Raw genomic sequence first — 72,089 nt, forward strand, 5'->3', positions numbered from 1 at the left:
CAGAGTTCCATAGGCAGTTCTGGCCAACAGACCTGAAAGTGTAGCACATGCGAAGTAGGAAAGGAATGCAAACATTCATATGCCCTTTCCTTCTTCAGCTAACATTCTGCTCCTCAGAAGAAAAGCAGGGAGCTGGAGATAGATGATGCCACTTCAGATCTCAATTCCTATCCCTCAGGTTAGTGACTCTTACCTCTATATTCCTATAGAGTAAAATATTCCCCATGCCACAGGCAACTGGCATCTCTTGATTGAGCCACCAGTTATCAGTGCGTGTGTTAGATGCAGTGCACCATAAGGGCAAAAGGTAGCTTCGTCTCCTAGGCAAAACAGTTGGGCGGGTGATAAAACTTAACAGTACTTTGGAAGAGTAAAAGGAAAGCATGCCTTAGTTCACTTATAAATCATTCCCTGGATGTAAGACACTAGTTGGGAGTGGAGGAAGTCTTCAAGGGTAGGCATCTGGCCCATTGGGTTTATGCTGCCCATTCTTGCATGAAGACAATGAAGAGATCCATGTCAATGGAAGCTGACTAAGAATACCAGAGGTCCAAAAATAATAGGACTAGAGGAAGGTGCCTTGTATTAAGTCAGACTACTGGCCCACTCAGTTTAGGATTATTTACATTGACTGGAAGTGAGTCTCCAGGATTTCTGGAAAGGTGCTTCCCAGACTAACCTGGAGCTAGTAGAAAACGAAGCTGGGCTTTCTGCATGCATAAAAATTTGGGATAGATACACCTTTTGCAGGCAACAAGGAAAGAGGCTTCTCTTCCACCAGGATACAAAAAGTGGCAGTGCAGCTTCCTTGCCCAGATACCTGACATATGTGGGGACTTTTGTGGGATCTGTAAGGCCCACTTACTGCCACGCATCCATTTCTATGGATTATTTTTGCTGCTTCCAGGTAGCCTCCTTGTGCCACCAGGCTTCTTTGGGATTTTTTTCTCTCTCTGAGTTTTTAGAGATTCCCCCTATTTGGATCTTTCCTGAAGCATGTTGTGTTTCCACTGCCAAGAGAACACATATTTTCCTAATTTATAACCTAGTGAGCAGAGCTTGGAATTAACTCACTTTTACAAAGGCTGAAATCCTGTTGCTTAGTATAGTAAATCACAATTAGAGCAGGACCATTGAATCAATGTAACTAATGAGAAGTTGACTCAACCAATCCCTATTGATCTAATGGGCCCAATATAGTTGCAATTCAGTGAGATTACTATGTCAATGTTATGATACCAATCGTTTTTACTGTTTGAGATGGAGAGAGTGCTTGACAGAGAACTGGGCAGCACTTTCCAGTTGCACAGTGGCAACACAGAAGGGGAACACAGTAATAATGAGCATTACAATGAATTGCTTCCTCAGGCTGTGATAATGCTAACAGCCTTATGCCCAAGTACAGCAAGTTCCTTTTTTCAAAATTAACTTTCTGAGCTATATTAGTCATTCCTCCTAATGTTTTCAGTGATGTGTTTTATCTCCATTTTACTATACAGTGATGCCTCGCAAGACGAAACTAGTTCGATCCGTGAGTCTTTTCATATTGCGAACATTTCGTCTTGCAAAGCACAGTTTCCCATAGGAATGCATTGAAATTTAATTAATGTGGTCCTATTTGTCTTGCGAAGCACGGCCATAGAAAAATTTGTCTTGCGAGTCACCAAAATCTCAAAACGCTTTCGTCTTGCAAGTTTTTCGTTGACCAAGGCATTCGTCTTGCAAGGCATCACTGTATTGTCCTATTTCTGTCTCATATCTTAGTGAAATTTTTGTTTTAAACTTTGTAATGTTGTCAGGCATGATAATTTTTTTTATAAATAAAAAGGATCCTTAAATGAATGAATGAATGGAATGAATGAATGCATCCCTGGGCTAACCACTTATATGATACTCTTCTGGGAAGACTATAGCTCTGCTGAGTCATTCCTTATCCCACCATCAGCAATATGGTTCCAGAAGAACTGATGCCACCACTCACAATGAGCAAGGATGAGTGTGAAGAAGACAGGTCCCTCCTTGCATGTAGATTCTACAAATGAGCAAGAACCCAGATTTTTCAGTGCTCTTGCTTGTATGTAGAGCCTACATGTGGGCAGGAACCTCTTCTTTTGAGACATGTCCTTGCCACTGTGAAGAATCAACAAAGAAGCAGAGAGGGTAAGCCTTCTCTACTAGCTTCTCCTGACTCTGTGCATGAAGGACTGGACAGCAACTAGAAAGAATTGAGATCTGTTCTACAATAAGGTGTGTGTGTGGGGGGGGAGAGTGTAAGTCTAATGTGACATTAAGATAGATTTAAAAAAAATGAATGCAGTATTCTATGCTGGTTTTGGCTCTTTCATTTCCTCCACACGTGCTATGGATCTCTTCTGTTTTAACCTCAATTTACAATCTTTCAGATCATGTGATGGGCTCTAAAACAAATCTATAACATTAAGGAAATTGTTTCCAGGGACTTCTGTGTTTTCACAAACTAGATTTGTTTGCACATGGGAAACTAAACCAACATAATGTGAAATCAGATCTCCTAATTTTTATTTCATTGCTGTGAGAAATTGATTGGTTTGCTTATTGCCACTTAGAGTTGGCCCTCTTCTGTAGAAAATCAGAAGGATCTTCAAAAGCTAAAAGAAACCCTGCTTTCTTCTCTGTTCCTTTTTGGTGCACATGAGCACTCAGTGTAACAGGCCATTACAAAGAGCAGTTGGCCTTTATATGCTACTCACATATAAAAAATGGCACCCTCTGATGGTTGCTGTAGGATTTTCGGGCTGTTTGGCCATGTTCTGGAGCTTTTTCTTCTTGACGTTTCGCCAGTCTCTGTGGCCGGCATCTTCAGAGGACAGGAGTTAGAACTCTATCTGTGTTCTACTGTAGTGTGTGGGATTGTTGAGTATTTGTAGCTGTGGGGTCAGTTTTTTGTTCTTATCAGGAGATTGGGTGAGTATTGTGATCAGGGTGTTTTTTTTTTTTGTTATGGTTGTATTGTTGCGATACGAGGAGAGATGATCTGTCACTGTGATTGATGATGTGTCATTAGCTAGTGACAGCAGTCCTTTTCACCAAGGAAGAGGGGCTGCTCCTTTGCCAACAAAATGAACCACTTGGGAATTTTCAGGAAGCACATCCTCTGTATATGCTTTTATTTAAAATATTCATCCAAGAACAGGAAACTGGACAAAGAACAGGACTGGCATAAAGGTGGAGACCATAGATTGCATTTCTCTCAGGGGAATTTGTGTGACTCAGAACCACTGCAGATCCTCCAAAGTTTCAAAGAGAAAAAAATGTCCAAAAAGACCTCTAGAAGTAACAGATTTTGCTTATGGGCTTTGGGAGATCCCACGTAAGTTTCTGTAATAAGAAACTAGAAATGGCAATATGATTTATATATTAAAAAGCACTGCTATTTTCCATGAGTCCATGATTAAAGATGGACACAAAGTGGGAAAATTGTGGTTCATGATAGTTCTTGGTTTGTCACTATTTAAAAAATTCAAACCATGAACCTTCAGGAATTTTCCAACGGAACCAAACATTTGTGATTCATGTGATTCAGGACTTCCAGGAATAGTATAATGGCCTGAATATGAGTCTGAGATGCCAAATTTGCTGCAAGTCTTCAGCTGACACTCTTCCCCACCCCCTCCAATATTGGGAAAGATTGGATTTGAGACATAGAGATTATAGTCCCCCAAAGCAGCACCCAAGAAAGAGTTCATTTTTTTGTTGTTCAGTTGTTAAGTCGTGTCCGACTCTTCATGAACCCATGGACCAGAGCACGCCAGGCTCTCTTGTCTTCCAATGCCTCCCAGAGTTGGGTCAAATTCATGTTGGTCGCTTCAATGATACTCTCCAACCATCTCATCCTCTGTCGTCCCACTTCTCCTCTTGCCTTCACACTTTCCCAACATCAGGGTCTTTTCCAAGGGGTCTTCTCTTCTCATGAGATGGCCAAAGTATTGGACCCTCTGCTTCAGGATCTGTCCTTCCAGTGAGCACTCAGGGTTGATTACTTTCAAAATGGACAGGTTTGTTCTCTTTGCAGTCCAGGAGACTCTCAAGAGTCTCCTTCAGCACCACAATTCAAAAGCATCAATTCTTCGGCGGTCAGCTTTCTTTATGGTCCAGCTCTCACTTCCGTACATTGCTACTGGAAAAACGGTTGATTTGACTATGTGGACCTTTGTCAGGAAGTTAATGTCTTTGATTTTTAAGATGCTGTCAAGGAATGTCATTGCTTTCCTCCCAAGAAGCAGGTGTCTTCTAATTTTGTGGCTGCTGTCACCATCTGCAGTGATCATGGAGCCCAAGAAAGTAAAATCTGTCACTGCCTCCATATCTTCCCCTTCTATTTGCCAGGAAGTGATGGGACTAGTGGCCATGATCTTAGTTTTTTTGATGTTGAGCTTCAGACATTTTTTTGTGTTCTCCTCTTTCACCCTCATTAAGAGGTTCTTTAATTCCTCCTCACTTTAAGTCATCAAAATGGCATAATATGCATATCGGAGGTTGTTGATATTTCTTCCGGCAATCTTAATTCCGGCTTGGGATTCATCCAGTCCGGCCTTTCGCATGATGTATTCTGCATATAAGTTAAATAAGCACGGAGACAATATACAACCTTGTCGTACTCCTTTCCCAACTTTGAACCAATCAGATTTTTTCATATCCACTGTTGCTTCCTGTCCCACATATAGACTTTTCAGGAGATAGATAAGGTGGTCAGACTCCCATTCTTTAAGGATTTCCCATAGTTTGCTGTGGTCCACACAGTCAAAGGCTTTTGCATAGTCAATGAAGCAGACGTAGATGTTTTTCTGGAACTCCCTAGCTTTCTCCATAATCCACTGCATGTTAGCAATTTGGTCTCTAGTGTTACATACAGCACTGATGTTACCTGTCTGTCATGGGTTTGGAGGGAAAGTTCCATCCTATGGGGAGTGGAAGGCGGGACATCAGGAGGAGGGGCTGTACTGTATAAATATGTGGAGTGTGTGTGAAGAGTTTAGGAGAGTTTATGAGATGCTGAGAGACACTGTGAGACACTGGGTTGTGACGAAGCAGCAGCTGGGAAGAAGAAGCTGTTGTGGGAGTCTGTGTGTCAGACAGGGTACTACTGTGGGTCAGAGTACCAACCTGATAGGTTCAGGTGTCTGTTGGTTAGCCAGAACTGATAGGTTCAGGGTCTGTGCTTCAAGTTAAGGGTTCTGGGTGAACCAAACTGTGTGTATGTATGAGTGAAACTAAGCCACGTTACTTTATCCTATTCACCTGATTGTTTATTTTACCCTGTTTGTTATTTAAATAAACTTTATTCTTTTTATTGTTTAAAAATCCATCCCTGGTCTGTGTGACTTCTTAAAGGGAATGGTTGGTGGCAGCTTAGTGTAACTGTGTGGCAGATCCCAGTAGGTCTGGGTTTGTCACATTGATTGGTGTCCAGCGTGTGGGATACGACTGGTCCAGTTGTCCAGTGGTCCAGCAAAGCCTTGGCAAGTGTGCCCAGAGCAAGGGGGGTCTAGTCAGGGACAATCTGAGGCGCGTAGGTAATCTTCTAGGTGTACCTCACGGGGAGGTGCGCTAGTAGAAGAACGTGCCAACTGGGGAGACTTAGATTAAGGTGCTCTGAGGCAGCCTAGTTTTGGCGGGAAAAAGCTGAGGCAAAACTGCGTAGTAACAGTGAGCTAGCTTGCCAGCTGAGAGGCCCAGCAGAGGGGGGTAGGCTCTGACTCGATACTGTTGCAAGTTAGTGCTGAAGAACAGCAGCAATCTCTAGGGAGAGCTGGTTCTGAGGCAAGAAGGAAAAAAGTGGTCGTTTTATTTTGAGGCTTGACTTTTAAAGCAGCCTGTTCTGAGGGGGGATTATGCCCTTGACGCGAAGCCAGATGGCCGAGATGAGTGAAGTGAAAGACCCCCAGATTGACCAAGGTTCTGAGGATGAATTTGGCTCAGTGCAGGGTGACAGCACAGGAGAGCAGAACCCAGAACTTAGAAAATTGCTCATAGCCCAACAGCATGAACTGAGGATGAGGCAATTTGAAGTGGAGGAAAGGTTAGAGAGAGAAAAAATGGAGGAAAGGGAAAGAGAGAAACAAAGGCAATTTGAACTAGAGAGGGAGAGAGAGAAAATTGCTCTGGAAAAAGAAAGAATGGCGTTTGAATTAAGAAAACTGGAACTGATGAACCAGAACAATAATAACAATAGGGATTCTGAGGGAGGCCAATTGTCTAAGGCTGACCTGAAGAAATTCCCTGTGTACCACAAGGGAGATTGTCCTGAGGTGTTCTTTTCCTTAGTGGAAAGAGCGTTTGTGGACTTCTCAGTGAGGGAAACTGAGAAGATGACCATCATGCGATCTTTAATCAGTGGTAGCCTGGCTGAGGTTTATGCCGAGATGCCTGAGGAACTGATGAAAGATTTTGCAGAGTTTAAGAAACTGGTGTTTGCCAGACATGGGATAAATGCGGAGCAGCTGAGACAAAGATTCAGGTCCCTCACCAAGAAACCAGAACAGACTTTTACCCAAGTGGGGGCCCAATTGGTGAGGCTGCTTGAGAAATGGCTATCGCAGGAAGGGACAGAGACCTATGAGCAGCTTAAAGACTTGATAGCACTGGAACAGTTCTATTCAGTCCTGCATGGGGAATTGAAATTCCAGGTGAGGGAAAGGAAACCGAAATCTGTGGCAGCAGCCGCAGAGATCGCAGATTTTATTTCCCAAATAAGAAAGCCCTTGGGTGAGGGGAAATCTGTAGGTAAACCCAAAGAAACCTACAGCAAGTACTCTCAGGGACCAGGGAAAAGCCAGCAAGGGGGAGGGGCCCATGGTGAAGGGAAGCCCTCAGACATGAAACTAAGACCTCAGATTTCGGAGGGAAAACCAAAACAAGATGAGAGAGAATCAAAATACACCAGAAAATGTTATTTCTGTCAGGGAAAGGGTCATCTAATCTCAGAGTGTGAGAAATTAAAGCAGCTAAAAGGAATGGTGCCTCAGAATGCTAGTGGGACCAAGCCAAAAGCTGTGTTCTGTGTCCAGAAAGAGCAAGGCTCAGTGTCACTGAGGGAGCCTGTTGCCATGGCTACTCAGTCTGGGACAGCTACCTCTGCTGATCAGGCTGAGGAAAATGGTCCTCTTGTGGAGGTAAAACGCTGCTTGCTGGTGAAAACAGATTCTCAGTTGTTTGAGACAGCTGGGGTGGACGTAGGAATACTTGACCGTCAGTATAGGGGGCTGCGGGACACTTGTTCCCAGGTAACCCTGTGCCATCCAGATATCATCCCTAGGGAGTTTATAATCCCAAATGAGAGCATGAAGGTGGCAGGGATTGAGGGGCAGGTAATCTCTCTGCCAGTAGCAGAGGTACCTGTCAACTTTCAAGGCTGGAGGGGAGCTTGGAGGCTAGCGATTTCATCGACTCTGCCAGCAGCCGTGCTCGTGGGAAATGACCTGGCTGAACATGTGAAACGGGTGCTAGTGATTACACGCTCACAAGCCACCACGGGGACAGTTCAGGGGGGTAATGATGAGCCAGAGACGGAAGCAGAGGGAAGTTCAGAAGCTGTGGTGGAAACCTTAACCACAGACAGCAGATTTGGACAGGAGCAAAAGGCAGACGCCACTCTCCAAAAGTGTTTTGAACAGGTGACTGACGCTCAGCTAACACCTGAAACCCCAGTGAGATTTCTGGAGAAAAAGGGGATTTTATATAGAGAGACCCTGAGGAATATCTCAAAAGGGGGAGATGGGATCAGAAGTCAGCTGGTGGTACCTGAAAAGTATCGCCCCATGATCTTACAAAGGGGTCACTCTGACATGTTTGCTGCACACTTAGGGGTGAAAGAGCCCCTTGATTTGATCAAACAAAATGGGGAGCAGATCACCCAGGATGACCCACAAGACGTTGTGACTTACATAGACACCTTGATGAATGACCTAAGGAGAAATCTAGAGCTGGCAGCAGAAAACCTGCAAGCTCAGAAGGTCAGACAGAAAACATGGTATGACCACAAAGCTAGAGAGAGGCGCTTTGACCCAGGGGAGGAAGTGCTTTGGCTTAGGCCCTGCAGAGAGAACAAACTGCAGCTCAAATGGGCAGGACCATATAGGGTCATTTCCAAGATGTCAGACCTGAACTACCTAATAGAGCAGGAGGAGAACCAAGCAAGGAGGGTGGTTCATGTGAATGCCCTAAAACCCTACTACAGAGGGGAACAGAGGGTTTTATTCGCGATAAAAGCAGCTGAGAGTGAGGAAGCTGAATTACCCTTCTGGGAGGGTAGAGGGGAAGTAAAATACAACCCAGAGGAGGTAAAGATCAGTCCTGCACTCACCCAAGACCAGCAGCAAGAACTAAAAATGCTGCTTAGTAAATATCAACAGGTGTTTTCCAACAAGCCGGGGATAGTGAAGGGAGTGATGCATCGGATCCACACAGGGGATGCACCCCCGCAGGCAGTATCCCCATACCGAGTAACGGGACCCTACAGGGACAAGGTGCGGAAGGAGCTGGACGAGATGCTGAGGGAGAACATAATCGTCCCCTCTTCTAGTCCTTGGTCCTCTCCGATAGTCCTTGTGGACAAGCCTGATGGGAGCATTAGGTTTTGTGTTGATTACAGGAAATTAAACCGTGTAACCACTCCTGATGCCTACCCAATGCCCAGGCTAGACAACCTGATTGAAACCATAGGGGGTTGTCGGTTCATCTCATCATTGGACCTGGTAAAGGGATATTGGCAATTAAGAATTGATCCCAGGGATCAAGAAAAGACTGCCTTTTGCAGCCCTTTTGGTCTCTATGAGTTTCGAGTCCTGAGCTTTGGTCTCAGAAATGCACCAGCCACATTCCAAAGGCTGATGGACCAGACCTTGGCAGGGCTCAGTGACTTTACAGTGGCCTACATTGACGACATAGGGATCTTCAGTAATACCTGGGAAGATCACCTGTTACACCTGGAGTTAGTGCTGCAGAGGTTAAGTGCAGCAGGGCTAACAGTAAAGGCCAGCAAGTGTCAGCTGGGTAGCCCAGAAATAAAATACTTGGGTCACATGGTAGGGGGAGGAGTGATAAAACCCCTGGAGGCCAAAATAGAAGCGGTTCGTGATTGGCCTAGACCCAACACCAAGAAAAAAGTCAAATCATTTCTTGGGTTGGTGGGCTACTACAGAAAGTTCATCCCGAGGTTTAGCGAGATTGCGGCTCCGCTGACCGATCTGACGAGGAAGAAGGCTGATGACCGCATCCCGTGGACCAGCGACTGTGAGGCGGCGTTCCAGAGGTTGAAGGAGGCGTTAATCAACTATCCAGTCCTGCGTGCTCCAGACTTCGACCGGGAGTTCATCATCTATACCGATGCGTCTAACAGCGGGGTAGGAGCAGTTCTGTGCCAGGAGGATGAGAATGGTGACCAACATCCAGTGTCCTACCTGAGTAGGAAACTTCAAAAAGGTGAGAGACATTTGGCAACCGTGGAGAAGGAGTGTTTGGCCATAGTCTACGCGATCCAGAAGGCCAAGCCTTACATCTGGGGAAGACATTTTGTTCTGTGCACTGACCATTCACCATTGCAATGGTTAAAGACAATGAAAACCCACAATAGCAAACTTATGAGGTGGGCTTTAAACCTACAGGACTATGACTTTGAAGTGAAGGTGGTCAGAGGGTCAGTGAACTGTATTGCTGACGCCTTATCAAGAAGACCTGAAGAATGAAGACGGCGAAAGAACATGGACTATGTGTATATAATGATGACAAAAAGTAAATGTACCTGGTTTTGAATTTGGTTTGTATGAATAAAGGTAAATTGATGTAATGTATATGGTAAATGTTTTAAATGCCTAATTGCTAAGGTTAACTTAGAATGTAAGTAGAAGTAAGTATAATATGGTATGTATAACTGTTGTTGTATGTTTTATTCAGGTTGTTTTTTGGTGAAAAGCACGTTAGCTTTCCCCCTACAAAACAACTTAGAAAGAGGGGAGGTGTTACATACAGCACTGATGTTACCTGTCTGTCATGGGTTTGGAGGGAAAGTTCCATCCTATGGGGAGTGGAAGGCGGGACATCAGGAGGAGGGGCTGTACTGTATAAATATGTGGAGTGTGTGTGAAGAGTTTAGGAGAGTTTATGAGATGCTGAGAGACACTGTGAGACACTGGGTTGTGACGAAGCAGCAGCTGGGAAGAAGAAGCTGTTGTGGGAGTCTGTGTGTCAGACAGGGTACTACTGTGGGTCAGAGTACCAACCTGATAGGTTCAGGTGTCTGTTGGTTAGCCAGAACTGATAGGTTCAGGGTCTGTGCTTCAAGTTAAGGGTTCTGGGTGAACCAAACTGTGTGTATGTATGAGTGAAACTAAGCCACGTTACTTTATCCTATTCACCTGATTGTTTATTTTACCCTGTTTGTTATTTAAATAAACTTTATTCTTTTTATTGTTTAAAAATCCATCCCTGGTCTGTGTGACTTCTTAAAGGGAATGGTTGGTGGCAGCTTAGTGTAACTGTGTGGCAGATCCCAGTAGGTCTGGGTTTGTCACATCTAGTTCCTCTGCCCCTTTGAAATCCAGGTTGTACTTCTGGGAGTTCTTGGTCTACATACTGCTGAAGCCTATCTTGGAAGATTTTGAGCATGAAATGAGTGCAATTGTATGGTAGTTGGAGCATTCTTTGGCACTCTCCTTCTTTGGGATTGGGATGTAGACTGATCTTTTCCAATCCTCTGGCCACTGCTGAGTTTTCCAAACTTTCTGGCATATGGAGTGTAGTACCTAAGAAGCGTCATCTTTTAAGATTTTAAATAGTTCGACTGGAATGTCATCACCTCCACTGGCCTTGTTGTTAGCCATGCTTTCTAAGGCCCACTTGTCTTCACTCTCCAGGATGTCTGGCTCAAGGTCAGCAACCACACTCTCTGGGTTGTCCAGGACATCCAGATATTTCCAGTATAATTCTTCTGTGTATTCTTGACACCTCTTCTTGATGTCTTCTGCTTCTGTTAGGTCCCTACCATTTTTATTCTTTATCACATCCATCTTTGCACAAAAGGTTTCTTTAATAGCTACAATTTTCTTGAATAGATCTCTGGTTTTTCCCTTTCTATTATTTTCTTCTATATCTTTGCACTGTTCATTTAAGAAGGCCCTTTTGTCTCTCCTTGCTATTCTTTGGAAATCTGCATTCAATTTTCGGTAACTTTCCCTAACCCCCTTCCATTTTGTTTCCTTTCTCCTCTCTGCTATTTCTAAGGCCTCGTTGGACAGCCACTTTGCTTTCGTGTATTTCCTTTTCTTTGGGATGGTTTTTGCTGCTGCCCCCTGTACAATGTTACAGGCCTCTATCCAAAGTTCTTCAGGCACTCTGTCCATCAAATATAGTTCCTTAAATCTGTTCTTCACTTCCACTGTGTATTCATAAGGGATTTGGTTTAGATCAGTGGTTCTTAACCTGGACAATATAGCCCCCCCAGGGGATGATTTTCTTTTTCAGTGAGGCGATGGAATGAAAAGGGACAATGTGGGAGCGAAGGAACGGAAGGGTGGCGATGGGAGCGATGGAGCTACCACTCTGCTGCCATTAAGGAAGCTATCATCTCCCCCTCCCTGCGCCACGGGGAGGGGGGGCCATGATAACTTCTTCAATGACTCAAGATGGCATTTCTTTTAAAAAGGTTAAGAACCACTGGTTTAGATTATACCTGACTAGTCCAGTGGTTTTTCCTACTTTCTTCAGTTTAAGCTTGAGTTTTGCTATATGAAGCTGATGATCAGCTCCAGGTCTTGTTTTTGTTGACTGTATAGAGCTTCTCCATCTTTGGCTGCAAAGAATATAATCAGTCTGATTTTGGTATTGCCCATCTGGTGATGTCCATGTGTAGAGTCACCTCTTGTGTTGTTGGTAAAGAGTGTTTGTGATGACCAGCTTGTTCTCTTGGCAGAAATCTATTAGCCTTTGCCCTGCTTCGTTTTGAACTCCAAGGCCAACTTACCTGTTGTTCCTTTTATCTCTTGACTCCCTACTTTAGCATTCCAATCCCCTGTAATGAGAAGAACATCTTTCTTTGGTTTCAGTTCTAGAAGGTGTTGTAAGTCTTCATAGAATTTGTCAATTGAAATCATTCTATCATTCTTGAGATTATATCCCAGTACAGCTTTTCCCACTCTTTTGTTGACTATGAGGGCTACTCCATTTCTTCTATGGGATTCTTGCCCACTATAGTAGATATGATAATTATCTGAATTGAATTCACACATTCCCGTCCATTTTAGTTCACTGACACCCAGGATGTCAATGTTTATTCTTGCCATCTCCTGTTTGACCACATCCAGCTTACCAAGGTTCATAGATCTTACATTCCAGGTTCCTATGCAGTATTTTTCTTTGCAGCATTGGACTTTCCTTTCACTTCCAGGCGCGTCCGCAGCTGAGCATCCTTTCAGCTTTGGCCCATCCACTTCATTAGCTCTGGAGCTACTTGTACTTGTCCTCCGCTTCTTCCTCAGTAGCATGTTGGACACCTTCCAACCTGAGGTGCCCATCTTCCAGCATCATATCTTTTAGCCTTTTGTTTCTGTTCATGGGGTTTTCTTGGCATAGATACTGGAGTGGCTTGCCAGTTCCTGCTCCAGATGGATCACATTTAGTCAGAACTCTCCACTATGACCTGTCCATCTTGGGTGTCCCTGCACGGCATAGCCCATAGCTTCTCTGAATTACTCAAGCCCCTTCACCATGACAAGGCAACAATCCATGAGTGATGTTTTTTTAACCATACAAAGTATCACAGGAGTGTCAGAGGAGGAGATTCCTTACCTCAAGGAGTGTGCAAATTGGCTTTCTTTGATTATTCATTTTTCAGGATTTAAGCGTATAGGTGTGTGTAGTACTGTCAAATTTCATCCAATTTATAGGCACCCAAATAGGATTTTTAAAACAAGCGAGATATATAAGAAATAGTTTTGCCAGTGCCAGTGCAAAACGGACTTGAAAGCAGATCTCCTGAGTCCTAGTTCATCACACTATCCACTATGAACTTAAGCATGCCTTTATTTTAAAGTCACTCACCTCTCTCCAACATTAAGATACTTTTAGTTCTAATGACAGGAGATTTAGAATGGTCTTTTTCTGTGTTTAGATTCCTGAGTTTGGTTTTAGTGAGGGATGGGAAGAAAATATATTCTGCTTCAGCAAACATCTCTTCGTGAACACCTGTGGCTGTTCTCCAGGTGATATATTCTGCTCAAGCACATGCCATTCCTCTTGAATGCCAAAAGCTATTCTCTGTCAAATTTCTACGTAAATCCAACAGATTTTTCCCTGCCTTCCTTTGCCCATTGATTCAACATGTAATCTCTCATTTTCAGTTTGTCTTTGCAATGCACATCACTAGAATCTTTTCTTTGAAAACTGCTGAAAACCATGTTCTTGAGCATGAGCAGTGTCCTACCATCATATCTAGACAAAGCTTGAGCCACAGAACGTGGTAGGTTACAGCAGCTGTTTTTTATCATCTAGTATTCCATCCAGATTTATTTATATATTTTAGGGGAAGTGTCACTTCCCCTAAAGAGAAAGCTGCTCATACACTTGTCCACGAGGCACGAATACACAGCCGTGTTTCACTCCGCTGTGAATGTCAAAGGGATCTGATGCTGAGCCATCAAAAACTACAGTGCCCTTCATTCCCTCATGAAAGGACCTAATGATGTTAAGGAGTCAAGGCGGATATCCAATCTTGGGAAGGATTTTAAAAAGGCCATCCCTGCTAACCAAATCAAAGGACTTCGTGAGTTCTATGAAGGCCACAAAGAGTGGGTGTTGTTGTTCCCTACATTTCTCCTGCAACTGTCTGAGGGAGAATACCATGTCAGTGGTGGATCTATTAGCTCAAAATCCACACTGTGATTCTGGGTAACTCTGTCTGCAAGCACCTGGAGTCTCTTCAGTACAACACAGGCAAGCAGATTCTCTACAATGCTGAGAAGAGAAATGCCATGCTATTGCAGTCGCCCCTGTCTCCTTTGTTCTTTATACAATGTGACGATGTTTGCATCCATGTCCTGTGGCACTCAGCCTTCCCTCCAGCAAAGACAAAAGACTTCATATAGTTCAGTGGTGATGATCCCTTTACAGGACTTCCTTCAACAGGGATGTTATCCTTTCCAGGTGCCTTGCTGGAGGCGAGGGAATCCAAGGCCGCTTTTATTTCTGCTAAAGTTGGTTCGCTATCCAACTCTTCCAAGACAGGCAGGCACTCAATGTTATTTAATACTTCTTCAGTTACTACATTCTCTCTGGAATATAGCTCGGAGTAGTGCTGCACCCAGTGGTCCATCTGCTGTGCTCGGTCCTGGATGATCACACCTGTAGCAGACTTTAAGGGAGCAGATTTCTTCTGTATTGGACCTAAAGCCTGCTTGATACCATCATACATTCTCTTGATGTTACCTGCATCTGCTGCTGTCTGTATCTGAGAGCAGAGCTGAAGCCAGTAATCATTGGAGCATCTCCTGGCAGCCTGTTGGACTTTGCTATGAACAGCTCAAAGAGCCTGCAAGTTGTATTCACTAGGACAGGCATTGCATGCTGCTAGAGCTCTCCTCTTTTCCTCGATGGCTGGCATCAACTCCTCCGAATGGGCTTCGAACCAGTCTGCTTTCTTTTTGGTCTTCTTGCCAAATGTGGACATGGCGGTGTTATACACAGCGTTCTTGAAATGTTCCCATCATTCAGGTGTATTTGCATCAGCTGGACCTGGAAGGGTTTCCTCAAGCGCTTGGGCAAATTCCTCCACTTTTCTTCGATCACGAGTCTTGCTGATGTCAATACGTGGTCTTCCTTCCTTTTTTGTGTGATACAGTCTCTTTGTTCACAGTTTTACTCTACTACACACGAGGTAGTGATCAGTATCGCAATCAGCACTCTCGTAACTGTGTATTATCGTAATACTAGGAAGGCTAGAATGTCTAGTGAGGATCAAATTGAGCTGATACCAATGCTTGGATCTTGGAGGTCTCCAGGAAACTCTGTGTTTAAGCTTCGTATTAAAGAGCGTGTTGCTGACACAAAAACCACAATAACAGCAAAACTCCAGCAAGTGTTGGCCATTTTCGTTCATCTTCCCAATGCCAAAACAACCTAGACAAGTGGGCCAAGAATTGTTATCAGCACCAACTCTAGTGTTAAAGTCTCTGAAAATCAACAGTGGCTCTCTCTCAGGGACTTTTTTGATAGTAGCTGCCAGATTGTTGTAGAATTTGTCTTTCACTTTTGTTGTGGACGACAGTGTTGGTGCATATGCACTAATGAGGGTTACTGGTCCCATTGATGAGTGGAGCTGCAGAGACAGGATTCTTTCACTCCCCACAGAAGGTGGAACAATGGTTCTCAACAAAGTATTTCTGACTGCAAAGCCAACACCATATTCCCTGGTCTCATTCGATGGTCTTCCCTGCCAGAAGAATGAGAAGTTTATTTGACAGATCCCGAGTCTGGCAATCTCATCGCTTGGAGGGCAACAATGTCCATCTGCAGTCTACTCAGTTCCATGTCAATGATAGCTGTCTTGCACACATCATCTATTTCTTGCAGGTCATCAGAAAAGCCGTAGTCAGAAAAGCCAGGGGCCATTGTCTGAACATTCCAGGTGCCCAACTTTAGATCAGAAGTTTTCTTATGATTGTTGCATGGTGCAGGGTTATCAATATGCTTGTCGGCTTTCACCCTAAACCCCATGTACCCCGTGAGGTTAACAGACCATGGCGAGGTAGCACCATAGTGGCTGGGGGCTACCTAGTGGGGCGCAATGACCTCTTCCACCATCAGAAGTAGGCCCTCGGATCATGTTCTATGCCAATCAAGCAAAGACTTATAACCAGTAACTGCTACTTCCCGTGTTGTTTTGACGCTGTATGTAAAGCGGGAGTGTCCTCTCCAGAGCACAAAGCCTGGGTAAAATAATATGGAGGATAGACTGTTAACCAAAGCACAAAATCCCCCCTCTCTACGTCACTGAAATAGTCCAATGGAAAGGGAAGAGCCAATACAACTGGTTCCAGCAATGCCATAGGAGTTGACAGAATGACACGAACTGCCTCCAGGACTCCGGCTCCGGATTTTGCCTCGAGGTTAACTCCTGAAGCCTTTTCCATGAATGGATATAGCCATAAGGCAGTGGAGGTTTGGAATCGGAGTTTTCCTTCTCCTAGATGGGCTGCCTTCCAAGGCTGACGGGTCCCACCTACCCAACAGATGAGATGTTCAAGATCAAGAATGATTGTAGATAAATTTGAGCAACAGATCTTTTTAAAGAACTCAATGAATTTGAAAGCTGCTGGACAAATGCAAGTGATCCTAAATTTTATCAATATGAAGAATTCACAATTGGGAAGTTCTATGTGCTGAATTTCTGCCTGTTGTACAGTTCATTTATTCCAAGTGTCCTGTAATAGCTGGGGGAAAGGCAGAATTGAACGCTTATTATCATGGGCCCGAAAGGTACAGTAAATTGTAGGAGCTTATACACAGAGAGGCAGACCACCTTCTCCATCGTGTATTTTTCCAAAGCACATATCCCTGCATTTCCAGTGTGCAGAAAATGCTCAGTCCTTGAGGAATGTTGCTAATGATAATAAATACAAATTTCTGGATTTCTCTGTGCTTAAAGGGAAGTATTTGCCTCTATCCCAGGCTGCACAGGTCTTTCAGCTGGCCTCAGGAAATTATAAAAGGTGCCAATAGCCTGGTGATAAAATTCTCCTGGGAACAAAATACTTTAATTAGGCTCTTTTGCCTGCAGACAATAGACTTCTCTAACTTGAGAATGTCAAACTAATGAAGGACAGTTAATGGCCATTAGGTTGAGAACCTCTGAAAAGCTAAAGGATATGAAGAAAAAACATGAAGCCAATGTTCAGATCAGCCCACCTAATAGCTGTGCTTTTTTTCATCCTACGCTTGGGTCATAATAGTGCAAAAACAAAAGCGATAAACTGCTGCCTTCTGACCTGCGATGCTCACACCACCTCCCCCAGTCAGTTTCTCACAGAACTGCATCTTCATCCTTCTCACAGCAAGTGACTGTTTACATTTTTAAGGCAGAATTTGTGCACACATATTGGTGACACACATCTGAATCAGGATTTAATAGCCTTGAAGAAATGATACCTAAAATCAGACAACATTCCAAATTCCATTGGAGCGCACTATTACTAGCTGCCACCGCCACTGCTGCAGCTGCAAGTGGAACTACGGCACATACAGTTTGTCTTCAAATAAACACATAGAAATTCTCCCTTGATCCCATCTCCCACTCAGCAAAGAAATTCAGCTTACTGTTTGTGACTGTTGCTTAGTGAAATCAACTCATTTGAAATGCACACACACAAGGGATTATGTCCATGCTTTAGATGGACTGCCTGTGTTTCTTCTACCCTGCCAGTCACTAAATTGCAGGATTGAAAATGTTACACAACAAATTAAATTGTTTTGTCATTCACATACCACATTATCATCAGGTCAAGTTACTAGTCAAACAAACAGTAGAAAACAGATGGCTCCAAAGTGAATAGAAGGCTTCTTTTCACTCCTTGTGCTATAAATAAACAAAAGAAGCAGAGGTCAAGTAGATTATGAATGGAGGAAGAATCGCCCTGTGTCCGTACACACAGTTTGAATGACAGCAAGGTCACGGGTGTGAACTCCATTTGTGTCATCTGCTTTATTGGCAAGTCATATCCTTTAAGGTGCTTAATTTTTTTAAAGCAAAATTCTTCTTTGTTTTTCCCCAGAAAACAGAAATAGACATTTTAAAAATATGTACAAACACTATTTTAACCTCAACAAACAAATTCAAATATTCAGAATTCAGTTAGGCATCTATCCAAAATTGTCTGTATATGAACCCAGGTCAGCAATTTCCTTGCAGAAAGTCTGTAGCTCTGCAGAAGCTTATCAGCTGTCTTTTATATGATTATGAATTTTATATTCCATCTCATATGAATATTCAAAGATTTTATAAATCATTTTAAAACCTAAGATCAACAATTTCTAAATCACCTTCAGCAGCTGAATTTCGTCCCAGCCATTAGCCAAATAAAAAAGACATTAACAATAATCTCATTTACACTGTCAGATAAGTTGAAAACAACATGGGGAGTTGATCATGAAATGATAATAGGACAAAGCATAGAGAATAAATTATTGCTGGTGCAATCAAAATAATTGTATTAATAATCCTCAGGCAGAATTCCTTAACATAGTTACACTAGTGGTATATTTTGCCAATGCATCTGTCAAGTACAAATCACACAAAAGTTGGATAAATTGTAACCACTAAAGGTTATACATCTGTATATTTGGTGATCATACCCTGTTGAATTACCATTCTGTACATTTTTGTAGTTACAAAAATAGGAAAACATTGCGCATAGCAGAGTGTCATCTGCTCTGCTGACAGTGTGAGAGAAACAAGGTACAAAAGTGAAATATATTAATTCAGTTTATTCTGCTGGCAGGTCACAAGTTATATATTTAATTTATTTATAGCCCACCTTTCCCTCATAACTAGGACTCTAAACAACTCACAATAAAACAGTAAAAATGCACAAAATAAGTAAAAACATAGAAAATTAAAATACAATTTAAATATACATCAATGAGAGAGGAAAAAGTGTAGAGCTGGAGAATGGAACCCTGCAGAACTTTTAATACTGAAATCTTGACACATGGAATCGGACAAATAGTCATAGTAAAAAGAGAGACAGACAACTTTGTTTAGCTAAAGGCGAAGTTAAAGGACCTCTGTCATATGTGAGTCATAGACAGCAATATTTATCAAAGCCCTTCCTCAGACTACGGGCATGAGACTAGAGATGGGCAGGACTTAAGCTGTGCCTCTTCACCGCATGACACCACAAATGCTGTGCGTTCCACCCTCCCATCTCCCAGATAGCTGCCCCACACACAAGCCTCCGCACACCAGCAAAGTGAGACTCCTTTGCCAACTGCCCAGTCTGGGAAGGAGCTCAGACTTCCCATCCCTGCCTCCTCAAGCAGCTGACCACTCAACAGCTGTGCAGGGAGAATCCCCATCTCACCTCTTCGTCTGAGTGGTTGACTGCCAGACAACCTGGGAGGCTCTAATTAGGTTTATTTTTCTTTTCCTTCTTTACATACAGTGGACCCTTGACTTACAGACGGCTTGACTTACAGACTTTTTGAGTTACAGACTTCTCTGGCCGCAAAATTTAGGTTTGACTTGCAGACTGAGATTTGACTTACAGACCAGAAAAAAACCAAAATGGAACAAAAATGGCCTGTTACGGGATTAATCGGTTTTCAATGCACTGTAGGTCAATGGAGACTTGACTTACAGACTTTTTGACTTGAGAACCGCCTTCCAATACGGATTAAGTTCTCAAGTCAAGACCCCACTGTATTTATCTTTTTTTTAGTCTCTGAATTTTGTCAAAATGGGTAAAAAATAAGACAAAAATTATTTCAGATCCTCTTACCAGGAAATAACACTCAAGCCAGTTACCAGTCATAATATTGTACAATTTAAGTTAAAAACAAAAAACAAAATAAAATAAAATCCACTGTTAAAAACAAATCAATAAAAAGAACCCCCCCCCCCAATTAGTTGAAGTGCACTCAGCATCAATACAGCAAAGAGGTCAAAGACCATTCTAAATAAAAAGGATTTAGTTGCTGGCTAAAAGATAATGTGGTGAGTGTGTGTCGATTGAGACTCTCCCTCACCAGAGAGCTCTAGAGCTGAGAAGCAGCCACCAAGAGTCCTCACTAAATATGCTTCTGACAAAGGGATCAAGAGAATGTCCTCTTCCCAAGTTCTTTGGCCTAGGTTATAAGAGGAAAAGGCAGCCTTGAAAACATGATTCCAAGTTGGTTATGGTCACGATTAGAGATGGGGCATTCGTATACAAATATCCCCACACAGGTGGCGTTAACGAGGGTCCAGCCCCAAGGGGCCAGATGGTCCACTCCCTGCTCCACCAAGGACACGGAAAGGCGCGATTCTACAAATGGCTCCACAGTGTGTGATCTGCTCGCCACTCCTGGCAAGAGGCGGAAGGACAAGCCTTGCTGCAAGGTCGAAGAGTGGCGAGTGGATCATGTGCTGCAGAGACATTCGTAGAATCGTGCTGTCTGCATCCACAGCAGATCAGTGAATGGACCATCCAGCTTCATGGGGCTGGACCTTCGTTAATGCCACCTGTGCGGGGATATTCATATTCATATACAAATACCCCAATCTCTTGTCATGATGAATTTTTTCCTTCTGTGCAGAAACAGGCTAAATGCAAATGATGCTTTCTTAACAAGGGAGTCATTTGCTATCTGTAATTCATCTCATAATACAGTCTGGCTGTAGCATTCTGGACCAGCTGTACACCAAATGCATTACTATAGTCAACTGGCCCTAGCAAAAATGGCCCAAGATATTACCTGAGATAGAATCTGTGCTGTAACTCCTGTCCTCCCTTGCTCAACTGTAACACTACACCCGCTGTTGACCATCCCCTTTCTTATTCTTGGAGAAGCATAGAAGACAGATGTTCAATTCAGATTTTGATTGACTGATTGATTGACTGGCTGGCTGGCTGGCTGGCTGACTGACTGATTGATTGATTGATTGATTGATTGATTGATTGATGTCAGCGCCCAGAATTCTGGGACTCCACCTGACAGCACATCTAGGGACACCTAAAAGTATTTCACCAGAAAACTCCCAGCAACCATTGGTAAAGCTTCCTCCCTTCTTTCGTTCGTAAAGGAATGTAGGTGATGAAGTGAGGACAGGAAGCCTTCCGCCTAAGCCTTTCTCCAGGTGAGATACATTCAGGTATCTGCAGGTGTGGGGCTGTCAGGCAGCACTCCCAGAATGGGAGTTGAGAAGTCTGATCAATCCAAAAGGCAAATCCTTAATATGCACACTCTGTGTAGAGCAGTTTTAGTCACAGAAAGTAGCTGATGTTACCCTCCACAGACACAGGCAAGCATAAATGTCTGGCTCTGAGGGATCATGGCTAGGAATCGAGCATTTGGGTTCTTCCCAGTTTTAAAAAGGAAAATTCTGGTGTGTGGTTGTAAGGAACCTCCAGGGGAGGGAGCAGCTCACCATACTCAAGCTCTGTATTCTAGGGCAGCTGCCTCACTTTCACTAATGGAGAAGACAGCCAAGTTGCTATTGTGTCACTGTGGTCACATCATACACCTTCTGGAATGAGAAGAGCTGACACTCTAACCCAGGGGTCTCAAACTCAATTTATCTGGGGGCCCACTGGAGGCAGAATCTGAGTGAGGCTGGGCCACATCAGATTTTCTGCCAAGCGGAGTGAGCACCCGAGGAAGCCACCCAAGAGTTTCCTTAGCCCAGCTGGGGCTCCAAGGAGGAGAATGAGGGGCGTGTGAGTCCTCGTCGCTGGCCACGACCCCCTCCGGCTCCTTCTTCACTACCTCCACCATCACCACCAACAGCAGGATGAAGAAGCGGAGAAGGGAGGGAGCACCAGCAACCGCCTAGCAGGGTGGGGGGAATGGCACGACATAAAATTTAAAAAAAACCCTCACAGAATTGGCCTTGCCAAAGGAGAAAAGCTCCCACAGGCACCCGCGAAATTAAACAGAATGGGGCAGGCTCCCACAGGTGCGCACGTGTGCACGCACATAAACACACACACACACGGAGGTCTGGCAACCTTCCTCTGAGGGCCCCCCTCAAAAAAAGGCACACTCAGCAGCAGCAGCAGCTACCACCACCATGACAGAGCAGCAAACTTTGCGAGGTGAGCCCAGGCAGCCTCCAGAGCCGAGGGGGCTGAAGCAGGATGAAGAGGAGGAGGAGGAGGAGGAAGCACCGCTGGGTGCTGAGGCGGCTGTTGGCCAGGCTGGTGCTGGGGATGCCAAGAGAGAAAGAGAGCCACAGAGCCACTTCCCTGGAAGAGGTGGCGGCAGCAGCAGCTGTTGTCAGCGCTCTTGGAGATGCTCTTCAAGGACGGGCCAGGAATGAGCTCCGCTCTGAGGCATTGCTCGCCAGCGGCTCAGGCGCTCAGAGCAAAGGGCTGGCAGTGCGCTTCGCTCGCCGGCTCTCCCCCAAGACAGTGCCTCTTGCACCCTCCATCCAGAACTGCAGCCTGCCAGTCAGCAGACAGGCAGGCTGGCTGGCAGGCTGCAGTTCCGGATGGAAGGGTGCAAGAGGCGCTGTCTTGGGAGAGAGCCAGCAAGCGAGGTGAGGCTTTTTTTTTTTTTTTGACTCTTGACAGCAGAGGATATGTGGGTGCTTCAGGGGGGCAGGCAAGGCAGGGGCTGCAAACTATCATCTGGCAGGCCACAAATGGCCCCCAGGCCACATGTTTGAGACCCCTGCTCTAACCTTACCAGTACAAAAGCACTGCAGGCCACTAACAAAACATGAGCAGCCAAGTTCAGGGCTGAATCCAGTATTTCAGTATTCAGGGAGCTTGTGACCTCATCTAACTGAGAGAGATTTTGTGTTCCATTCATCTAACCAGTAACATGTTTTGTCTTGTCTGAACTGAGCATCTACTTGCCCCCCCCCCACCTGTTCCATTACCAATATCAGACACAGATTTAGAACTACAAAAAACATCCTTAGATTTAGATGGGAAGACAGAACTGGGTCTCATAGCAGAAAAATGGCACCAAACTCAAGTTTCTAAGTCTCTGGCTGATGTTTCAGGGAATTCTTCTTCTTCTCCAGACCGTCAAGTGGGAGGACAAGCCTAATGCAAGCTGGAGGAGAAGAAAGTTTTATTTTTGTTTGAAATGGCTTTAAATCATGGGCCCATCATGCCACATGCTACAAGGCAGGGGGTGTAGTGCTGTTATCACAACTCCTTAGACTTCTTGTTGCACAAGCCATGGCAACAGTTATTGCAGAAAACTGGAGGGGGGGGGCTGCCTGTGGGAATGCAGTTAGCTTTCCAAAAGCCCCAACAGCAGTGGAGGGCCTTGAAAAACTCTTGACATGCCATGTGATGTATCTAAGGCAATACAAGATATAAAACCAAGCAGAAATGGCAACAACAGTGGGAGCTTCTGCTTCAGGCTCTCTTGGATGAAACCAATGCCCTGGATCCATTTCAGTCGGGCTTCAGGCCATGCCACAGCATGGAAACGGCATTGGTCGCCCTGCTGGACGACCTACTTAGGGAGGTCGACAGGGGCAGTCTTCTGTTCTACCCTGCTCCAATCAGGCCAGGCAGCTGAGGGGTCTAACACCAAGAGAGGCCCAGTGGGGAAAAACTAGAAATCAGGCATTCTCGGCAGTGGCCCCTCACCTCTGGAACAACTTACCTGTAGAGATCCGCCTGGCTCGCTCATTGAGGGCCTTCAAGACTAACTTGAAGACATGGCTATACAGGCAGGCCTTCCCCTGCAGCCATTACCTAGCCTGTCTCCCCTATTCTCTCTCTCTCTCTCTGTTTCTTTTTCTTCTTTTCTTCCTTTCCCATTTGGGAATTTGTGATTAATCTGGATTTTACCTTAGTTTATTTTTATGTTATATGTAAACCGCCCAGAGTAGACACATTCTAGATGGACAGTATATAAATAAATAAATAAATAAATAAATAAATAAATAAATAAATAAATAAATAAATAAATAAATAAATAAATAAATAAATAAATAAATAAATTCTGCTTGTCCAGGAGCGAACTCCTTTTCCTTAGCTCTACATTACCTAGTTTGATGGGTTTTAACCAGATTTTGTACCCATTTATTTGGATTCTTCTTGTGTTTGTTCCCACAATCATCTAGCCTAGAAACAATTCCAGCCCCTCTCCCGACCCTTATCTAGCCCACTTCAGTGACACCACTGAACCATGTACCATTCACCAGACCTCCAGATCCTAAACATCCTCCTTCTGCAGTTTCCTTTATGTCAAGGATAATTTCCAGGCCTGAACTGAACAAAGTGTGTGTTAATGAGCAGCCATATTATACAGGTGTGTAAGAAATATATGAAATAGCATGGGGGACAAGATCGAACCCGGAATGACACAATAGGCCAACGGTCATGGTAATGAGCATAACATTCTGAATCTACCCTTCTGTGCAGATCTAGTGCCACCATAACTATCCCACCCCTTCCAGGAGATCAGGAGATGCATGGCTGTAAGAATCAAAAGCCACCAAGAGTTCCAGGAGAATCAAAGATAGTCATGCCTTCCTTTCCCTGTACTGATTACCCCCACACACAAAAAGACATTTTTAAAATATAACCACAGCTGAAAACAGGTTGAAATGTACATATTACTTCCCCTCCCCCCAACCCCCCACCAATCTAACAACTGCAGAGATGCAAGATCCAATTTTACTTTGCTTTGTTTTGCTAATGCTGTTGCTAAGAGCTAAAGCTTATAGTCTTTTTGCTGTCTTACGTGAGCAAAAAGATCTCACTGCAGTTGACGGTGTTTTTTGATGGAATGTCTCAACAGGTCATGACACCCTTTTTCACTGAAGACAAGAAAATTTGTGAATATTTGTTGGATCCTTAAATCCAATAGACAATGTGCAGATCTTCTGTTTAAAATTAAGAAGGAAAAAAGTCAGAAACTTCAAGAGCCAGAAGAAAAGAAAATATGGAGCTAATTAGCTTGAGGGGAAGTAGTCTAGATTGTAGAAATCATTAATAAAAAATGTGGTACAAACCACATTATGAGCAAATATTATTAGTATAGCCAGCCAGGGCAGACTTAAACATTTTTCTAAAGAGCAATGGGTTGGTTCCCAAGTTTTTGCCCTGTGAATGGAAGGAATCTGTGTCTGTGGAATACAACCTTAGGATCTAAGCCAATATATATAACATGTCTCATGCTTCAGTCTGCAATATATATTTTACTTATTTCTAGTCATTTTGCTAAGTTCCAGATTGTCAGAAATAGGAAGTCCTTAAATAAAACGAAGTACTGATTTCCTTTGTAATCATAGTTTTGTTGATGTGCATCCCATATTAGTGACATAAGTTTATTCATGGTTAATACCAGACACAACTTCACTCTGGCCATGGCTGTTGGGGAGCATCACTCTGTCTTTTGTTTGGTGGGGTGAAAGAGGAATATATTTAATGGAATAGCAGAGGTCTGTGGTGTAGAGCTAAGCATCTTTCACACTTAAGAAGAAGGAGGAGGAGGAGAAGAAGGAGAAGGAGAAGGAGAAGAGGAGGAGGAGGAGGAGGAGGAGGAAGAAGCTGAAGCTTAAGGGTTTCTGTATACTTCTCACAGCCTACACCTCTTTTGCTTCTTATGCAGGGAAATGCTAAGTTATGGCCAAGGATCACATGCTTTAAAGAACAAAGGCCTCTGGAGAAAGGTCAATAATGTTAGGTTTGAGGCATCTCTGTTCCCTTCATCTGTGATGTGCATTACATTTAGCAAATGCTGAAATATGGGCTTATTTAGATACTATTTGTGTGTATATGTTCTTTGTCCAGATAAAAGTTCAGAAATAATTTGGCCCAGTCTTAATGCTCTGGCAGAAAACAGAGCTTACTAATTGCTCAGGCAAGGACATAGGATCCCTTTGATCAATACTCTTGCTCTGTAAAATGTCATAAATATACCACAAAATGGTAATCGGGAACAACAGAAGCATTATTATATGAGATACTGGGCTCCAGCATTCATCTCTTCAAACAGAAAAAGTTCAAAGCAAGTCAAAATCAGGGGGGAAAAAAGAAAAGAAAGAAAGAAAGAGGAAAGGAAAGAACCCATACAGAATGGATTCCACCACTTTAAAAAAATAGCCAGAGGCTACATGATATCACAACTATATCCTTCAGAACAACATACCACTGCCAGGAAATAAAACATGCTCTTCCCTCGGTCATTCACACATTGTATGGTATGGTTAAACTCTGTGAAATGAGAAATGAGCATGGATAGAGTCTATGTGTTGTGCAGACTGAGACTGAACCTGCCATCCTCTGCTCATGCATGGCACAAACACATTCTCTTCCTTCTTTTTTTCAGCACTGTAGGAAAAGAAACAACCTAGAAAAGGATTCATATCTATGCCAAAAGTCTTTTCAAACACACACACACATTCATCTGGCAGTATCAGTGACACCACATCACCAAAATACAGATGAAGCTGTGTTTCTCCAATGCACTCAGAAAAGGCCTATTTAGATTTGTTAAGTGCTAACCTACTCTAAGTTTGGCTATGCAGGATGCTTTTATGGGACATATGAAGCTCTCTACCAACTTAGTATTACAACAGTGCAATTACTTGCACTGAATGCATGGTACTTTACTGCAAGCATGAACACCCATCATCAAGATTACAGCGTGAAGTCTAAATGGGAACATGTTATTAGCAGATACTATGTGGCTGGGTTGCATTCTTTTCCAAAAGCATAAACAGGAAGAGGAGGGATGAGAGAGAAGGGTTGTGATTCTGTGAAAGGAAATTTTAAACCCTTCCATAGATATCATTTTCCAAACCAGAAATGCACCTATCCAAGACACACTTTATTTGGTTAGGCAGCTTATTTTATTTTATTTTATTTTATTTTATTTATGCCTTGTTTCATATAGCCAGAAAAGAGTTCTTAAGCAATTTAGGACAACACACACATGCACACACACTATATATACAATATATTCTAGTGTATTCATTAAAACCACTCAAAATGCACACCTGTATGTATCAGACAAAACATCAACAAGATACACAAAAAAGCATCCTGTTTGCAGCATCAGTTTGAGCAGGGGGGGGAACCCTGTCTGATTTGTCAGAGGAATCCATGCAAATACTGTATAAAAACTGTAAGGGGGTTTTCCCCTTGTGTGGCAAGTGCCACTGTTACCAACGTTCCAACGTCTTTTTGTTTTAGATGCTAAAAATGCCAAACAGTTTTAATAGATATTTAAGAGATGTGTCCTGAAGTGCTAGGGCATGAGGGAAGAACACACTTTGTTAAATGTTAAATAACATCAATTAAAAATGGGTGGAATATTTTTTTACATTTCAGTTCAACAGGAGCTCATGACAATCTGTTTTTGTTGAAAAACTAGTTTGTCCAGATGTACTATGTGTCAGCTCTCATCATATGACTGCACACTAATGCTGCACAAAACCAGTTCCATAAATCTTCTCTTTATAACTGTACTGTACAAAGGGAAAAAGGCAATACCAGTATCTGCCCTCTAAACAGCTTTCCAAAGTTGATTCAGAAACATTTTCAGCACAACACAAATTCTCACTGAGACTGGAGAGGAGAAGACAAATTTTGTGGTTCCTCTTTCTTGTATATAAAACAAGCAAGAATTTACATCTCTAGTTCATGTACCACAGTATAGCTGTTCTAGAAAGGAAACAAATGGATGTAGCCTATGGTGCAAAAAAATAAAAAAGGCTTGCAGATACCTGAGAGCACAGTATGATGCTATGAAGGACATAACTTATTTGTTTGTATCTCTGCTTGCCTATTTGTTTTGCTTCACTGTCAAGGCTCAGCAAAGGTTTATGTTTGTTATTGGGGCAGGGGGGAAATAATTGTTTCTAAAAAAATATTAATGTTCTGCAGCAGACCTCAAGATCAAACTCCTAGAGTAGGTTTTGTGGATGTGATTCTAAGCTCTGACAGTGAACTGGAGCCTTACTTTAGTAAATCAGGTATGTCAACCTTCTCTTTTTATGATGTCCGTGTTCCAATAAGAAGAGGATGTTTTGCTTCTAAAATCATCAACAGAGATGAAAAAATTACATCAACAGAGTATTTCCTTTTTTAAAAGTTCTTGGAAAAACTGAAGCTCTGCGCTCATTTCAAATACAATAACCTTCTCCATGTAAAGACAAAAGATTCATTATCAAAAGATTTGTTATTGGCATTGCCCAATAAAACTATAAGAATGGCTGCTTTGTGAAAAAGTTCTGCTTATTTATTGCTACACAGGAGTGTTAACTATTAAAGTATACTTTTTTTTTCCTGGAGAGAAAATGAGAGAGAAAGAGAGAGATGCTATGCATTTGTTAGTCATGGTGAGTTAGAATACTGGAAACTATATCAGACATTATGGTTTATCCCATTAGCATTTAACTTGGCATTGTGGATTGACAGTCAAAATCCAGAATGCCTCTGTGCTGAGTTAACCGGTACATTTTATTAGCAATTTAAATCTTGACTTTATGTTGTTTTTGCAGGTGACAGTTTCCAAAGTTCCTAACCCCCTGGACAAGATCAAGAAAGATTTTGTGTGTTCTTCACAAAATGCAAGGCCTTCTGTGCAAAATACATGTTTTGGGGGAGTTTCTTCATGTGCACAAAAAACACTTTTTTGCTATGATGGCTACAAAGGATGGCCTTAATCATTTTGCTTTTTCATAGGAGTGGGAAATCCTGACAGCAGTTGATAATTTTTTTGGCAGCGTGTATTGATGTGTTACAGTACCCTTTTAAAATTTGTTTGTTTGTATGCCACATTTCTCCCAAGGTGGCTCAAAACACCTTGTTTACCATTTTTAGTGTGATATTTATTTGTTTCTTTTAGTGTAGTATTTACTTGTATATTTACTGGTTTTAGCTTTTAAATATTGGCTTTAAATGATGTAAACCTCCTTGGTCCTTTTTAAGGAGAAAGGTGGGGTATAAATAAAGAAATAAATAAGTAAATCTAAAACTACAGAATGAACAACAGTACAAAAATACCACATGAATATCACATTAAAAAATTAATATTTAATAAGATTAAATATTGAGGTTTTAAAACATTTAAAAATATTTAAATTGATGAAAAAACACTGCTGTGGCACTTAATTGAGGCCAAGAAAATTGCTCAGTATTTGTTATACCTTTAGTTTACAAATCATATGGATTTGTCCATAATATTGGCTGGCACTGCATAGGTTGCTCATACAACGTCCAAGCACTTCTTTAGTTGCAGGCATTTAATAATACAAGCACATGTTTGAGTGCTGCATATGGGACTCTGCTCTTGTTTAGGAAAGAAGTGTGTTTGACAGAGTTTGATCGATCCACAGAATCTGCTTCTGTGCATATATCACCATTGGCGTGTCAGAAGAATTCCCTTTAATCAGCCCAAGTTTAATGGGTTTTTTTTTTAATTGAACAGAATTTACCACACTTCAGGTCAGTATCTTGAAAGACACCTATGAATAACATGTACATTTGCCACAGGCACTGGCTAAAGATAGATTAAATGGACTGCAGCTGAGTAATAACCACTACCACAAAGCCCTTTAGCCAAATTCACATACTTGGCAATGGTAAAGAGTTGGTGACTTCTGCTTTGAATGTTGTTAGGTATCTAAGCTTTCTGCAATGAATTTTCCATTGAAGGTGAGCCAGAAACCCCAGAACACAATACTAGGGAAGAACTGTCAGGTTACCCTGGGTGCTTGAGAGACCTAAAGACATAGCTGATGTTGACTCTGTGGCGGAGTCAGAGGTGGAGGCTGGACCCACATCTAGTTCATGAAAACAACGCAGGCTGAAGACACAAGCCCAGATGGAAATGCCCAGATGAAGTGACTGACGTGGGGAAGGCTTCTTGGGAGAAACAGCCTCCCTAGAACGAGGCAGTCTCCATGTGGGAACACAATCCCTTCTAGGGAGACAGCCGTGCAGCAGAGTTTCTTCCTCACCTGGCCAAATGTCTATACCTGAGGCTCCAGCAGCCTGTTTATCTAAATCTTCCATCTCAGACTGGATCACTGGAGAATGCCTCTATCAGTTCCTTCTCTGGTATCCTGTGTACCTACCTGGACCCTGGTCACTCACTTCTGAACGGTGCATGACCTTTACATTCATTGACTATGCTCTTTGTTCCTCTGTAGTAGATACTGGCCTGGCTTTACTCTTTGGATGGTTGCTGGAGAGTGGCTTTGCATCTCCCTGACTGGCCATCCTCTTTACCTAACACATCCCTTCGACATTGCCTTGACTCTCATTTTGGATTTCCCTGGCCTTGGACCTCAGATGACCAAGTTCTCCCCTGTGAATTTGGCCTGATGGAGAACAGGACACCTGGATTTACTTTCTTATGTGCTGTCAATTTGGAACCAATTTATAGTGACCCTAATAGGGGGTTCAAGGTAAGTGAAATATTTAAAGAATTTTACCAGTACATCGGCCCCAGTGAGATTCCATGGCTCAACAGGGATTTGAACTCAAGCCCCCTGAGTCCTAGTCCATCACTCTATCCACTACACCACACTGGGAAACTATTTGACCTCCACCCATAAATGAATTTAGAGAGGGAACATGGCAGGGGTGAAGGCATGACTATGTTCCATCCTAATCCCTTGTGGCAAAAATTTGCGGCGCTTTTGAATTAATGAAGGAATCTAGCAACATTTAAAAAGAAACAATGAATTCTTTAATTGTACCTTATGTGGTACCTCAAAGTCAAAGACCAAGTGCACAAGCTGCCACAGCAATCTGACAACATGCCAATCATAGGCAAACAATCACATAACTAGCAACCCATCAGAGCTTCACAGTACCGTCCATAACTGGAGTTCTATATATGCAAATATTTAAAGGACAGTGGTCAAATACATTTGTTATAATTTTGAGTTTTTATGGAGTACAGTCAACTGTATCAGGTGTCTGGAGTGTTATTCAGAATTTCAGGCATGTATCCAGTATGTACATACACACTCACAACACACCATTATGCAAACATATACAGAGAGTACACACATGGTTGTGGATGAGCCTGGAGACAGTGAGGCCAGAGGAAAATTATATACACAACATAATGACAGTAATAATTTACATTATTGACTTAGATCATTCACAAATAATGTTTTATCATGTTACACATGCTACCTGGTTTACCAAGTGTCAGGTACAAATATAAAGAATGCGACCAATGTCTCTGCCCAAAACAGATGCTTCTTTTTGAGAAAAGGGCATCTCAAGGGAAAAAAACCTTCCACAAGATCAGACAAAAATCCTCACGCCTTCGGTGTGAATTCTCATTTACCACAAAAGGATAAACCAAGTCAGAATTTATATCTCTCAGGTCAGCAGCAACACTTTTATGAATTATCAGATAGGCTGGCATGAAAGTGGGATCTGCAGCAAAATGTCACTGTAAGCCAGTGCTTCTGCTCCGAGTTCCAGCCAGCCATGTGCCCCTCCAAGATACTTCATTCTATGTATTTGTCACTCCAGGTTTTCTTATTTCCCCCTAAACATACACTTAAACTTTGGTGGCCACTGGGCATGCTCAGTTGTCATTATGTTTTTCATGTCACCTCACACAAGAAAATTGCTTTATTCCTTTTTTAAAATGTAATTTTCTTCTAATATAATGTCTCCCTAATCTGCAATATTTACAGTTACTTCCCAAACCTGCTGATATCTCTGTCTTGTGTATGGATCCTGCTATCTTGGCTACATAAGCATTTTCATTCAAAGAATTAATTTGCCATTACCCAACACGATATAGAGAATATAAGTGTATCTTGTTCTCCTTTTGCTTTTAAAGTTCACCTCCCTTTTATTCTTTGTGTCTGAGTTAACTGCAATCTATTTTTGAATGTCTATTTCTCAAAATGTATTTGTTTTTATTTATGCGTTATTTGTATGCATTTTTCAAATATACACATTTTGTGTGAATATGTCTATTAATAAAAGGACTTCCATTTGCATTTCTCAGATGCACATATTTGGAGATTAAAATTGTTATTTTATTTAAATGTTTGGCCTTCCTCCTTTTCTTCCCTTAATCTCCCCCCCCCCCAATGCATCGCAAGCCTTGAAAATTGGCAGATTTCATCAGCAAGAAGTGCTCCGTTTTTTGTTAGTCTTGGGAGGTGCAGTGTTGGGCAATCCCACATTCAAATGCAAGGCCAACTTATTTCTCACTCATTTCTTACTGGAATACATAAAATGATGAACTTTATCTTGGAAAGAAAAGTAGCTTGGTGGAAATTTAGCTGCAAAAGCATCTGTGACAGAACTAGAAGCAGGGCAGCCAAAGAATAAAGAAGAGCATTCAGTCTCACTTGGCACCAGAGTTTCCATCCCATCCTCGTCCCTCGGGTGGAAGTATAAACTCAGCTGGTCATAAACATTTTCTTATAGGAAAGCTTTGAAGAATGCTCTTCAAAGCTTATGTATGCTAGAAACGAGACAGGATTTACACACACCTGAATTGGTCTGTGTATCTATCCACTACACCACTATGGTGTAGTGGATAGTGTGTTGAGCAAGGACTCAGGAAAATTGGGTCCAAATCTCCACTCAGCCATGGAAGCTCATGGGGGACAGCTGGCAAAACCATTCCTTAAATATCTCATCTAACTCTGAAATCTTACTAGAGTCACCATGAGTCAGAATAACAGCAAGAGTTGCTTCCTTTGATTAATCTGATGATTACATGTGAACAGCCAGAAAATATTCATGCAGATTATTCATAATTCCAAGGAGGTTTTTTTATAAAATAATTTAATGAAATGTGCAAAGCTCGCTCTTGTGTATCAGCTTTCTCTTGTTTTCATTTAGGCTCTCTCTTGAAAGCTGTGAGCATTTATGATACTTCCCAGAGCAAATAAGGGTGGAAGAATATAGAGTATCTGAGTTAAGTGTGAACAGTTCCTGCTGCTCCCCAGGATGGCTTCCTTCAGATGTTCAGACTTCTGAATAACAATGTCTTTTCTTTAACTATGTCATTCAGGCTGAAGCAGACTGTGTGAATTTAGAAGCACGCCTGTGAATGATCTAGCATCTGATATGTATTTATAGACATTAAATTTTGGGTTTAATGCACTCCTGCCACTATCTAACAATTCACTATCTAAAAGCCTAAAAAGGCTTTTAACTGGCACAAAAGCAAAGGGTCAAAAGTAAGTTGACCCCTGACAGAATGTACAATTATTAGAGAGGGCCAGGACAAGAGCAGCTGCTGGAACCCCACTGGCTCAGCAAAGTACTTCCAAAAGTCTGGTTATTAGTAATATGCTCAGGTTCCAGCCCCCTCCTCCCCACCATCTCGACAAGGTCCCTTTAGCTTCTCTAAGAAGAATTATGGCCCTCCCTAGCAGCTGCAATAATTGTGTTCCCATTGTTGTATGGACCTCCTCCTGAACACCCCCTACAAGTGTCCATTGTTGAAACAGAGTCAAGTGATTATATGCTCTGGCTGATACGGTTTGGGCCCAGCTGCCTAACTGCTGACACACGAGCACTGAAAGGGCGGGAGGGGGACTCATGTCTGCAAGATGGGGCTCTAACATGCCAGACCTTTTACATAAGTCAAACAGGAACAAATGATGCTTTATCGGTCCTGCTGACAGAGCAACCTCCTCTTCCTTTGAAGTGGTGGCTGCTTATAGGCTCTTACAGCTTTTCCTCTTCAGCCCAAGCAAACATCCTTCTTTTGATATGCTACATGCTCATTATCTCTGCCCCATTTAATGATTTTTGATTGAAAGGTGGCAGCTCAGTTGCCAAAAGGATCGTGGAAGAGGCTCCACCGAGTCAGGCCTACAATAAAGGCTTTCCTTATGCAGTGGCCTAAATTTGGAATTTCTTAACAGCATGTTCTTGTTCTTTGTGGCAGATAAGGGCTGAGCGTGAAATTCTTAATTAAGCAGTAAATAGTGTATGGGGTGTCAGCAGATGCAGCCTGTAGCCATGGAGACTGAGTCACATGAACATGAGAGCAGACGCTAAACTGGAAGCCTCAGGCTTGGAAATGAGTGGCAGCTGAAGAATCCTACAAAGCTTGTAAACGGGATTAATTAGTTGACTAATTATTTCATACCATTAATGCAACTTTAAAATAAAGCCAATTTCTAATATTAGAGCAAGGAGTTCCAAAATGCTGAAAAAAGCAAACGGGCTTCTTTCTTCCAGGAGCCACAGATTTTGGCCAGGATGTGACAGTGAAGCTATAAGGCCTAGGTCCCATGATGGGACTATAAAATCTTCTCAGGCCTTTCTGGTCCAAAAGAGCTTTGTGGAGCTCAAATGCTGGTGTGTTCTCAGACAGATGTCAAAAGACACAAAAGGTAGCCAAGGTAAAACAAGTTTGGACCATTTCCAACAGGCACCATTGCTTACTCCAAGTTCTTAAAGCTGAAAAATCATGTCTTTATGGCATGAGAGTCTTCAGTGTGGAAGGGATCGTCACTCTCTAATTGGCCTTCTCAGCCACACTGGACACTGTTCCAAGACCTCTACTCAGAGCACATTACCATAGTCTCTCGAGACTGAAGGATGCCTGCTATAGCTGAGAATTATAACACAGTCTTTGCTGCAAAGTAAAATGCTCCCCACCATCACCTGCTACCTCCTACAAGCATTTCTATAAGCTGAACTTTTCTATACTTGCTATTTCCATTATTGGTTTGCTAGCCTCGTTTGCCTCCCATAAAGCTCTATGATTTTTCCCAGCCAACTCCCAACCGGCTAACTACTCAAATAAATGGGATGGAGGTGCTGGAACAGCCAACTGCCTCTGTGGTACATTTTATATCTGAATGTGCTTCCACACTATTGGTTCCAATGTTCCCCATGCCACCAGGCCTTCTTGAAAGCATTCACTGTGGTCAGAATCATACCCATACACCATGGAGTTTTTTCCTACAAATTTCTTGTGCATAAGAGCATTAACTTCAAACTTTTATGTGCTCTTTATTTTTCCAAGCATTGATAAGTAGGAAGACAGTTTTGTTTCCTTTGGATGCCCTTTATAAGTGCATCTACTACCAGGGATGGGGACTTGTGACTTGCACGAATGACTTGACTTGGACTTGACTTGGGGTTTTCCCCAGTAACATGCACTCAACTTGTGACTTGGAACCATGTTTCTGAGTCTGTTGTCAAGTCCTCCCACTGCCTCCTATGCCTTCCTATTCCTGACACCAGTGTTGCATGCCACTGTCCTCAGAAGCACGCAGCAGGCTTGGTTTTCATTCCATGAGCCAGGCTCATGGGCATGCTCACATGTCTAAGCATGCCCAGGGTGGCAGGCCTATTTTTTGGAAGGGTGACCAAACCTGCTGCTTGCTTCTGACTACAGTGGTGTGTAGTGGCAGCAGGAACAGGTAGGCGTGGGGGCAGTGGCAGTGGCAGTGGCAGGAGCAGGTAGGTATCAGGGAAAATAAGTCAGGCCCACTGCTTCGTCCAAGACTTGGGACTCAGACTCAAAGCCTGGGACTTGGGACTTGGCACCAAAGACTCAGAACTTGACTCAGATCTTGGTATGAAAGACCCAGACTTGGAATTGGGACTTGGGTCCAAAGACTTACCAACATCACTGCCTACTACATATTTACAGGTACACCTACGGATCATATTAGGCGGGGGGAAATTCCTGCAGGAGGCATCAGATCCACTAACCCAGCACTAGGTTCCCAGAAAAAGTCTCTACAGATCATACAGGAAATAAAATAAGGATGAAAAATACCAGGATGATTTATTTGGCGTCTACTACAGTGGAGAGTGTCATCATATGAAAAAGGGACCATGCTACATTTCCTACCACTTTTAAGATTGAGCTCTACTTCCATGGGCATATTTTATGAAAACTGTCACTGTTTTAGAGGTATCCCTAATAAACATACTAGGAAATGTGCACTTTTCTTAATAGGTCAATGTCTTGTGTTTCTCACTGAAAAATGAGTTGCAACTGATCGGTTGCCTGTTTGAAGGACATAACTGGAGCGGTGATCTTTGCCTGGTCTCACAGGTCACCGTGACACAGATATGAGATGAGAGGACTTCATCTTGCAGCAGTAGAGAATTCCCAGCAATGAAGTTATCAAATGTAGCTAATGGACTAGAGAACAAACAATAACAAACATTCACAGTCTTAAAATTAAAATATGTTTTGTTTTATTTCTTGATTTTTGTCTGGGGCATTATAATATACATTAGGGTGGATGCATGATGGAAGAAGGGAGAAACATAACATACATTCATAATCAACCCAAAATAACACTGAGCCTCTACATTATTTCATACAGACTTTCCATCTCTCAATTTTCACTGCAAGATTTTTCATTGGATTTAGGTGTCCTTTAAGATGTAGATTTCTAATGATAAAAACACAAACTTACATAATGCACATGTAAAAAAAATCCACATATTTTTGGACTATAGGAGCCCATGTTTCCAATAAGTGACGAAAGCATTTCCCTGTTGTTTGTACAATCTGAAGGTTCTTTCCCATCTGTTCTGGTTTGCAAAGAACTCACATAAGGTATGCATGTTTTGTCCTCCCCTCTTGGGACATGAACCCCCCTAAACGATACCATTCACTATATTAAAATGGAGTTATATTAAATAGGTAACACATACTAAAAATGTCCTTCCTCTGCCCCTCCATGTAGCAGAGGGAGGATGCAAAAAAAAATTTTTTTTAACCAATTAAGGCAGCAGTTATCTTTTTTTAAAAAAAATCTTCCTCTCAGAAGCAGGAGGTGGTAAGGATTGAGGTTTTTTTCTTTTTAGCCTTCTTAAAGGTGTCAGACCGAATAGGGTTGATTGAGATGTCTATATCATTTGGATGCAATGATTACACCAAATGGTCTACAAACCTCTACTCAATTCAGAGTGACCCTATTTACATTTCCTTCCCCAGAGCACAGAGTGCTGTCCTTTGAAGATGCCGGACACAGAGACTGGCGAAACGTTAGGAAGAACAATCTTCAGAACATGGCCAAAGAGCCCGAAAAACCCACAACAACCATTAGATCCCTGAAAGCCTTCGCAAATACATTGACCCTATTTAGCCTGCAGGAGCCTGCTCGCAATCAGTCTGTGTAGACAAGCCTAAAGACTACATATATTAACTATCCCATTTATGTGCTTCTGTCTGTATTACTGTCCATCTGTTGTTTGCTTTATAACCACTATTCAGGCAACTACTTTTTCTCCTAACTGTTCATTCTTGCATTTCTGTCCCTACTAAAAGCCTTTGAAAGCTTATGCCAAGTAAGTGCCACAATATTTTTTTTGTTGCACATATCAGTTTTGCCACCGAATTAACCTCTCTCTCTTTTAGTTGACAAAACAAGAACTTTTCATCACTATTATTGAGTTAATCTGCTTATGCTACCATGCCCTGGCTACCTGAACAACTATTAAGAACATCACTTGCTAGTGCATTTTATACTTCCATTCCTCCACTTCCATCCACCACCATCAGTAGGCCTGCCAGCTGAGGCTACTGAAGTGCTTGCAGTCCATGCAAACCTCTACCAAATAAAATGTATGAGACTCATTGTCATATATTTCAGTGCCATTAGCCAGTCCGTGCCTTAAGATGTGATGATCTTAATTGTCTTAGTCCTAAAAGCACGCTTACACAAGAAATGTGTGAATGCATGTTAAATAAAGTAGATTCACAATGCACTCTTACACATGTAAACTCAGAAGGACTAAGACCCACTGAATTAATTACAACTTATTCCCAAGTGAGTGAGTGCAGGACTGGATTCTCTGTATTGCAGAAAGGGCTGCTGGGAAAATAAAGTGAGATCCAATTGACAGTCTGACGTTACAGGAAAATACACACGCATATGCTGACATATACAGGATTTAAATAGGTTGCCTACTGGTACTAAGTATCCATGCATTATAATTTAACAAATGGAAATGGTGTCATACAAAACTAATATATTCTTTTACTCTGGAGTATACACAAATTCTATTACATTCCCTGTAAGAGCCTTTGCCCAATCCTTCTTTAATGGGAATCAGAAAGCATCCAGTTTAGACCCTTTAATGCACCTTCTATAAAAGACTGTTCTTGTACCTCCAGTTGCCACCTACAACACTGCATCAGGCTCAGAATGCAGTTTTGATTCAGATATAAGAATAGGTAGGCAGGGTGAGTATATTGTTTCAAGCCCTGGAAAGGCAGTAATACGACCCTCCCACTAAAATTTGCAAAATGTACTGGCTCAGTGGGAAATGTGTTATATTATGCATTCCCTTTCTTTTCTCTCCAGTTACAAATCTATCCTCCTAAGCTCCCCCAACTGACTTTTCAGAAAGTTATATTTCCCCCTTCATTTGTCAAAAATACAAAAATTGTCCATGCACATCTTTTCTGATTGGCTCTGAGCAATGGGGACACATCCAGGAAATATGAAAATGTTGTTTCCTCAGCATGCTCTATAAACGTACACTGTCAAGGTTCTCTTGATCAAGGGAGTTAAATGTCAATCAGGAGGTCAGAGGTAGACAAGTAAGAAGCAAGAACTCCATTCTAGCTCTTGGAGGAAAGGATGTGTGGGATGCTGCTGAAGGATAGGAACTGCTGTGGTAGTCCCTAATTTCATCATGAGCTAGGCATGTTGTTGTTGTTGTTGTTGTTGCTGTTGTTGTTGCTGCTGCTGTTGTCGTTCATACCAATGGGACTGTTTTTATACACTGTCAAGCTAGCTCCAAAATAGAACTACTATATTGCTTACATTGCTTACATGATTGAACATTCTTGCAACAATTAGCACCATTTTAATTTGCCCTAAATAGCCAGTGGTTTTCACTGTGCCCTAAATAGCCACCAATCTGCCTCTCTTTAATGTTAATGGAGCAGAGTAGGGCATGAGTATTTGTAATTCGGAGGAACTGGGGGAGTCTGCATGGATCATTAACACAAAAGAGCTTTCATTACCAAGGGAAGAGGGTGTCTCCGTAGGATCTGTTTCTGCCTTTATGGAAAAGAAACCCAGCAGAGGCAACTATCATCATAGGAAGTTAACCCTTGCCTCAAACTGCCATGAGCCTTTTAACATTGCTAGAGACAGATCAAAAGAGGAAAGGGGTTAATCCTAGTTGATTTATCAGCAGTGGTGTGTTTTTATATCCAAATAAGTTTCAATTAAGAAGCAATTTGATTTTGAAATCTGGCATGACTAGTAGATGGAACTTTACAGTCTTGAGTTACAATTTACCATCATGGCTGTATAAACTGTTATGTAATTTAGCTCAAGTGTAGTGTGCAGAACTGTTGAACATAAATGGCTCACAAAGGATTTGCTAAGCCAATCAACAACTCTGGGTAGAATAAATATTAACCCTCCTGTTTATGTTTACCATTAGCTCACTTGTCCTAAGGCATTCTCTCACTCGCTTGCTCTGTGTCTCTGTATTAAGACAAACATTGTGTCTAGCTCTAAATGCTTTGTGCTTGGTACATTTGTAAAATAATCTACTATAACAAATGCATCTCAAGGGACTCTTCTTAAATCGTGTGTTATCCTTTGATCTTTAAGTGGTAGTGGTGTGGCAAGCAGTGCATATGTACAATTACATTTCATGAGCCTGCCGCCTCTTTTCCTGAGCTGGTCTGATTTGGTAAGAGCTATGCATGCCTTGGTCGTATCACTTTTGGACTGCTGCAATGTGCTCGACATAGAGTTACTTCCTAAGAATACCCAGAAGCATCACTCAGTATAAAATGTGGCATCTATCTTCCCATCCAGTCAAGAGCTTGGAAAGTTATTTTTTCAAAGCAACTGGTCGCTTTATTTTATTTTATTTTATTTCCATCTTAATATAACAGTTGTACGCCATCAAAAGTCAATTCCAACCCATGCCAATCATTCCAGGATATTCCAGGTACAGAGCAATCATAAATAGTTTACTATTGCTATCTTCTGGGGGTGTTCTGGGACTGTGCAAGCTGCTGGCTTTTTCTCCATGGAAGGCAGTGGAGAATTTAATTGCCAACCTTTAGCTCCACCACCAGGTACCCAGTTCGCTGAAATATCCAGCCAGCTCAATGCATCTTAACATGCAGGTTATCATTGCTCCAACTGCACACATGATTTTTTGGTTATTGTGTGGTCCTCACTAACATGGCAGGAAAATATAATTCAACACTGTTTTGCCTATAGTAGTCAATTCTGATAATGCAATTTAGAAATATGTACACAATGACAAAAAACAAAACCAAATAAAGTTTCCATTCCCACTTAGGCTTCTAATATAATGGCATAAAACCTAGAAAATGTTTTTTGTCAACATGCCTCTAAAAAATGTCTATAATTGCCAATTTTGTCCGTCCCCAAATTTGGTTTCTTTCTTATGGGCCTAATGAGTGTCTCCTTGAGGGCAGGAGGGACCTTTGATACCGTCGACCATGGTATCCTCCTGGGGAGGCTCTCTGAGCTGAGAATTGGTGGCCTGGTGCTTGCCTGGCTCCGTTCCTTCTTGGGGGACCGACCCCAGAGAGTACAGCTTGGGGAGAATGTCTCGGCCCTGTGGAGTCTCAACTGTGGGGTTCCACAGGGGTCGATTATCTCCCCAATGCTGTTTAATATCTATATGAGGCCGCTGGGTGGGGTCATCAGGAGGTGTGGGGCATCGTGTCATCAGTATGCTGATGACACCCAGCTCTACATCTCCTTTTTTCCAACTGCAGGTGATGCTGTCCTGTCCCTTTAGCGCTGCCTGGGGGCTGTATTGCAATGGATGCAGGAAAATGGGCTGAGGCTGAACCTGGACAAGACGGAGGTTCTGAGGGTGGGTGCCCCCACTGTTGGCGGGTTGGACGACTCCCTCTCGTTTGGGAGGGGGTGTCCCTTGCCACAAAGAGTGGAGTCTGCAGCCTAGGGATCCATCTGGACCCAGCACTCACCATGGAGACTCAGGTGTCATCGGTGGTCCGGACCGCCTTTTTCCATCTTTGGCAGATAGCCCAGCTGCGACCCTATCTTGATGTGGGGGTACTCACTACCTTGAGATTAGACCACTGTAATGCGGCGGCCAGACTCCTTAGTGGAGTGAGAAAACACCATCATATTTCTCCTATTCTGGCCGCGTTGCATTGGCTGCCCATTCGGTTCTGCGTCGACTTCAAAGTTCTGATGCTTACGTTTAAAGCCCTAAATGGTTTAGGGCCTCGATACTTGTCAGAACGCTTACTCCCACCCAGTTCTACCCGTGTCACTCGAGCGAGTCAGGAGATGAGGCTGAGGAGCCTGATGCTGAGGGAGGCCCGGAAGGAAAAAACAAGAAACCGGGCCTTCTCGGTGGTGGCTCCTCGCCTCTGGAACAACTTACCTCCGGAGATTCGCACGGCCCCCTCACTGGGCATTTTTAAAAAACAAATGAAAACATGGATGTTTAGGCAGGCCTTCCCTTCTCCAGTTAATTCCTAATTCATTTCCTCTCCTTTTTTAATATGTTTTTTTTTCTTTTGCCATCTTGTAGAAATCCTCTTAATTGTGTAATTTTTCCCCTCTCTATTATATATACATTTGTTTTATATATGTGTTGTAAGCCGCCTAGAGTGGTCGTAACGACCAGATAGGCAGGGTGTAAATAAATAAATAAATAAATAAATAAATAAATAAATAAATAAATAAATAAATAAATAAATAATGATAGATAGATAGATAGATAGATAGATAGATAGATAGATAGATAGATAGATAGATAGATAGATAGATAGATAGATAGATAGATAGATAGATAGATAGATGCACTTTAAATGCTACTTTTGATCATAATTAGACATCAATGTTTACACCTAAGTAACTATGGCTTTGAGAACATACTGTATAAAACAAATAAAACTGATGAATTGTCCAGTGCAAGATCCTACCAGTTTTCTGCAATCAGTTTCAACTGCTGCAATCTGGAGATGTGGACAAGACATCTACAAAAATGAGACCAAGCAGTTATCTTTGGCCATATCCTTGTTTATTTGAATAAGGCAATGTTACTTATTTGAAATAATGTTCTCCAAAACACCACCCAATTGAAAAATATTTCCCTTCAGAAAGTCAAAGAATAGATGACTTAGAATTAGTTAGTAATTTATTATCCATCTAAAATATGCATTGTTTCACTGTCAGAATATCCATTGTCATCTCCGTTATTAATGTGAGATAAGTATATCTGGAACATGACATTCTTAAATAAATTGAAATATTTTTTTAAAAAAAATGAAGAGTAAGGTAACAAATTCATTGAACAATGGATTGTGTTCCAAGGATGCTGAAAAGATGGACTTTAGGATTCCTACATAATTGTTTTGGTCATTAAAAAAATAAGCATGTATTCTCTTTGGTGCTGTGTTCTTTTTACCGACATAATTTTAAAAATAAAAGGAAATCACAGCAGTGCCAGAAACAAGAAGTTTCTGATTCCATTTCCACATTCTTCTTGCAACTACTCTGCCCCCTATTTGTTTACTTGCAGCTAGATTAGGGCCAAACTGTGTAAATAAAGGCACTTCATTGTTCATGTATAGCCAGTGCAGCCAAGAGAAAGCCGGAGCAGGATGTTCAGGCCTTTTAAGCCTTCCCATGGGTTCTGAAGAAAAGACATCATACCTTGAGGGCCTCTTTCTCTTTCCTGGGAGTGGGCTGACTGAAGCACTTTCTTCTTATCGTGTCTTCATTTGTCCAACTGGAGCTGCAAGCTCAATAAGCAAAATGATCTTATCCAGCGCCAGAGATGGAGAAACTACCTTTCTTGTACTAAAACGTCTGAAATCCATCAGCTGGCACAGCCATTGATCAGGTTGGCAGCTGAATTCTGGCAAATGCACTCCAGAAGAGTCTCTGGGTAGGATAAAAGTGAAACTTCCCCAGTTGGATGCTTACTTATATAAATGCGGCATGCATAGCCTGACTTAGCTGGAGATGCTCTTAAGAGTATCTCAGTTTTGTTAGTTATCTGTCTTCTTTGGCTGCCACTGTGATTTTAGCTAGATATTTTATTTTAAAAAAGCAAAAAAAGTGAAGCGTCCTGCCCCATAGCACTTCAAGCACTCTCTGGGTGGTTTACAAGTTAATTATGCAGCCTATACTCCCCCCCCCCCCAGCAAGCAAGGTACTCATTTTACCAAGCTCCGACTGAGTCAACCTTGAGCCGGCTCCCTTGGATTGAACCCCAGGTCATGAGTTCAGACAGTTTTGGTTGCAGTACACCAGTTTAACCACCGCGCCATGAGGCTCGCAATAGGGCTTTTAATCCAAAATGGTTGAATGCTTCTGCAATGTGATCATAATATGAATGCTACTTGTATTAGATACTGTTAAAATTGGCCTAGTGGTATATTTAGGCTTATTTGAGATTTTGCTCTACTTTAAATGAACTATTAACAGTCAAACTGGGAATGTTAAGTTGCAGTACAACTTTTGTAACACATTGTTGGGTTGTTTATCTTTTGGCTACTGTTTTGAGCACATTGTAAAGAAAACTAAGTATATAAATAAACTGACATGACTGCGAGATATCCAGTTCACAACTGCTGCATCTTCTACCCCTCAGTTCCCCTTCTATATTTGCTTCAGTACAGAAAGCCTAACTTACCATGGTAACAGCCAGAAACAGGTAGTGATTGCAGTGCAATTGCAAACGTCAACATTCATAAAGGTTTTATGTGAAATCGATAGTCCAGGTCTTTGGGGAGTTTTCAGTCCTGTCAGTGTATAGCTTTCCTCCTGTAAGAGAAAGACAGAAATGGATACATTAAGAATTAGAAGAGAAGCATTGAGTTGTAAGACCAGGGCAAAAATCAACACCCATTAACATGATTCTGTGATTTAGACCCAAACTAGATGAGGATGTGTGTGAACGCAGATCTGCCTCAGTTATGTAAAGTGAGGATGCCCAAGGGTTTTTCCCTGTCCCTGCCCACAGTTTAGCTTCTCCATACTCTGTGCCTTGAACGTTTCTCTCTTCAGTCAAGATCTAGGTATGCCCTCGTTTTCTACATGGGCAGGATATATATACAGATATACAGATCTGATGCCACCATGTCCCTACTGAAGGTATGCTGGCGATATAGGCTGGATGTCTCTCTCCAGGATCAAGAGCCCTCTGAATACAATGGCTGAGTGCCCCTGCTGAGACACAGCTGTAAAGCTGGATAATCTTTTCAGTGGGTAAAGACTCTTCCCTTCATATTCTTTTTGCTAGATTCCCACAGTCATCAAATAGGTTCAATGGGAAGCAGAATTTAGCTGGCCTAAATAGGCCTTTCACATGCCCCAGAAAATCTTTTTATGTTCTTCCAACATGTTCACACCCTGATTTCATGCAATTCCATATAGTTCTGTAACCTTCTCCTGCTCTCATTCATTGTACAGTGGTGCCCCGCACAGCAACGTTAATCCGTTCCAGGATTAACGTCGCTGTACGAAAACATCGCTAAACGGAAAGAAAAACCCCATAGGAACGAATCAAACCCTGTTTAATTCGTTCCTATGGGGCAAAAACTCACCGTTCAGCGATGATCCTCCATAGGGGCGGCCATTTTCGCCGCCTCCGTAAGCGAGGAATCTCCAGAAAATAGTGGGCGGCCATTTTGGAACCGCCGATCAGCTGGCATTTCCCCCCAGCTGGCCGGCGGGTGTTTCAAAAGTAGCCAGAAGCAGGAGAGGGGGAGCCAAGCGCCAGGCCCTTTCCCTTCCCCTGCCGCCGCCGCTGCCGCCCTGGGAAGAACAAGCCGGCCGGTTGCCGGCTTGAAGAGGAAGAGGAGGAGGTGAAGGGGGAGGAGGAGCCAAGCGCCCGGCTGTGCTGGGTCTTTTTCTTCCCCCTTTCCCCTCCACGGCCCGGGAAGCAACAAGGCAGCCGGCTGCCGGCTGGAAGAGAAGGAGGTGAAGGGGGAGGCGGAGCCAAGCGCCCGGCCGCGCCGGGTCTCTTTTTCTTCCCCCTTCCCCCTCCACGGCCCGGGAGGAGCGAGCCCGGCCTTCGGATGAGCGGCCGCCACCGCCTCCTCAGAGGAAGAGGTCTCCCCGCTCAAGCTCCCACCTGCATTTTCCCCCAGCTGACCGGCGGGAGCTTGAGAAGGACCGCAGGGGGAGCCCTCTCCCGCGGTCCTTCTGATGCCCCCGCCGGTCAGCTGGGGGAAAATGGTGCCTATGGGGAAAAATCGCAAAGCGATTTTTCCCCATAGGTAACATCGTGATACGATCGCTTTTGCGATCGCAAAATCCGCATCGGTATGCGGATTCTTCGTTAAACGGGGCACCCGTTAAGCGAGGCACCACTGTATCTCTTTGCCTCAAATTCCTTCTTCTATCCGTGTTTAAGTAACTGCCGGTTTGTCTTGGCTCTCCCACTTTCATCTCAGATTTAGTTTGGCTAAATAAACTAATCTTTCCTCTACATGGCAATGCTCACATATATTGTCAACCCTTATCAATTAACACTGATTTTTCTTTCTATTTCATATTTGCATCCCATATTCAATCAGCTCTCTTTTTCCTGTGCATCTCTACAAAAATCCCACCCCACTCCCAATTCTTTTCTGTTCCCTTTATTAAAACTTTGCTTTATGCTCTGTTCCTTTTTGGCCTTCCTCCTTGCCAGCTCCGTTCCCTCCCAGCTATACCAAATTTTGCCAAAATAATTTTTAAAAAAATACAAAATAACTCTCATTTTGTTTCAACTATTTCACATCCTGCCTCAGCTCTCTGCTCACCTTCCATCTTCTTTGGTATCCACAACATCTTTATTTTTTTTTCTCCCTTTGGCTTTCCTGTTTTCTGTGGTCTTGAGCCATTCCATCTCAATGCAATGCAAGACTCAAAAATACAAATAGCAACAAGAAGCTGCAGATTTGTGAGTAGCTTCTTAAGCAGAAGTAGACATATGACTTTATCTTCAACCTCTATTTGTAGGCACTGTTCCTCCTTGATATTAATGGAAGCCCCCAGCCACCCTCAACTCGTAGTGGGTGCCAAATCAATGGAGAAAGCTGAGGTGTAGAAGTACAGAAGTAATAATTAGTTTAAAGGCATCTTTTAAACATAAAAGGACTGCTGTAGTGGAAGGTTTAGCTTTCTTACTAAATTAATGTCATAAAGTTTTAATTGATGTTAAAGAGACATCATTATTAAAGGATAGAATTACATAAATTAATATGCAAATTATGACAAGAAGACTCTTTATCATGAGATAATCGAAGATAATCACACCCCTGGGGTGTTGTATGGAACAAGGCACAGCTGAGTGCCTCGAAATTTCTTAACAAGTGTGCAGAGAAATCTGAGTGTTCTGCATCCTGACACAGCAAAACAAAAAAGGCTCTGCCTTCTATACATGCTAGAAATGAGCTGCTACAGATTATCATGCCAGTACGTGATGTTTAGTATATACACCGCCCCTTGCAAGTGGTGGTCCCTTCACCACTGCCCAGCGCTCTCTTCTCCCCTCCTTCAGAAGTTTCCTTGTCCTCTCAGTTGTGGTGAAGAGAACACTGTTACTCCTGTTCCCTAGTTCTACCTTGAGGTCATTGTTCCACATATCCCATACATCACTTATATCCCCTTGCTTTCTGATTTTGTTAAACCATTGCATCCTGTACACAATGAAAAACAAACAACCACAATAACAAAAAAGGCCTCAAGCAACCTCTCTGTTCCCTGAGAATAGTCGTGAGGATTATCAACACTGTATCAGCTGATCTTTTTTCACCCAGTAGTTAGAACATCCATAAATTTACTGTGATATAACAGTAGCTTTATCAGTAGCCAATGAATTCCGACTTACAACTCTGATGTTATTGAACTCTGTAGCGTAGGTTTCCTGCACTGGCAGGGGGTTGGAGTAGGCAACCCTTAAAATTTCTTCCAGCTTCACAGTTCTGTGATCCCATACCTTACAGGGAAAAGAAGAAAAAGCCATGTTTAGCCTATTGTATCTTTTAAAATTATGAACAATGTCGTCTAGCCATGCAGACATGGCCACATGGAGCAGGTATATGTTTCTAGTCTTGGTCAAAAGGAGCAGAAGGTGAACAATATCCTGTGTGGAATGAACAAGTCATTTTGAAAGTAGCAATGGGAAAAGCATTTTAAGCTCAGTTCGGCACTGGCTTGGTAAACGGAACTGAAAAGGGTTTTGTTTTTTTTTAAGCAAAGTTTTTCCAAGCCCAGTACGATATTGTCAAATCCCCAATGACTTTTTGTATGTCATTCCCTCACAAACCTCCCAATGCTGGTACTGGCCTGACCTTCAATGGTAATAGTGAAGGAAGAGATGTGGAGAGCTGCAAAGTCCCTCTCCTGCAACTTTCTGACTCCCTCATATGTTAATATCCTGGAAGGTTGTATCTCTTACAAAGTCTGGGCATCTGGAAGTGCCAGGGAAATAGAGGTATGCAGGCTCCAGATTTCCTCTTCTGCTGCTGTTTGTTACAACATGGCCATTGTGAATGGAGTGCAGAAGGTCCAAAGAGTTGTCTTCCATAATGGATTGTGGAGAAGAATTCTGGATTGATGTTTGGTTTGGCACACAACTCAGCCAAAGCTGTAAGCCAACTGTGCCTTGTGTGGTGCTTTCTCCAGGTGTTTTGTGCTGGGGCTGCCATCAGTCCTAGCTAGCATGGGCAGTGATAATGGGGTGATGCGACTCACAGTCCAAGCATCTAACACATACCACATTCAAAAAGGCTGCTCTCAGTACAGTCATGTTAGCAGTCAGAGATGCAACCTCCACATTTGGCAAGATAACTAGAAGGAAGGGCAGAAGGAATGGAGAACCTCCTCTCTCTAGTTCCTCCACTCTTTTTTATCCTCCTTGTCTCCTGATGGCTAGTCCTCTTAGGGGGAACGTTATATTTATATTTTGTTTATTACTTTAAACTATGCTTTTCCTTCATGAGGTAGCGCTCAATCCACTTGTTTGTTTGTTAGATTTATATCCTGCCTTTCCATTGAAAAATAACACTCAAGGTAGGTTACAAAGTTTTTAATGCAAGTAAAAACAATTCGCTAAAATAATTAATACAATAATATTAACCAATCCACAGTGAAACTGTGCAAATCAGCAAAATACTTTTAAAAACCATTACAATTGCAAAGGTTACAGATTAAACACAGTGCTATGGTTGTTTACAGGCAGTTTAAAACACAAGAAAATGGCAACAAAAGCAAGTAAAGCCGTGCTATCATTACAATCAAATAAAATGAAACGAAACTATTAAATTCACTAAAATAAGTTAAGTCTACAAACAGTTAAACCTGTCAGACTCATAATAATGATCATAAGTCAATTTTAAAAGATATGTCTTCACGCCTTTTTTAAAGGCAATGAGAGTAAAAACGGAGGGCAACTCAGAAGGGAGTGCATTCCTCAATCTGAGAGCCAGCTATAAGAAAGCCTCTCCCTGTCAAGCAGCCTCTAGAATGATTGGGATTTTCAAAAGGGAACTTCCTGAAGATCTTAGCAATGATTAACCTCTGAGCAAGACAGGATCCAAGACCTTAAGGCTCTGAAGGTTCAAACCATCACCTTGACATAGGCCTGGTAAGCCACTGGCAAACACTGAAGGTTGTTCAGCAACTAGGTCATATTTCAATATCACAAACCAGTTAGCAGCCCAGTTCTGCTCCTCAGGGCAATAAGAGATCCTGGACCTTCCTAAAGGTCTAATCCCCAGATTCATTCCATTAACACAGTGGCCCCTCGACTTACAGACGGCTCGACTTACAGACTTTTCGAGTTACAGATTTCTCTGGCCACAAAATTTAGATTTGACTTGCAGCTGGAGAATCGACCTATAGATCGGGAAAAAAACCAAAATGGAACAAAAATGGCCGGTTACGGCATTAATTGGTTTTCAATGCATTGTAGATCAATGGAGACTCGACCTACAGACTTTTCGACCTGCAGCCACCATTCCAATATGGATTAATTCCGTAAGTAAAAGGTCCACTGCATCTGCAAGTAAAAGAACCTCACAATCAAAGTAGATGCTAAAGGAAATGTGTGTTCTCTTAAATGAGAACACTACTTCTCCCACAATGCAGTTTCTTCAGAAACATATGCTTTGGCAAGTAGACTTATAAATTAAGCCTGTGTTCATGTTCCAGTGACCAGTGTGGCATCCACCCAGGTCATGAATATTCATATGCTATCTGCATAGACCAATGGGAGTGCTATATTATATCACGAGATATAAGAGACTCAGCACATATGGCCTGGACCTCGATTATTAATAATAGGTAATGTAGATGTAATTAACTAGTGGCAGCTGAAAGATACATAGCGTGAACTCTTAGTTTGGTGAAACAAGAAGGGGCCGTGTGGGATTGTAACAACTGGTCACAAAATAAAGCTTTAAGAAGGCAAAGTGCAGAGGTTGGGGAAAAGCAATGCCAAATATCCTTCCCTGGTTCTGGAAGCATTGGTTTTAATGATGTCCTGATTGTGTAGTTAATTGCTGTGTCAGTGAATCTGCCTGAAATACTGTAAAGTTGGTGTGTAAAACTGATGACACTTCCTGTAATCTACTGAGTTTCGTGAACCTATGGTCCAATTTACTATGAGGCATTAACAAGTTCTTATGGGTGTTAGGTACTATATGTCATCAAGTGTAGAAGCCAGCTTAACAGAGGACCAAATAGATAGAATGATGGACCATGACTCTAGAGACCAGGGTTCAAGGCCCCACTCAGCCATGGAAACCCACTGGGGGACTGGAACTGGTAAAGCCACTCCTTAAATATCTCACTTACCTTTAAAGCCCTATTAGGATTACTATGTCAGTTCTGACTAGGCAGCGCAAACAGTAATAACAACAACAGGAACTGACTTATAGCAAGCCTAACAAGCCTTTCAATGTAAGGTATGGTTTTATCAATGCCATTGGGCCTGAACAGTTTCTATGGTCAAGCAGCAATTCATGTGTGACTGTGGGGGGCATGTGTGCAGGGGGTAGGCGGGAGAGCTGTCTCTGTGGCCCAGTCCTGCCAAGGCCATGGCCCAGTACCAGGCTGCAGATCGGGGGCTGGTGACCCCAAATTTACAGCACATTGAGTATTTCTTATGGGGAACCATTTGTATAAAATTGATTTTTCACATACAGACAGACAACAACATCATTTTATTTGCCTTTTATGTATATATTCCTGAACCTTTAGAATAAAATAAAATAAAAATAATGAAATAAAAAATCCTCTTTGGTAACCAGACTTATTTCTGCAGTTTTAACTGACCTTTCTAGAGCAGCTTCCAAAAATATCATGTTTCAGATCCAAACCCATCTAGTCGTTTCAAAGATGCATTCAGCAACCTATTGTTTCTTACAGTTTAATAAGAATCTGATTTTAAAAAATGTTTTTTTTTTTTTTTTTTTTTTTGCCTTGGTATACTTACTGAAAGTGCTCAAGAAGGAATTCAACATAATAAATAGTTAACAGTCAGGAGATACATAGCTTTCTTTAGCTTCAAAGCAGTGGATCAAGATGAACGGATAAACCCTCACTATGCCACAGGGAGGTATTTTTAGTTTTGCAGATTAGACAATGTAGGCAAAAAGATTAAAACTATTACAAAAGCAGTGCAGGAAAAATTATAACCAAAAAGAAATTGCAGACAGGCACTTTGGATGGGAATTAAGGACTCCGAACAGTATAACTATCTTCTCAGCTAGGGACTCCAGTTATTAGCTGTGGAATAGCAGCTGGAATCCTATACAATAATAATAATAATAATAATAATAATAATAATAATAATAATAATAATAATAATAATAATAATAATAATAATAATAATAATAATAATACCCTTCCATAGACACAGGTCTTGTTGAGGTGGAGGAGTTTGCATGCTCCAGGGAGGTTGAGAACTATGCTGGCAGTAGTATTGCTACCTGAAAGGTCTCCCAAGCCAGACAGGTCTCAGCTGAGAAGCCGGACCAATTGTATCCACCAAACATCAAATTATGAAGAGAAGAAATAAACAGAAATCCATACCAGATTGTTCATCGTCCAGGTCACCAATGACCACATCAGATGCTATAGCCTCTGAACATCTGGTGACAAGTGGGCTACAGGGTTCAGCAGACTCTTTAAAGGAATGAGAACAGGCTGCTGCAAAGCTATTGGAAGAGCATAAATGCAAAACTTGGAACTCTGCCCCAAATCAAGAAATTATGAAAAGTTATTATGAGGCAAACTCAACAGCCCGTGGTTGTCAAAAAAGAATATTGGCTAAAATGTATACAGGGGTTTCTAACAGATGCTGGAAATGTCAAGAAAAAGAAGGATCACTTTATTATATGTGGTGGACGTGTACGTTTTTAAAAGAAATACAGGAAATCAGTTTACTTAATAATGCAGAAGATACTGAAATCAAATTTGCAAATGAAACATGAATTATTTCTGCTAAGCATAATTTACAAACAGTTAGAAAAGAACAAAGCAATACTTATTAGATACATGACAATGGCAGCAAGACTTGTCTATGCACAATACTGGAAAGTGAAGCAAGTACCAACAGTAGAGGAATGGCTACTCAAGAGTGCTTGAAATGCCTGAAATGGCAAGACTCTAAGAACTTCTAAAAGATAAAGGTTTGGTGGATGTGTAATTTTGATTCATAGAATTTCAGATAACAAAATGTATAGTTTAGATTTCAGTTTTCTTTACTCTTTATTAGTTTTGTAACATAGAGTGAAGAAATCATAACATTGGTCAACACTCATGAAGCCCCTTTCCCATTTTCCTCCCCCTCTCCCCCCCTTTAGCAAAAACTAGAAAAGGTAGCAAAAGAAAAATCAACACAGAACAATGACAATAGTATAGAAAACAAATGGAGGGTAGAGGTAGACACAAAAGTTAAAGAAAATGTATCACTAGAGGAACAACTTATGGAACAACCCAGAAATTATGAGTTGATAGAACGGAAGACATCACGAAGGGGGAAAAAATAGTAATCCATATAAGCCAAACCAAAAAGAAAGAAAAAGGCTCCCCATTTTGCACCAAGGAAACCAGTAAAAGATCTACCGAATAATGCAAATGTAGTCATGAGAACGATTCCAACCAACACACTAAAGGAAATAAACCAGCTCATGTATAGCACAGCTACCATAATAACCATGAAACTTGATTACAAGCTGCAAAAAAATCTGAAAAACCCCTGGCACTCCAAAATGGAAATTTCAGCTGGAAAGAAAAAATAAACATATTATGTGCAGACATTAAATGTCTTAGTGCACAAGGTAGTCTTTGCACCCTTACTTCCAAATATGCACGTCCCGCTCTTACCTGGTATAGCTGCACTATAGAACATGGTGCTGGAGTAAGATCGGCTCATCTACCTTGCTGGTTGCCTTGGATTGCTGAATGTGCAACCTGACCATAGTATCCTCTCACTTAGCATGCTGCCATTGTAGTGCTACCTTCGTCAGGTCAGTCTTTCACGAATCCTTAATGCAACATATGTTAACAGTGATGCCCCCCTAAATAACGCTGCCTCGTACCCATCCCTACAAATGGCAAGCCATCGACAGCCAATTTTACAATGCTGGGGTTATGGGTACCCTTGTATCCAGACAGTACTGTACAGTACTAGGCAATACCAGGCAGTACCAGGCAGTCTGAAGACTCTCTCCCTATCCACTCTCTAACTGCTGGGATGAGTGAGGTAGCAGACAAGCAGCCGCTTTGGTGGCCAACGGTCAACTGAAAGTTCAAATTTCATGCTTTCCCTGCGTGTTTTTTGTCCGTAACTCAAAGCTCCATTCGCAAGTTGAAGCAATATTTTGCGAATGGAGCTTTTCATATCTCGAAAATTTCACAAGTAGAGATGTTCGTAAGTTGAGGCACCACTGTAGTTCTGATGTTTAGAATGTTTGCATTCCCATTATCTGTGCCTGGTAGGATAGACTCAGGTTACTCATTTTTGTTCGAGTGAGAGTTAAGGCTTGACTTGATTGAGCACCCACTTTTCTGCCTTTCTGACTGTCTTCAGTATCCCTACCAACACCACATTTCAAATGACTTGATCTTTGTCCCTGTCTTTCTTCACTATCTTCCTTTCACATATTGTGGATGGTTTTGACCTTCCTTTCCAGTGATATTCTTTGCTTACTCAACTTCTTGCTTTTTTATTACAAAATGCAAAGGGACATATTTTGGAAAACAGTATGTCTTGGTGTAAACTACTAAGCTTGAACACTCATCAAGCTATTTAATCTAATTTGCACTATTTTCTTCTCTCTCTCCTTGATTTGTCATTCTTGTACCATACCCCACAGCCTAGTGGTTCAATATTTGTTGTGCTGGGGTATTTTTTTTAATCTCTTTGAAAGATTTAAGAAAACAAAAACAGAAACCAATGCCTCAAGTTTCTTGAAGAGGGGGGAAAAGAGAGAAAGTGGGAGAGATGGGGAGAGGGAGGGGGAGAGAGAGACTGATCTACTATGTCAACAAAGATATACGAATACTCAGTACAAAACTATGGATTATGACCATTGAATCTTACTGTTTAAGAACAAAGGCTGCTGACAAAATACTGCAATGTACATAGATACACACAGAGAGAGAGAGAGACTGAATTGAGACTAGGGCATTCTGCATGTTAAACAAGTATGTGACCAGCAATAAAGGAAATACATTGAAAGAGTGGATCAGAATGTACTGAATACTGAACTGTGTATACAGATCCTACATCCCTATAATGAAACACAACAGCTGTTTAATAGAGAGGAATACTAGACAATAGTTTAGAACTGAAGAAGAAAAATATGTATATAATTGAAACTGAAATGCATCCTACTCACACGATCTATGAGAAATGGACCATAGCATATCAATATGTTTTCATCCTGCTGGGGTGAGAATCTATTAAACATCAGAGAAAACATTAAACACATTTTCCCTAATTGGCTATTTCAGACAGCACTGTGTGTTTTCTGTGTAAAAGAGAAGCACAGAAACAGTCTGAAAATGAGAGGCAGGGAGGAAAAATATGTTTAATTGAGTCGAATACAAAAATACCTAACATACATTAGTGATTCTGTTGTTCTGTACAGGAAGGGGTGGGGGGAAGGCATGTGTACAAACACATGTCACCCTGTAGTGAAGAATATACATAACAGAATAACTCCCCCATTAGTTCTAAGAGATCAAGATACTGACAGATTTATGTCTGCAATGCTTTAAGGTTAATATGTTCTGTCACCAGACCTGTGTAAGATCTATGTTAAGGTATTCTTCTGAAATTCACAAAGGTTCAGATACTTCATGCATCACTATGAAAGTAGAAAGACACACAAGCCCTATTCAAGCATGGGGGGAGTTGTCTGGCCATCTGCCACCACTGTCATGTTCTTCATTGTCTCAGCATTTACACTGGAAAGGGAGGTTCCTGCTTGCATGTAGATGCTACATGGAAGCAACAACCTTGGGAAATTAAGATTCTTGCTCAGAGGCCTTTTCCCTCTTCAGATCTGGCCTGGAGAGGATTTTTTTATTATTATTCCTTTTATGAGAATATTAATAACCTGGTTTCCAAAATAATGTACCACAATAATAAAATACAGACACAATACACAACATTAAAAAAAACCAGTATCTGTAATATTGATAAGATAAACAGATCAAAACGGATTTTTATGAATTTATATATTTTAGATAATAAGCTAATTTTATAATCTAGAACTCAAACCTGGACTAGTAGCAAGTAGGCTGGTGGAACAATCCTTTCACCAGAAGTATTATATGTGCTTGCCAGAAGGTCACCCCCTCAGAACCCTTTTCACAACATTCTGTATCATCTCCAGCTCCAGCTTCCAGTCAGCCTTATGGGCATTTGCACAGAAAATTCATTGCAGTAGCCAGCACTAGAGATGGGGTATTTGTATACATATATGAATATCCCTGCACAGCTGGAGTTAATGAGGGTCTGGCCCTTGGGGCCCTTCTCTCCCTTCCAGTTGCTCCAGAGCTCATGGTCGACTAGCCACTCAGCAGCCTTGGAGGTAGACTCATCCTTCCTCCTCTGCCAAGAGTGGCTAGCCAACTGGAAAGAGAATGGTGCTCAGGAGCAATTGTAGGGATCAGCGGGGCCACCGCTTCCAGTGGATGTGTGAGTGGACAGTCCAGCCCCAGTGGGCAGACCCTCCTTAACTCAATCTCTAGCCAATCCATATATATGACTCTCTCTCTCTCTCTCTCTCTCTCTCTCTGTGTGTGTGTGTGTGTGTGACTATAATCAAACTATATTTGCCCAAGACAGTTAACATGCCAGACATAATTAACAAAAAAATCATGCTAAACTTCTGGTGTCACCTGGACTTCCATCTTGACAAAGGCAGGGGCAGAAATATCCCACCAGACTATAGAACTGGTCCTTCAGAAGGAACACAACCCCATTCAAAATAGGTAGCCTACCTATCTACCTGATATGAGAATGAATAACCTATGAGGTGTCCATCTTTGATAGGATTTTTAAAAAAACTTAAATCTCCTCTGCTACTAGTGGTGACGGAGATTCTCTCACAGCTGAATTTTAGAAAAAGCAGTTTTCAAGCATAAATGCCTGTTAAATTTTGCATGAAATGTCAAGGAGCATTTTTTTTCCAAAAATGAACAGCGGCCCACCAATGCTGCCTCCAGTGTTACAATAAGTCTCCCAATGGGCCAGCTTATCATTGCCGAAAAACCCTCCTAAACTGAACACCAGAACACAGGGTGATAATATTGGAGGATTCAGCAGCATTTTGCTTTTGTTTTAAATGGTGAGCATTATGACAGACATGAAAACACAAAGGTAAATACTTCACATAAACCAAAAGAAGGTAGGGAAAGGTAGGGAAAAAGATAATTGTGCACATAACTTTTTCAAAATTCTGAATGGGGTAAAGCAAAAAACCTAAGAATAGACAATAGATAGGAGGCTTACAGAACCAAGGAAAACCTTCCTGTGCTAAATACACTTTCTTCCTCCAAACTACACAAGGAATGTTGCTTCTCTGTATTTTGAGGAGACAATGAATTTTACCTGACTCCCTCTTACATTTTCCGCATTATGCATTATAAACCTAGCAACATCTCTAAGAGGCAAAGACTGTATCCTTAATAGGGCAGGATCTAAGGTTGTACAATGAATGTGACAGTGCAGGTGTGGATTTTCTGTCTCTTTCCTATAGGTTGTAATCTACTGCTCCTCTAGGCAGGGACCTATTTTATTTGGTCATATAGCTCTGTGAAGTGCCGTGTATGAAAACAGATAGACAAGACATTTTTTAAAATTTCATACTTTGGTATATATCCTACTAGTTAAGTATGATCCTCTGATAAAATTATCTCACTTCGAAAACTGGTCACTGAAGATGCAAAATTAAGAGTCAGGAAAGGGGAATGGTAATAAATTAGAGTGGGGAAACAATGGGAATGATACCCAAATACTCAGCATTACAAAACCAGTAGTAGAAATTTGATCCAGATGTCTAGTTACCAATAGGTGGCCATTGGCATCACTTGAAGTGTTTGTTAGGTGGATATTTGCCCACAGGGATTAGAAGTAAGACCACCAACCCACTTCCCAGAGGTCACCGGACAGCTTTAAGATGGTAATGACTGTTCATTTCTTGTGACCCAGATCAAACTGGAGGCAGTGACCTAGGAGAGAAGGCCTCCGTATCCCATTTCCAGTCTCCTGACCTATCCACTTTTCCCACTGTCATGGTGTCTGACATTTGTCACAAGGGTCACAAAACAAAGAGATAGAAGTAGTGCCTGAAGCACAAACACAGGCACCTTGTTCCAGAAACACTGCTTTTTTTTCATACCATATTGCCCCCAGCACAGTTAATGCACAGCTTCAGTAGTCAATTCACATTACTTCAGTTGATATTTACCTAGGATTCCAATAGTGCATTTTACAAATGATCGAGGAGTTCAGGGTGGGGGAAGCAGATCGCTAGTGGCTTGGCAACAGCAGTTTTAGAAAAAAGGTAACTTTATGTGGAAATCCATTCGTTAGGGTACTGTACCATATGGCTTTCTCTGCAGCCAATTCCCAGAGAAGTGACATTTTGCATTAACATTTGACAATAATGGAATAAAACCAGGGGACCTTTCAAGAGATTTGGACACCATGTTGTGTATAATTCCCATCCTTTGTTAATGCAGAGTTTAAATCTAAGATGTCCAAAATACTTGATTCATTTTCTCCTCCCCAGCTGAGAGTTAGAGGAAGTCTGAAACATACCTCAGGATCGGTACATACTCCTTATTCAACACTGGTGAAAATCTTTTTATGCAGCTCCCTATGATGATGTCAGCAGCAACAGCAACACATTGATGGTGTTATAAGCAGCAACAAATCACTACTAATTAAAGGCTTCCTTTGGGGATTTGGGGGTACATGTAACTTTGTTCCTTTGTGTACCAGTCACATGCACCTAGCAGTCACTTTTAATCAGCAGCAATTTGGCTTTAATCAATGGCAATTTGCCACTGTTGTTGATGCCATCCACTGACACCTAGAGTAAAGTTTGGTACGCATTTTGTAAATAAAACATCATGTCCTATCATAAGCCTCTACAAGCAGGCTGAAGTAATACAATTCATACATCATTCAGCCATGTCATTTGTGCCTTGTGGGAATTAAGCCTTGGAAATAAGTATATTTTGCATAAGAAAATTTACACAGGTTGCTGCTTCCCAACACTAGCACCTACGTAAAACAGAAGGAAAACATATCAGAGGCAATGGTGGGGACAATAAACCAGGTTGGGTCATCTTGTTTCAAAAAGGATGTTGTAGAACTGGAAAAGTGGGGGGGAGAGAAGCATAACTAAAATGATCAGGGCATCAGAGTTCTAAGGAGAGGGAAAATTCTCCTCAGGTCTAAGAACACTCTTAGTTAAATGTACAACGCCTATCCTGTGGGGAACTAGCAATTTCAAAATTGTCAGAAACTTTATTTCCAAGATAATTAAACAAATATAGTACTTTAAGTGACTGTTAACAGTTGTATCTCTTTTAAACTTCTCTTGAACTTTTTCACAGTTCCTTTTAAATTCCCAAAACACCCAGACTCTCTCAAACATCCCACTTTTTCAAACATTCAAACTGGACATTCACTCTGCCTCTCCCCTCCTCAACACACACACACACACACACACACACACACACACACACACACACACACACACACACACACACACACACACACACACACACACACACACACACACACACACACACACACAAAATCCTTCACACCATTCAGTAATCTCTGTGACCTGACTGAGTCAAAGATCAAGAGGAAGACTGGACACTGGAGCTGTTGGTCACAATATTTGATGCATGCTATTATTGAATTTTTGACTGAAATGCCCAAGTTCTGACATGTATACAGTATATAACAATTTGTTAAGAATAATGACCACGTTTAGGAACTATTTTTTCCTCTTACCTCTTGAAACACTTTTGTTGCATGTACTTGATAGATATTTTCCACTGCTATCTGAAATGTCTGTTTTCGTATAGCATCAGAAAATAAAAATAAAATGTTTGGAAATACAACTGTGTAATGCACCTTAATTGCTTTATTTTACAAGCTGTTAATCTAACTGAAGATCACTAATACACTCTGATTTCACAGTCTATAATATTATATATTTTTAGTTTTTAATATTTTGTGTTCTCATCTCTTGAGAAAATCCCTGAGCAAAAGAAACCAATACAGCACGGCTTTGAAATAGGTATCTAGAAAAGAAAAATAAGTGGGCACAATGCAATGGAACTGCATGCTTTCATCTCCATATTATTTATTTCTTGGTTTTAAATATTCATCTCCTTTCTTTCAACCACATGTCACAAGCAAGTTATGACATATTTTAAATTAATATGGGAACAATCAGAACAAAATATTACAGATCAGTGTTGTAAGTAAATTAAAACAACAGCAGGATTGTTCAATCACTTTATTATTTGTTAATGAATGAAATCCTATTGCTTTTCCTTACACCACAAAAGGTGAATAGTGATTTATTTATTTTTTGAATTTCTTCCCGACCCCAACCTGGGCTCCTTTGAGATCCCTTTCATTTCAGGGAAGCCACTAGGGAAAGTACTCAATTTCTGAACAGTGTTGCTGCCAGTAAACTCAGTAAAACAGAAATGTAATTGAAATAATGAAATAATTTTGTTAAAAAAAAAGGTGTTCTGAATTTGCCAAACAAGTTTAATTGCTCTTAATTTAAAACATTTTAGAGAGAAAATGCAGAATATGTGTGTAAACCAAGAATTTGTTTTTTGGTGTTGAACACTAAAAAGATGTTCATTTGCCTGGAGACCCAGCACAGTCCAATTATTCATTGATAAAAGCATCTAAAAAAGTGAAGCTAAAATGTGATGTTAGCAGTACAACAGCCAGCTAGGTCACTTAAGTACTTGCTTCTATGCTCCCTCATTTCCCTCACAAGTATTTGCAGCATCTCCTACTTCCTGAAACTTCTGCTTCTTTGCATGTCAGCAGGTCATAAACTTTTTCAGTTGCAGTATTTCCCTGAATGGCCACACTCCTGCTGATCAATGCCACTACAGTTTTCATGAAAGCGTTGTGCATCCCAAACACCTGTTCTTCAATAATCCATGAAATGCCTGCAACAATCACACAAACGCATTCCACACACTCACCAGATATCGGTTGAAGTCTTGGTGCTTTGTTTCATATGTGGAAAGAAATAGCACAGCATTCCATTGCTTCCAGTGGCCAATTACCAATTCCCCATGGGGATCCTCCAGCACGTGCCAAACCAGTAGGTGCACTTGCCCCAGAGAATACCAGCAGCAATTCATTAATTGCTAGCTGGAAATGACTGGATGTGATGCCATGTGCCTCTTGCAGGGTCAACAAAGCAACAGGATTTCAGCTGACGTTTCAAGAAAGCAATCATAGTAGGCCTGTGAAGCTTAATTTAAGCCAGAAAAAAACTCAGATGGAATTTATTGTAGCACTAATTTATGTGGTTAGTGTTCTGGAAGTAATTTTCTGAGCATATGAAAAGCATATTTCTTCACATCTTGGAACATACAAAATCTACACATACAATCACCCACATAAGTGTCTGCTTTACTTGTAAAACAACTAAATGAATGCAGTTTTTCACTGCAAGTGACAAAGTTTCAGTATTTTGTCCTCACACATCATTGGAACAGTAATTTGGTAAAGCACTTTATATACTAGCAGAGCAATCCTAACCATCTTTCTCAGCAATACATCCCATCACGCTTCATGGGGCTTGGTCTCTAGCAACTGTGCTTGGGACTGAATTCTAAAATGTTAAATGTAAAAGATTAAAAACACACAACTGAATATGTTTCAAACTAACATCACGGAATACAGACAGAAATTTGCAACCTACATGTACAAATATCTGTTGAGTTACTATGTCATATAATTTTGTATTGTATATGCTCCTTCTGAATACCCCCAACATAAACACAACAACTATATCCAGATTTCCACTCCATAGGCTCCAATAAAACAGAAAGAAATTGTAAGTAAGTTAACAATTTCTTTCTGAAAAATACTCAGCAGAAATATGTGGCCTTGACTTTGCAAGTATAGACGTTTACCGAATAGAACTCACTTATGAAAAAGTAAAAACTCTGAGGCAACAGAATGTTGGAACACCTAAACAGTTCTTACACAGTTATAAAGAGGTGTAGGTTGGAAATATTTTGAGGTGAAATCACAATTTCTCTCTGTGTGAAATTACAACCCACAGTACCTGTGAACCCTAGTTTTTTCTTCACTGTATTCATCATGTTTTGCATTGTATGTTGTGTCCCTAAGGTGATAGTCATACATAAAAGCAGTGGCATGGTCCAATGACACAAAGTTGCTTTCTTAGGTTCTCAGAGACATAATTGTCATATCTGGGGGTCCAAAAGGTGACATGTTTAAGCACTTTTATGAATGGTTAGTCCTTCAAGAAGACTACTTCAGATTTGCACGGCAGATAATTTTCCATCCTACATTTAATATGTTTTGTTTAGTTATTGGAAGGTATACACCAGCTTACTGCTGGATTGGTGGCTGAGGGGCACATCTCTGAGGTAATGCTGTTGTAAGACGAAAAATGGGTTAATTGGAGGGATCATGTGCTTCTTTTAGCATCCAGTTTGGGCCTAAAATAATTTATTTCCAAGCTTTCCAAACCAAGCACAGCCAGTTAAGTTACTCAACCCATCTTATCCTACAAAATACATTTCTGAGACAAAATACTGAATGGGAAAACATTATAAAAGCCCTATGAGAATAATAACTTCACAGGGACCACATCTTCACAACATCTGGAGAGCAAGAACATCAGAAATGCCTAGCTAAAGCTTCATGGTTTAGAAAGTCAGACTGAGCAACTACCTCCCACCACCACAGAGGTAGGTAAACTGCAGCTCTCCATATATTGGACTGCAGCTCCCAGCTGCCCTAGCTAGCTTAGCCAAATGTAAGTAATGGTGGAAGTTGCAGTCCAACAACATCTAGAGAGCCACAATATGCTTTCCGCTGTCCTAAAAATTGAATAGGGAATGACATGTATACAAAATGTATATTTTTCCCTGAGGTACCAGGAGATGGCAGCCATTACCTCTAATAAATGGAATAGATTAAGATTCAGACCATGAGGGGCACCTTTCTCCAGCTTGCCTTCCTGCTAATTACTGTTCTAGTTTATGATTTTTTAAAAAAAAAGAATTGAAATATTATTTATTTAAAATAATATAAATGTATTATTCTTAAAAATATTATTTTTATTTTTAAAAAAAATTACTTGGAAAGCTGATACTTGGAAAGTTTGCCCTCAGAATATTGTGTCCAAAATACCCTGGAATTCCACACAGGCTGGCAAAAGCAATCTGTGTAAATAAGCATGGAAACTCTGGGGTTTGATTTGAACTATGTGCAGCTGTCCAGAAACAAGAAAAAAGAATAGTAGAGTGTCCAAGGCCGTTAGAGGGAACAGTGCAGGCTGAGAGAAGGCTGCTACATTCTAAGTATGTTAGCCAGTTCATTTTTCCCCTTGACACAGTGTGCAGTCAAGGCTGATTTTGGAAGGGAGTGTTTTGCCTGTTTACAAATGCATATTTAAGTGTGCCCAGCATCACCAGTTTTGTTTTCTTTAAACAGGATTTTGTTGTGCTTTGTGTCAGCAATAAGTGATTCAGTGTATGGGTCTCAGCTTCCATCTGCTCCTTAAAGTCCATTGCCAGCATAATGGTCAAAACCTAATCCTAAATAGGACAACAAAAATCCATTAGGATTTTGGTAAAAATCCTTCTGAGTGGGGTGACCCCTGATTAACAGAAAGGCAAGAGTCAATAACTAGTGTGTTCTTTGGGTGTGGGGTTTGGGCTTAGGGTTGCATCTAGTTTTGTACTGTAGTCTGTTCTGCCCACGGGCCAGCCAGATACCTGTATGATGCCAGGAAGCAGGACATAAAGGCAAAAGGCCTCTTCTATTGTTGCTCTGCAGCAACTGATGCTCGGAGTCATAATGCTTCTGATACTGAATGTTACTTATAACCATCATGATTCATAGCTATTGTGGCCATTTCTCTTCTCTGGAGAGCTCAAGCCTATTAACTGCTAGCCAGGCAAAGCTGTTCAAGGAAGCCGGGCAACTCCTGGCCTTAGTATCCTAGCAACTGAACCCTGCCTGTAACCAGGAGGAAGTGATGTTCCAGACAGGATGAATGCATCCCATAGCATTCATCATGTCTGGAGAGAACTGTTTGTGTCAGAGTGACTCATTCAATATGTTTCCTATCCCCAAACCTTTCACTTCCTCTTGTGCATGAGGAGGATCAAAGAGGAGATGCTGCTGAAGATCATACATTCCTGGCTCAGGTACCATCTCAGAGAGCCAGTAGTGCTTCCTTTGAATATACCTGAGTAAGGTTTTATTCTGAGTTAAAGAACAGGGAAACTGCTGCCCAAACCATTACCAATTATTTTATTCTTGTTCATTGTAATCCTTAGAAAACCATGTTACATGTAAACAATTTATTGCTGACCAAGTAACACATGTGATATCTTATTTAAATTCAGGTATCATGAGGTTGACGCTGTGTATGTTCACAAAAATAACACTGCAGGAATGTTCACAAAAAATGTCTCCACATACTTTGAAAGTTAGTTTCCTGAAAACACGCTCATTTAGGAAACATGAAGCTAATTTATTAATATGAATCATTCTACTGAATAATCATTCTGTCTTTTTTGTTTTTATTTTAAACTGAAAGCCAGTTAAAACACTAATATTTCATGCATATACACCAGAATGATTATGGAGGATAAAACAAAGATGAAAACCCTGAAGCATTTGGGGGGCAACCAAGAAAGATAAAGCAGAGAAACAAATTGAGCAATGACCTATTAAGAGTATGCAGTCAGTACTTCTGAACTGCATCAGGGCTAATTAAAGAATCTAAAATTGCTTGTTTAGAGGGACAGACTATGTTCCACACAAGTATTTGAATTAGGCACAGTTTAGATATCTAGTGGCTACCTGGCAACACGTTAAGGGAGCTTTTCATCCTCAGATTTTTAATTAAAACCACCACCACCCACCAATATGCAACAAAACATTTGGCAACACTGGTTCATGCCTAAATTTCTTATCAATTACTGCATGTAAATGCAGTCTAAAAGAGGATGTCCTTGACTAATGGTTGAAAGCTACACCTAGTGCAAAACGCTGCAGTCAGTCTCCATGTAACATCAGTCTTGATGTTGAAACAACTACACTGGCTTCCAAATTGTTTCTAAACTTAACTCAAGATTGAGCTACAAACCTTAAATAGCTTGACCAAGGAGATTTGTAGACCACTGAAGTCCTTATGTGCCTGCTTGGAATTTGACATCTTCAGTGAAGGCTCTTGTCTCCCATTACCTCAAGAAACTAGAGTACATGACACCGAGCTTTCTCAGCTACAGTACTTCAATTCTGGAACCCTTTCCAAGCAAGGGAAGACAGACTGACTTCATCCCTGCCTAGTTTTTGAGAAGGCAGTCAGAGACAATATGTTTTTTTTAAGGCTGATGGTGTGCAAAATGTTTTTAAAGTCAGCTTTTAGAGTTGTCATAGGTCTCTTTTTTATAGCATTATTGGATTTTCAAAATGTTTTTGATTTTTGTTGTTATTTGTTTTAAATGCATACTCTATTATGTTTGTGGTTATGCACACGTGGCCTAAGAAGCAATAAATAAATACTTTCAATAGAGATATAGCCAACCAGTCAGATAAAAATCAGGACTTTGCCCTCAGTATTAGCAGTGTGGAAGATGGTAGGATAGAGAGAGTAGTGAGTGTAGCAAAAGTTATGTCTGAGAAAAGGTAGACCCACGTACTAACAATTGGACCTAAATCTAATTGAATCACTAGGTTTTACACACATCATCGTTGTCGTTTAGTCGTTTAGTCGTGTTCGACTCCTCGTGACCCCATGGACCAGAGCACACCAGGCCCTCCTATATTCCACTGACTCCTGGAGTTGTGTCAAATTCATGTTGGTTGCTTCGATGACACTGTCTAACCATCTCATCTTCTGTCGTCCCCTTCTCCTTTTGCCTTCACACTATCCTAACATCAGGGTCTTTTCCAAGGAGTCTTCTCTTCTCATGAGATGGCCAAAGTACTGGAGCCTCAGCTGCATGATCTGTCCTTCCAGTGAGCATTCAGGGGTGATTTCCTTTAGAATTGATAGGTTTGATCTCCTTGCAGTCCAGGGGACTCTCAAGAGCCTCCTCCAGCACCACAATTCAAAAGCATAAATTATTCTGTGGTCAGCCACCTTTATGGGCCAACTCTCACTTCCATACATCACAACAGGAAAAACCATAACTTTGACTATTCAGAATTTTGTTGGCAAGGTGATGTCTCTGCTTTTTAAGATGCTGTCAAGGTTTGTCACCGCTTTCCTCCCAAGAATCAGGCGTCTTTTAATTTCGTGACTGCTGTTACACGCATACCATTCCACATTTAATTCAATGGGTCTACTGTAACAAGGACTAGCACTTAGATACCTTGGCTTTTAATCAAGTAAAGATAAAGACTTTGGTTAATTTTTGAGGAATGGAAGGATACCACATGTGTGGCGTTTCAGGCATAAGGGGCAGTGGGAGAGAAAAGGCAAAGCCATGAAAAATATTTCAGAATGGCAAAAGTGTGGGAGCAAAAGTCATAGAAAGGGGCATTTGAAAGAAAGGGGCATCAATGAATACAGGAATATAAAATTCCATGTTTTATAGCATTCCCAAGAGAGAAATTGAAACAAGTGGAAGTACAATTTAGAGATGGCCATGAACCAGAAAACCAGTGGTTCATGATGGTTCATAGCTACCCACGAACCATGAACCACAAACTACCATGAACCCCCTGAAAAACAAACTGTTTTGTGGTTTGTTTTTTTTGGGTTCATGCCAGGGGGGATCACATGTCTACCCTTCCCTTCCCACTGCCCTCATCATCTCCTTATCTGGTCCTGCTGTTGCTGCCTGCTCCTCCACCACATTCACCATTCTGAGAGGCAGCAGGCCCAGTTCCTTACACAGAAGCTGGGCCCATTGCTTCTGTGCGTGCACCTGCCACTCAGCTGACAGGTATGTGCATGTGCAGGGCAGCAGCTGAACCTCCCTGCAAGGACCCAGGCCTGCTGCCTCTGCACGTGTTTGCTGCTCAGCTGACAGGCAGACACCTGTACAGAGGGAGCAGGCCAGCTGCTTCTGCACATGCCTCTCAGCTGAGCAGCAGCTGCATGCACAGAAACAGTGGACTGGGCTTCCATGCAAGGGTTCAGTCCTGCTGCCTCTCAGAATGGTGGTGTTGGTGGTGGCGGCAGAGCAACAGGGGCAGTGGGAAGGGGATGGGTGGGTATCCTATTTTGCCAAAACAGAATGAAGTGCTGGGGGGGGGGGGGGAGTTCAGCACTTTGTTTCATTTCAGCAAAGCAGGATCCCTGAACTGGGTTGTGAACCAAACCATGAACCAGCCCAGTTTGTGGATTTTTCTGGTTTGTTGTTTGTGTCATGCCCATCTCTAGTGCCAGTGCAAACGTATTGCAAGGTGTATTGTGCCAAGCCTGTCAAAGACATATGACTGCTACTGTTTTTGATTGCTGAAAGATCCAACAGTAAATTTTGCTGGTACACACCTAGCCCTACTTGCATCTCAACATAAGAAGTTTATTTTAAATGTAAGTACCCCAGGTGATCTGATAGGTGAGTTCACCTATAGCTCCCTGACAGGGAGTAGTGGTATTGACTACATCTTAGTTTCCCAACATCTTAGGAGGGTAATTCATACATTCTATATTGATGATTTTATTGGCAGTGACTACGTAATATCTGCTTGTAAAAATAATCAAACCCCTTGGAAAGAACAACCTTCACCCTGAACCCCCATTACTGAGCCTCTCAGTGGTCATAAAATGAGAAGGCTGATAGTTTAGGTGATCACTGAACAGAGAAAGCAATTAGTTTTAGAGAGAGAGAGAGCAAAGAAGTCAGTCACACACAGAGATGTCCACCAGTGGAGCCCTCCTGCCCATCCACTTTGGCAACACCCCCAGGAGGGCTTCCTTTTATTAGCCTATAGATTGTTGATAGTATACAGATAAGATAATGGTTACATAATGCCAATTAGGATCGGCTAAAGAAAGGCTTTGAAGTTAGCTCTCTATCTCTAGGAGAAAGAGGAAGAATGGGCAGCCGCTCCTCCCTTCAGAAGCAGCTCGTGTGTGCTCGTCACTACAACAGGAATGCAGCTTAGCAACCTTGGGGAGGGCCCCCACACACTCTTGTGCAAAAAAATTAAAATGGAACACCAGAACAGAGGGCATATTTAATTCCTATATGGAATCTTCTGCCTGCCTTCAAATATACCAAGGCATCTTAGCTGGTAAAGGCATGGAGAAATATGATTACGAGGTTTTTATCTCTGATATTCAAAGAGATAGAAAGAGACAGATAGCCAACAAGTAGGTTTCAACCACCATTGGAATAAGACATGGTTCGATCATGATTGTATGTCACTTAAGAAGCAGATTAGCCAGGTCTATTTAAATTATCATCATAGAGGACACAACTGCCTTCTGGGAATTTATTACCAATTGAAACGATAATATAAGGCACTTATCTTCCGAAAGAAAAGAGCACAGGAGAAAGAAAAAGGGAACCAAATCCTCCATGCCATACAACTGAAGAATAATAAATTGTTCTGGCAAATTGTTTCGGCGTCCCTAGCAGAGCAACACAATTACTTGACCTGCTCCATTTCCCATACTGAATGGGAAAGGCATTATGCTACCATCTACCAGAATACACTCAACTGCCTAGCACCTAGCACCAAATTGTCACCTGATGCCCCAGAATGGCAACCTGTTACTCTGGAGGAAATTATCAACCTGATCGCTGATCTTAAATCTGACCCTAACCTCATACCTCCAAATCTTTTAAAATTCAACCCATATTTGTGGGGTCCCATATTAGCTGCCTTATTTACTTTCATCAATAGCTCTGGTATGATCCCTGCTATTTGGAGCAAAGTGATCATCATCCCCATCTTTAAAAGTAGTGATAGAACTAATCCAGCAAATTATTGATCCCTCTGCCTCTGTTCCATTGTTGGGAAACTATATGCTATGTACCTAAAACACAAACTTTCCAGTTGGGTTGAGAACAACAATATAATAGGTGAAGAACAAATTGGTTTCAAAGCTGGTCATTCAACAATGGACCCCTGTTTTGTGCTGACTCACCTCATAGAGAAGTATACCTCCTTTTCTGGGGGCAAGCTCTTTACTGCTTTTTATCAATCTTAAAGCCACTTTTGACCTAGTACCATGAGAACTGCCTCACATTAAGCAAAATATTTATAGATAAGCACCTATTATTCCTTATTAGAAGTCTATACATGGTGTGGACTGCAGAGAAAATGCTCAGATCCAATTCTGGTAACAAGAGGTGTAAGACAGGGATGTATTTTGACCCCCCCTTCTTTTCAACATATTTCTCAAAGTTCTGCTTTCTCATCTCAGCAGTACTGACTCTCGTGCTCCCAAATTATCAAATACCAAAATACCATTACCCTTGTATGGCGATGATGCAGTATGGCTATCATTATCAAGGATTGGGCTAAACAGGCTATTTTCTGCCTTCGAGCATTATTGCTCTGAGAATAATTTGATCATCAATTATAGTAGGTCAAAAGTGCTGGTGTTGTCTAAAGCTTGTAAACAATACAGATAGACCCTAACTCGTAATGCCATTAAGGAAGTGGCCAGCACAAACTACTTAGGCATACAACTGCAGAACATGGGATCTTGGGTAGAACAGCATAGGCAGGTGACTGATTCAGCTAGTTCTAGTCAGCAGCAGATCCTAAGGTTTTTCTACATGCAAGGGGGTCAATATATCTCTTCTGCTATTCAAATTTATAAGTCCAAGACTCTGGCCCAACTTATTTATAGCACCCCTATTTGCATGCTGGGATTCAATTCCCAAGTTGAAAAACTTCCATCTGCCTTCTTAAGGAAATTCTTGGGCCTTCCATCTTGTGTGAGTTATGTTGCTATCTATCTGGAACTGGGCATTCAATCAGTAGAATGTAATGCATGGCCTTTAAATGATGGCTACATCTACACTTTCTAGCAGTCCCTGGTAGTGATATCTCTCTACTGCTTAAGGATACTTATATCATCCAATGGTCGAGAGAGATGGAGAAGAAGCTATTTAAGTTAGGTCTGTCAGTAGAAGATGTTGGGTAGTCATGACTAGCAGAAGGTTAAATCCCTTGTTGTCCAGAGATTAATAGACTTGGACCTACAGCACTTAAGAACTGCAGCTAATAAACAACTGCTCTCCACTGGTCTACAATAAAATTAATAGCTACGGACTCTTCATTGCTCCATACTTACTGTATATGCATTGTCCATTCCAAAATATAGGAGAGCATTCATGTTAGCTCACTTTAATGTATTGCCATCAGCTATACTTCATGGGCGATTTAGGAAAATTCCGTTTAATGATCGAACTTGTCCTTGTGGAAATGGGGATATCGAAACATTTGAACATGTTATTTTTCACTGCAGAATGTATGATGATTGTAGAAAGAAGTTAATCTCTCTACTAATACATGTCTCTCTGCATGCTAGCCCCACAGATTTGTTACTGTCCTGCTTAGAGAGTGTGTCCACTTATATTACTGACAGGATGTCTAAATTTTTGTTGATTGCTATGAGAACTAGAGAGGAAATGTTGAAATCACCCTGAAATAAGGTTTTATATACTACATACAGGAGTTTTTTTTCAGTACTTATAGATATATATTCTTGCTGATCTGTGAACATAATAAAGAATGATGATGATGTTTTTGATTGCAAGCTTGACCAGTTAAGCAAGCAATGTTATGTGTAAGACAGAAAAATGTCCAAAGACCCTTCCTTCATTACACCACAAAGGAAGCAGCCACTGCAACTGATCTCTTTCATAGTAATAACAGCACCTCCAGGTCATGGGATAGGAGTCTTTCCTGTGGCCCTTTTCCTTATGAGCAAGCAGTTTTACCACAACATGCACATGTCTCATAGCATAAAAACAGTACAAAGAGAGCAACTGCCCCATGTCCTTGCCTATCAGGAGGATCTCACTCATGGAGGGGGACCCTTCAACTGATGCAAGGTGAGGTGGAGAGGGACCTCAGATGGACATTCTCCACTGGGTTTGAACCTGAAGTTTTTCCACTATAGTTCAGGTCCTGAGAGTTTCTCCACAGCAGTACAAGGAATTGCCCTGCAGTTGCTCCCATTTTGCTATCTTAATGTATAGGGGACACCTTACAGCTTGGATCAAGTAAGAGCAAGCTATTTTTATTTATTTATTTATTTATTTATTTATTTATTTATTTATTTATTTATTTATTTATTTATTTATTTATTTATTTATTTATCTATCTATCTATCTATCTATCTATCTATCTATCTATCTATCTATTTATTTATTTATTTATTTATTTATTTATTTATTTATTTATTTATTTATTTATTTATTTATTTATTTATTTATATCCCGCCTATCTGGACGAATAGACCACTCTAGGCGGCTTACAATATAAAATAAAACAGTATAACACAACAAATACATAAATAGTACAAACAACAACTACAATAAAATAAAAATAGAGAAAGTAAGGAAAGAAAATCAAGAATTGGCTGGAGGGAAGGCCTGAATGAACAACCATGTTTTTAATTGGTTTTTAAAGATGCCCAGCGTAGGGGCCGCGCGAATGTCAGGAGAGAGATTGTTCCAAAGACAAGGAGCCACCGCCGAGAAGGCCCAGTTTTGTGTCTTCTCCTTCTGGGCCTCTCTCAGCGTCAGGCTCCTCAGCCTCACCTCCTGACTCGCACGGGTGATCCGGGTAGACCTTGGTGGAAGTAGGCGTTCCATCAAGTATCGAGGTCCTAAACCGTTTAGGGCCTTATAAGTAAGCATTAAAACTTTGAAGTTGATGCGGAAATAGATGGGCAACCAATGCAATGTGGCCAGCGTTGGAGAAATGTGATGGTGTTTTCTCACTCCGGTAAGGAATCTGGCCACCGCATTCTGCACCACCTGGAGTTTCTGCATCAGCATCAAAGGCAGCCCCACATAGAGTGCGTTACAGTGGTCTAATCTTGAGATTACGAGTGCATGCACCAAGGTAGTGCGCGCCCCCATGTCAAGATAGGGTCACAGTCGGGCAATCCGCCAAAGGTGGAAGAAGGTGGTGCAGACCACCGACGCCACCTGCGATTCCATGGTGAGCGTCGGGTCCAACTGTATGCCCAGACTACGAACCCCACTCTTCACGGCCAAGGTGACCCCCCCAAATGTGAGGGAGTCACCCAAGCCACCTACCACGGGGGGACCCACCCTCAGAACTTCCGTCTTATCCGGGTTCAGCCTCAGCCCATTCTCCTGTATCCATTGCAGTACGGCCTCCAGGCAGCGCTGGCAGGACAGGACAGCATCACCTGCAGTTGGTGAAAAGGAGATGTAGAGCTGGGTGTCATCGGCATATTGATGACACGAAACCCCACACCCCCTGATGACTCCAGCAGCCTCATATAGATGTTAAACAGCATTGGGGAGATGATCAACCCCTGTGGAACCACACAATTGAGACTCCACGGGGCCAAAACGCTCTCCCCAAGCTGTACTCTCTGGGGATGGTCCCCCAAGAAGGAACGGAGCCAGGCGAGTGCCAAGCCTCCAATTCCCAACTCGGAGAGCATTCCCAGGAGGATACCGTGGTCGACGGTATCAAAGGCCGCTGTGATGTCGAGGAGGACTAGCAGAGACACTTTGCCCCCGTCGGCCTCCCTCAACAGGTCATTGTACAGGGCAACCAATGTCGTCTCTGTACCATGGCATGGCCTGAAGCCCGACTGAAATGGATCCAGGGCATCTGTTTCATCCAGGTGAGCTTGGAGCTGATCAGCCACCACCCTCTCGACCACTTCACTCATGAAAGAAACATTGGCGACGGGCCTATAATTGCCAATTTCGTCTGCCGCCAAACTAGGTTTCTTTCTTATGGACCTAATGAGAGTCTCCTTGAGGGCAGAGGGAACCTTGCCCTCAAGGAAAGACCCATTTATTATTGCAGTGGCCCATTCTGTTGTTATTGGCCTGGCTGCTTTGATTAGCCAGGCCAGGCAAGGGTCCAAGGAGGAGGTGGTGGCTCAACAGCGATCAAGCACCCTGGTCACAGAGACAGGCGTTACAGGCTGAAAAGAATCGAAAGTCACCAGGTAAGACAGAGCGCTGGACATCTCAGCTCGACTCACTGTATTTTAAAAAGGAGAGAGGTCCCAGCAGATGGCCTCCACTTTAGATTTTAAAAAGGCTGCAAACTGGTCAGGTGAAAAACTAGGGGGAGGCCTATCACCTGAACCAGTTCCGGATGGGTCGTGCATTATATGGAATAACTCCGGCTGCTGGTTAGACGCTTCGCTTATCCGGTTAGTAAAGTAAGTTTGACAAGCAGCCTTTACCTTGGTCAGGTAAAGGTTAGTCGCGACCCTAACAGCTACCCAGTTATGATCCGTCGGGTTCTTCTTCCATCTACGCTCTAGCCTTCTCCTTATTCGCTTCATTGCTCGAAGCTCCTGGTTAAACCAGGGCGCCGGGCGAGTTCTCCGCCGGAGAGGGCGTTTAAGCGCAATCGTGTCTATGGCCCTGGTGGCAGCCATGGTCTAGCTGTCAACCTGGGCATCGACAGGAGTGCTAGCCAGGTCAGCCGTGAACCCTCTCATGGCATCCTGGAATCCAACTGGATCCAGTAGTCTTCGAG

At 41.8% G+C, this 72,089-nt stretch overlaps 1 long non-coding RNA gene across 1 annotated transcript; it reads right to left on the minus strand.

Annotated features, from left to right (window-relative positions):
* Nucleotides 1-23,474: 23,474 nt before the first annotated feature.
* On the minus strand, nt 23,475-50,110 carry LOC144583627 (uncharacterized). Its single transcript, XR_013537530.1, has 2 exons — nt 44,224-50,110; nt 23,475-43,441 (listed from the first exon to the last, which is right to left on the minus strand). It is a non-coding gene; the product is annotated as an uncharacterized LOC144583627 (long non-coding RNA).
* Between the last annotated feature and the right edge of the window lie 21,979 nt (nt 50,111-72,089).

The sequence above is a fragment of the Pogona vitticeps genome, chromosome 1 (genome assembly GCF_051106095.1).
Source record: "Pogona vitticeps strain Pit_001003342236 chromosome 1, PviZW2.1, whole genome shotgun sequence".
Lineage (NCBI taxonomy): Eukaryota > Metazoa > Chordata > Lepidosauria > Squamata > Agamidae > Pogona > Pogona vitticeps.